This window comes from Lynx canadensis, chromosome B2 (genome assembly GCF_007474595.2).
Source record: "Lynx canadensis isolate LIC74 chromosome B2, mLynCan4.pri.v2, whole genome shotgun sequence".
In the NCBI taxonomy this organism is placed as follows: domain Eukaryota; kingdom Metazoa; phylum Chordata; class Mammalia; order Carnivora; family Felidae; genus Lynx; species Lynx canadensis.
This window is the reverse complement of record NC_044307.1, coordinates 16,950,482-17,022,570: the sequence shown is the minus strand read 5'-3', so window position 1 is coordinate 17,022,570 and position 72,089 is coordinate 16,950,482. Positions and strand designations below refer to the sequence as shown.

General features: G+C 41.9%; 1 protein-coding gene across 1 annotated transcript; it reads left to right on the top strand.

Moving 5' to 3' along the window:
- The first annotated feature begins 15,752 nt into the window (after positions 1-15,752).
- Positions 15,753-47,308, top strand: TMEM170B (transmembrane protein 170B). Its single transcript, XM_030314848.1, has 3 exons — positions 15,753-16,094; positions 34,450-34,620; positions 45,304-47,308. Exons 1-3 carry the CDS (start codon positions 15,776-15,778, stop codon positions 45,432-45,434), a joined length of 621 nt encoding a protein of 206 aa, XP_030170708.1. The 5' UTR covers positions 15,753-15,775; the 3' UTR covers positions 45,435-47,308.
- Positions 47,309-72,089: the final 24,781 nt, after the last annotated feature.

Here is a 72,089-nt window from a genome sequence, read left to right as displayed (position 1 = left end):
ATTATACCAAGTAACTTCTGATTATTTCCAAATAACAAATCCAGCCTCAAATGGCAAACATTAGCACCATTGATGCGGCATTTTTAAAAAGAGTGCTGTTTATTAAAGTTAGCCTTAAGTACCCAAATACGAAGAAAAACATTCTGATTCCAAATAGAAAAGCAACCTTATGGGCATAAATGCTTGACTTCAAACCAAGAAAGCTTTTTCACATAACTTTTTAAAAGTATATGTCAGTCTTTTCCCAGATTCTTAAGCAGTTATCCCTGACTGGCTACTTTTACTGAAGCAATGACAAAATTTTCAGGGATGTATTTCCAACTGAGGTCGACTCAGCAATTTCAAAGTAACTGACCAATTTAAATACATGCATTTATTCCTTCCTTCTCATCCGTTAGCCCTCAGTATGTATGAGAAAGAAATGGCCCTATTTTTCAAAGTCTTACAAAAAATAGAAAGGAATAAATAACGATTTCAAAATGCTTCATAATCTATTCACATCATGTTCAGACTTTTATTAAAAAAATTTTTTTAATGTTTTATTCATTTTTGAGACAAAGAGTGAGAGGAAGGGGCAGAGGGAGAGGGAGACACAGAATCCCAAGCAGGCTCCAGGCTCTGAGCTGTCAGCACAGAGCCCAATGCAGGGCTCGAACCCGCAGACTGTGAGATCATGACCTGAGCCGAAGTCGGATGCTTAATCAACTGAGCCACCCAGGTGCGCCAGCGTTCAGACTTTTAGAAATGAAGGACAAGCAAAAGGAAAAAGGGTCTTTCATCTGCCCCCACTTTAAGTAACTTCCCCAGAGTTTCCAGACCAAAAAAAACAAAAACAAAAAAAACCCCAAAAAATCAAAGCAAAACAAAACAAAAAACCCCCAAAATTATCATTACAAAAAACGTCACTTTGTTTGAAATGAGATCTTTTTAAATAGGCCTGTTAGGAGAAAGACAGATACCATATGGTTTCACTCTTCTGTGGATCCTGAGAAACTTAACAGGAACCCATGGGGGAGGGGAAGGAAAAAAAAAAAAAAAGAGGTTAGAGTGGGAGAGAGCCAAAGCATAAGAGACTGTTAAAAACTGAGAACAAACTGAGGGTTGATGGGGGGTGGGAGGGAGGGGAGGGTGGGTGATGGGTATTGAGGAGGGCACCTTTTGGGATGAGCACTGGGTGTTGTATGGAAACCAATTTGACAATAAATTTCATATATTAAAAATAAATAAATAAATAAATAAATAGGCCTGTTAGTACACATGGACCATAAAATCTTCGCTGCTGATCTTCTTTCTGGAGTAAATGAAAATGCTTATTCATCTTTCTGCATTTTGTGCATCATGTTTCACAGTAAAATACTAAACTTCACTTTATTTAAGCTTGGAAATCCAGTATGAATACAAGGAGGTTGAAATAAAAGAGGAGGTTCCCTTGGAAGCCAGACCTTGAGAAGCAAGAAATGCTCCCTGGTTGCACAATAAAAGTTGCATTTTATTGTGCAATTTATTGCTTACACACAACCCTTGGCCTAATTCTGAGAGATGCCACCAATTCAACTGTTGCCCAAACACAGTGCCTTGCTCAATCAAACTCTGTTCATTTGATTTTTAAGACACGGTCTTCCTTTCCTTTGGTCATTGGTAACAATAAATTAAGAGACGGAACTGAATGCCCTAGTTGACACAACCTTTTCTCATACTTGGAATTGAGTCACGTGACCTGGGCTGTAAGGAGAGCACTGGTTTATCCTATCCCACTCTTATAATTCCCTCAGCATTTATGCAATATGTATGTGTATATACATGTACACTTACATTTTTATATTTTATATATTATGTAATACATAAAATATACAATAGATATTTTTCACATGAAGTGTAATACATATATGTATATTATTATACATGTTACTGTGCATATTATATACAATACATATATAATCATATACATATACATACCTTTATACGTAAATAATAATTTGATTGTATATCATATATAAATGTATGATAATACAGGTTAGATATGTGTATTTAAATTTTATTTTTGTTTTTATTTATTTATTTATTTTATTTTTTTAATGTTTATTTATTTGAGAGAGAGAGAGAGAGAGAGACAGAGCACGAGAAGGGGAGGGGCAGAGAGAGAGGGAGACACAGAATCTGAAGCAGGCTCTAGGCTCCGAGATGTCAGCACAGAGCCCGATGCAGGGCTCAAACTCACAAACCTTGAGACTGTGACCTGAGCTGATGTCAGACACTTAACCGACTCAACCATCCAGGTGCCCCTAAATTTTTTGGAATGTTTGTTTATTTTTGAGAGACAGAGACAGAGCATGAGTAGGGGAGGGGCAGAGAGAGAGGGAGACACAGAATCTGAAGCAGGCTCCAGGCTCTGAGCTGTCAGCATAGAGCTCAAGGTGGGGCTCGAACTCACGAACCGTGAGATCATGACCTGATCCGAACTCAAATACTTAACTGACTGAATCAGCCAGGCGCCCCTTTATATGTGTATTTAATATGGACATATTATATATGTATATTTTATTTATAATGTTAGTGTATACTCAGTCACAGGTTGTTTTTTACCGGTTTCTTTATTGTTTCTAATGTATTATTTTCCCTTAAACCTATGCCAAGGTCTTCAAGGGTAGGAAAAATGGCTTCTTTGAAAAAGGATTATGATTAAAATAATGAAAGAAAATTATGAAAATTATTAACTTGGGTTCAAACTTGTGCTTTTACAATGGGCCCGATATTCTCATTATATTCCCAATTACCCCAGATATTTACCATATGAAGTTAAACAGTTATATTATCTAAGATGGCATAAAAAAATGGCCACTGAAAAATTTATGTTCAGAGTTCTTGCTTTTCTTTAATGCAGCAAGATATTTCCAGTTGAATTCAACCTACTATGGTAACTTAATCAGATGGAACTTTAAGAGGGCATGACGTAGCAGGGTAACCTTCATTCTGTAGGTGATACAAAAAATTAGGCAGTTGGAATGGGTAGAGGATGCTGGCCTGGATGAGTTAGCAGCATTCTGTGATAAACTCAGATTGTTTTGGCCTGATAGAAAATTTGGATCACCTAGATTTGATTATTAAACTGAGTTCACCAGTAGATGCCAGGAAATAAAGTCACCGGAAACATCAAGTACAAACGAAGGCACTCCTAATAGGAACAGTATTGGAGTATTAATTAGGTTAGCTAAACTGATAAAACAAAACTCCCACAACACTATAGCTCAGCACTGAGAAAGTTCAAAGTAGGTTCCAGATCAACAGGGGTGCTCTGTGCCCTGTTCTGTGCACTCTTTCAAGAACCCGAGCTGATGGCCGCTTTGATGTCTTCAACCTGTGGCTTTCCAAGCTGCTTGGGTATCACCAGCCCAATGGGTCAGAAAAACGAAAGAGTGTAAAGGGACAGTTCTGGGAGGTTATTATATGCCAGGCCAGGAAGGGGCACACATCACAGCTGGGCACATTTCATGGCTGTCCTTAACGCTGAGGAAGTCTGAAGAACGCATCTCGCCTTCAGAGGATGAGAAAAAGAGAATTCAGTGAATAGCAGATGTCTATGCCACAAAGGTCATACAACAAACAGGTCTGCTTCTATGGTTTCTGTAAATTTCAAGTCTCGGAAATCTTACTAAAATAAGTCATTTTGGGGAGAAGCAGTTAAGTTTCGGGGAGCAGAAGTCAAATGGCATTAGGCTAGGTGACCTTGGCAGGTTACTGGCTGCTCAGAGCTACACTTCACTCATTCGAAAAGTAGAATAACAGCAGAACCTTCAAAGAGTGTTGTGAGGGTCATAGTCCAGCCCATGGAAGACAGAGGGTGTTAAATAGTAGCTTTTAAGCTGTTTGTAACGCTTCCTCTTTTCATTTCAGAGCTGCTTTCAGTAATATGAGGGATGTCCCTTCTGCTGAATATGTTGTATAACCCAGGTGTCTTCAGATCTCCTGAATTTCTTGGGTTACCTTTGTGAGGGTTCATTTTATGTGTCAACTTGGCTGGGCCATGAGGTGCCCAGATATTTGGTCAAATGTTATTCTGGGCGTTTCTGTGAGGGAGTTTCCAGATGAGATTAAGGTAGACTGAGTAAAGCAGGTTGCCTACACTAATGTGCATGGGCCTCATCCAATCAGGTGAAGAAGCTGGGGGGGCTCTTTCTCCTGCTCTTCAAACCACAGCCAGAGGACTTTCCTTGATGTTCTCTCCATTGATGCCTATGTCCCCGTCCAAGTTCTGTGCTGTCCCAAGCCTGGGCCAGGGAACACGAGAGGAGCCAAATATAGGACACAAATGGTCTGTCCGATGGCACTTCAAATCCTGAGCCAAAGTCAAGAGGTGGACACTCAACTGACTGGGCCACCCAGGCACCCCTTCCATAAACATTCTTTTTATTTTATTTTATTTTATTTTATTTTATTTTATTTTATTTTATTTTATTTTATTTTAGAGAAATGGAGTGCATGCTCTGGGAAGAGTGGCAGAGAGAGAGACAGAGAAAATTTTAAGCAGTCTCCACCCTCAGCGTGGAGCCTGACATGAGGGGCTCGATCCCACGACTCTGGGATCACGACCTGAGCTGAAATTAAGAGTCAAACGCTCAACCGACTGAGTCACTCGGGCACCTCCATAAACATTCTCAATGTCAATGATGAAAGAATATTATGAAAAAGTATAGAGTTGGGAGGGAAAGAGGGGGAAGGGAATGCTTAAGTACTCAGATTTCCTCACCTTTCGTAACTGGGTTGAAATGATATTTAACGTGGCTAAGATTTAGAAAGAAACTACAGAAGAACTAATACCAGTGGTTGCCTGAGGGGTAAAAAGTGGTACTTGGGAATAGGGTTCAAGAAGACTTTTCACTGAATACATTTCACATGATGAGAGTTTTCAGCCATGGGAATGGATTACATTAAAAAAAGGGGTGAGAAGAAATAGAAGTAGATGCTTGCCCATCCAGAGAATCCTTGAGGCACCCGGGTGGCTCAGTCGGTTAAGCGTCTGACTTCGGCTCAGGTCATGGTCTCATGGTTTGTGGGTTCGAGCCCCATGTCAGGCTCCGTGCTGACAGCTCGGAGCCTGGAGCCTGCTTTGGATTCTGTGTCTCCTTCTCTCTCTCTGACACCTGCCCTGTTTGTGCTCTTACTCAAAAACAAATTAATTAATTAAAAAAAGAATTCTTTACAAGGCCTTTTTGCATATTCTTTAGAAGAAATATTGTTCAGAAAGTTGGCATTTCCATATGGTTTTATAAAAATCTATTAATATTTAAATACACTAATAGTAAAAAGCTAGCATTAATTGAGTATTTATAGCTTTCAGACTCCATTCTGAGTACTTATCTGACACTCACATTAGCCCAAGGAAATATTAAAATAAAATATGTAATATATAAATGAAGAGTATACATAAATATACATGTATTTCCCATTGTATGAGGAAATTGGAGATTAGAGAGGTTAAGTAATTTGCCTATCATTAAATGTTCACATCTGGAAAAACAGTCAAAGTAGGATTAGACCCGGGTAGTTTAGCAGTAGAAGTAAACAGTGGAAAAAACATACAATCTGCTATAATCTAACGGGGAAGAGGAGGGAAAACAGATGTAAGGAAATGGAGGTAAGTAGTTTTAGGATTGTGTGGAGTGGGTCAATAGATACATTCCAAACAGAAGATGATGTGCATATATATCAGTGATGGTGATAGAGATTATCATAAAAAATAAAAACAGAATTTACCCTTTTAAATTATAAGGAATGCACAGACAAAGCAAAAGAAATACAAACTATACTAATTAAATACATTGTTTTAAAAAGCAACAAAAATAGAAATCATAACATAACTGTGATACAACTAATACCGCATACCTTTTATAACAACAAATAGAAATGGTTTAGATTCCTCTATTAAAATAGCCTCATGCAAGGGAAATTGAAGCAAAAATGAACTTGGGGGACCTCATCAAGATAAAAAGCTTCTGCACTGCAAAGGAAACAATCAACAAAACTGAAAGGCAACCGAAGGAATGGGAAAAGATATTTGCAAATGACGTATCAGATAAAGGATTAGTATCCAGAATCTATAAAGAACTTACCAAACTCAACACCCAAAAAACAAATAACCCAGTGAAGAAATGGGCAGAAGACATGAATAGACACTTTTACAAGGAAGACATCCAGATGGCCAACAGACACATGAAAAGATGCTCGACATCGCTCATCATCAGGGAAATACAAATCAAAGCCACACTGAGATACCACCTCACACTGATCAGAGTGGCTAAAATTAATAACTCAGGAAACAACAGATGGTGGGGAGGATATGGAGAAATGGGAACACTCTTGTCCTGCTGGTGGGAAACTGGTGCAGCCACTCTGGAAAACAGTGTGGAGGTTCTTCAAAAAATTAAAAATAGAATTATCCTACAACCCAGCAATAGCACTACTAGGAGTTTATTCAAAAGATACAGGAGTGTTGATTCATAGCGGCACATGTACCCCAGTGTTTATAGCAGCGGTATCGACAATAGACAAACTATGGAAAGAGCCCAAATATCCATCAACTGATGAATGGATAAAGAAGATGTGGTATACACACACACACACACACACACACACACACACACACACACACAATGGAATACTACTTGGCAATGAAAAGAATAAAAACTTGCCATTTGCAACAACATGGATGGAACTGGACTGTATTATGCTATGTGAAATCAGGCAGAGAAAGACAAGTATCATATGTTTTCACTCATGTGTGGAATTTGAGAAACTTAACAGAAGACCATGGGGGAAGGGAAGGGGAAAAAATAGTTTCAAACAGAGAGGGAAGTAAGCCATAAAAGACTCTTGAACACAGAGAACAAACTAAGGGTTGATATGTGGGTGCAGGGGAGGGCAAAATGGACGATGGGTATTGAGGAGAGCACTTGTTGGGATAAGCCCTGGGTGTTGTATGTAAGTGATGAATCATGAGAATCTACTCCCAAAGACAAGAGCATACTGGTTATACTGTATATTAGCTAACTTGACAATAAATTGTATTTGAAAAATAAATAAAATATTACCAATACTGTTAAAATATTTTTTAAAAGTCTCATGGCATATCAATCATAAAGTCAAACTCAACAACAGAATCCCTGAAAGTTGTTCAGAAAGTTATTCAGAAAGTTGACAAAGAAAGGACAAAATTATGCTTGGCAATGGTACCTGGATGGCTCAGTCAGTTATGTGTGCGACTTGGGCTCACGTCATGATCTTGTGGTTTGTGGGTTCAAGCCCTGTGTCAAGCTCTGCGCTGACAGCTCAGAGCCTGGAGCCTGCTTCAGATTCTGCGTCTCCCTCTCTCTCTGCCCTTCCCATGCTCGCACTCTGTCTCTCTCTCTGAAAAATAAATAAACATTAAAAAAAATTTTTTTTAATTATGCTTGGCAAATACAAGCAAAAAACATTTCTGTTAGAGCCAGAACCTTAATATTAGATAAGATTAAATTAAATTTAAAAACGTCTATACTACAAATTAAGACATTTTTAATTATAAGGTGTTAACCTTAAAAATAAAACTTCCAGTTATTTTACCAGCAAAAACGGCTTTGTTTGGGAATTAGCTGTTAAGCAAACTTAGGCAAAAACCAAAGGCAAGTGGGCTGAATAAAGGAGAGGAATGCTCTTTATAGAGTAGAGGGGAGGCTGATATAAACAAAAATTCCATTGGAGTAAACTGGGAGTTTTAAGTGTAGTGGATCCTCATTGGCTGGGCTGTTGCCAGGTTAGGAGGAAAACCTTTCTTCCTCCTGCTGGGATAATAAAGCAGTGTCCATGTGCAAGGTCCGTCTGATGACAAGTAGTAGGGCCCCAGGGCTCCCCTGATCCAACCTCCCGACTCCATTTTAGTGACGTTTCTCTTTATTAATTTTCACAAAAGAAAAAATCATAATCAGACTCTAATAGACTTGAAAAATATAGAATCGAAATTCATAAAGGTCAAACCATAAAAATAGGAGAAATATGTAGAATTAGAGTATCGGTAGGAGACTGACCTCACTCAGCCTGTATTGGACTGTCTCATCTGTTTCAATTATTTGTTGCTTCTACACACCCATCCTTCCCCTCTTTACTTGTAGGTAGAATATATTTCTTTCTCCTATTCACTTCGGTCTTGATCATGCAACGTGCTTTGGCCGAAGGAATGGGAGTATGTGCATGGACCATATCTGTTCATAAACTTTAAGTGCACCTGCTTAGCCTGGAACTGACAAACTCGTTCCCTCCAGCACTGGGATCAGGGTGAGGTGGGTGAGGTAGGATCATGAAAGTTCAGGGTGAGACTCTGTTTCGTGTAAACATTTTGACATGTTGTTCAACATGGATTTTTGTCTTAATATCAATGTTAAAAATATTGAGTGAGAATGGCATTTATCTTGATCCCTGAGTTTTTGGAGTCCTCTTAAAATTTGTATGCAAGGCAAGAGCCCTGGTTGTGACCCTAGTTCCTGCCCTAGACCATGAGCATAGCCTGAACCCAAAGGGTGGCTTCTCCTCCAGTTCTGCATCTGAAATGAAAAGGCCCGGAGCTGGACTGAGCCAGAGCAAGCAGGTACCAGGGAACAGCAACTGATCTGCAGTTCTCACGCACCACAGACAAGAAACGAGATGTATTGTTAAGCCAATGAAAATTTGAGTTTGTTTGTTACGCAGCATGGGCTAGTGAAAATCTGAGGTACAGCCTATGTAGATTTAGCACATAAAAGTAAGATGGCGAAGACTGTTAGTAACACAAAAAATATGGTAGATCTTACTCATGTATATACCACACTATTCCCTAAAAATGGAATACACCTTTTTGTGTACATACTCACTTACCAAAGTTAACCATACACTGGGTCATAAAGAAAACGTGAATAAATTCCCCAAAGTAGAAAATAGTATAGGTAACATTCTTCGACCACACTGTAAAAGCATTATGAACTGCTAATAAATATAAAAGCTCCTCCCCTAAAAGTCAAAAATGAGAAGGGAGTCTCTCTTTGAAGTAATTTTAAAGTAGACATCAAAACGAAAGTGGCAGAATTTCTGGAAGGTAACAATAGAAAATGTTAATGGAACATTATGTCTCGAAAGCTACAGGATAGCACTGAAGTAGCACTCAGTGAACAAACTTAAAATACTTGTACTTCCTAAGAAACAAGTAAGAATAAAAGTAAATGAATCAAACAGCTAACATAAAATTTATAGAAAACAACAAAACAATGCAAAGGAAAGCAGCAGAAACTGATAATGATAAAATTCAAAAAAATGTGAATGAATATACAGATACATGAAGAACTGACAAATATCTCTAAGACCCAGTTAACTGGAAAAAATATAAAATGAACAGCAAATATAATTGAGATAAAGTGAGGGAAAGCGTAAAGTCACAAAATGAGCAATGTGTTGGAGAAATTAAAGGAATTACAGGAGGCGTTGGTTAACTCTGAAAATTATTTTTCAAAATGGTGTCAGAGAGCTAAAAATAGACCCAAATAAAAAAAATATATAGGAAAAAGGATCAAGAAGAGAAAAAATATCTAAGTATATTGATTGCCCTAGGAAAAATAATATTAAGTAAACAGTTGACAAAAGAACGGCTTCCCCAAAGCATGGATAGCAGTTTTATGGTTGAATTGCTCCAAACATTTAAGAAAAAGAGAAGCCCACATAAGGACAGTTTCTAAGTATTTTCTATAAAGCCAATACAAAATTAATTAGAAAACAAACAAACAAAAAACCCCTAAATCAAACATGTCTCTAAACAGAACTGCAGATCAATCTCACTTATATCAATGGTGCAATTCTAATAAAAGATTAAGATGCAGAATTGAGTAGCATATTAAAGGAATGGGAAGGGGTGCCTGGGTGGCTCAGTCAGTTAAGCATCTGACTCTTGGTTTCAGCTCAGGTCATGATCTCACAGTTTGTGAGTTCGAGTCCCGCATTGGCTCTCTACTGTCTGCACGAAGCCTGCTTCAGATCTGTACCCCCTCACTTTCTGCCCCACCCCAGCTTGCGCTCTCTCTGTCTCTCTCAAAATAGATAAATAGGCACTTTCCATAATTTGGCTATTGTTGAAAGTGCTGCTATAAACATTGGGGTACAAGTGCCCCTATGCATCAGCACTCCTCTATCCCTTGGGTAAATTCCTAGCAGTGCTATTGCTGGGTCATAGGGTAGATCTATTTTTAATTTTTTGAGGAACTTCCACACCGTGGCCATGACCAAGTGGCATTTATTCCAAGAACACAAAGAGAATATATTAGGAAATACATTAATATCATTCACCCTGTACTTACAACGAAAGGAAGAATCACATGGTCATATCTATACATGCTGAACAGACATTTTCAACAACTTTTCAAAATCAAAATTCTTAAAATGAGAGATCAAGATTTCTCAATTTACACCACACTCGTTTGTAAATTAAACATGATGCCACTAAAAATATAACCAGTAACATTTTTAGAATTAGGAAGCTTATTTTATTTTACCTTATTTTATTTTATTTTATTTTATTTTATTTTATTTTATTTTATTTTATTTCATTTTATTTTATTTTATTTTATTTTACTTTTTAGGAAGCTGATTTTAAAGTTTCCCTGGGATAATACACATTCAAGATTAATCAGAAAAAAATTGAAAATGAGTAATAGACAAGAGGGAACTATTTCAGGTTTTGAAGGAAATTCTACTGTTAAAGAAAATAAAAACAGGGTAGTACTGACACACGAACAGACGAATAGCTAAAACAATGAAAACCCGAAAATAAATCCAAGTATATAAAGAATTTGATACACGATATAGCTGGAATTTTAGGTAGTTACATATTTTAGGTATTTAGGTGGGAAAATGATGGATTTGGGGACAACGGTACCCATCTGGAAAAAAAAAATTGGATTTTTACCAAACTCCTTACATTAAAAAAATTCCAAGTGGACCAAAGTTGTAAACAAAAACACCCATAAAATATTTAGAAAACATATAAGAAGGTTTAAAAATAAAATCTGAGAAAGATTTTCTCTTTTAATGTTTGTTTATTTTTGAGAGAGAGAGAAAGAGAGAGAGAGAGAGAGAAAGAGAGAAATTGGGAGGAAGATCCGGAAGCCAAACCAGGCTCTAGCTTTCACCACAGAGCCCAAGGCAGGGCTCAAACTCATGAACCCTGAGATCATGACCTGAGCAGAAGTTGGACACTTAACTGACTAAGCCACCCAGGCGCCCCAAGAGGAAGACTTTTTAAAGCATGAGTGAAGATACCGTAAAATGAAAGCCTGACAATGTAAATATCAGAAATTTCTGTATGACAAAAAAATTATTAAAATTAAAAGAAATTGACAAACTTTTTGGAAACAACAAATGAAATGCATATCACAAAGATTAATTTGTTAAATGTATAAAAGCCCTTACATATAGTTTTCAAAAGATAAATTATGTCAAAGGAAAATGGGTGAAAGTCCCTAGAAAAGGTAATCCAAAAGTTCCTATGCACGTAAAAAAAAATGTGTAACCTTACTGAAAATCAGAAAAATGTTAATTAAAATACAGCGAAATACCATTTTCACCATTTTGATCTTGGTATACAATGCTTTCTGATGTTTAGCTCAATAGTGAAATAATTTAAGAACTGAAATGTAGTGTAGATTATATATCACAAATCTACAGATGCTGTTTAGTTAACACATTATTTTATGTTTTTTTAAAAAAATATTTGGCCTTTCATCTATAATATGACCAGGGTATATGTAGAGTAATTTGTAGACACTGATTTTTAGGGTGAAAACTGCATCTCGTATGTTGTAAATGCAGAAGTGTGTGTGTGTGTGTGTGTGTGTGTGTGTGTGTGTGTGTGTGTGTGTGATTTTAGCAGTATTTTTCTTCTTATGCTCATATTAACCTTCAAAGTACGAATTCTCGGAGTCCAAATATCATTATGTATTCTCTTTCTAAGACTTGGGATAATAAGGTGGTAGAGGGAGGGCACAAAAATAAGGTGGAAAATAGAATTGGAGGCATGGGCAGTTATCTGTCTGTCCTGCCATCTCAAACATGCCCCTCACCCTTCATGACTGTGGATGGAGGTCATATCCATTGCCAATACGGATCAGCTTTTCCTTTTCTGGGCAGCCCCATAAAGTAGCTTGGCATCCTAAGTGTGTCGTATCTTACTGGGGAAATAAAACAGGACACACATTTGTATTTCCTGGTCCCAGAAATTTCAGCTTTTTAAATTCCCAAGGTGGGCAAATTGGAATGATACAATTTTAGTAGGTAGACTAACTACATTTAGAACGTGAATTTCCACAATGTCATTTTGCGGCATTGTTTTTAGAATTAGAGCTTTTTGAGAAGGAAATAGTCTTGTACTTTGTTTCTCTGATTTACTGTGATGGAAAATGTCTCTTGACTTTAATAGGTATGCTGAGAAACATTGCAACATGTAAATTTCAGTGGCGTAGTTATTTTTGAATAATAATATGACTCCTTCTTCCTTTTGTTTCTGTCATTTCTTCCAATTTAATTTTCTTTTCTTCAAAAAATAACCAACAGTGCTCTCATTTCTGTGTGTGTGTGTGTGTGTGTGTGTACAAAGATTTGCACAGCCTTGTATATGGATTGTGAAAATAAAATAGTCTAATAGTATTGAGAAATTTCAACTCATCCTTGTGACAATTGAATCTATAGTTTTAATTTGACACAGGGCCTAGCATAAGGAAGGAGGTCTGTGTTATTGTTACTTAAAGGACACCAAAAATTTCAAGAGAGAGATACTATCATTATTCCCATTTTAAAGCTAGTAGGTCTTGGAGCCAGTGTTCAAGCCATATTTTCCAGGTAATCAATCTATTGAACCTACCCCACCACTCAGGGTTTAGAACCCAGTGAAATGTGTAAGAACATGAAATTAGGTTGCCTACATAATGTGACTCTGCTATAGTCCTGGATAGCAAGAAAGGACGATAATAAAGTGAAGGGAAATAACTCTCAATAATGTTTTTCTCCAAGGATCAATATCATTTTATATTCCAATTGATTTTGAGAGCTTTCTTCTGAGCCCTCTTTGGACAATTAATAGGATGCCTGAGACTTATGGATGTTCCCTTATCTGAATGTAAAAAATAAACCAAGAACTGTTTATTTCACACTCAAGTGCACAAGATTGAGAGACACCTCTAGGGTTCGTTTCGTGTGTTCTCTGACTTCTGGCAGGAATGTGACTCAGCCATTCCTTGATTGTTATATTTATTCAATATCAAAAATCTGCAAGGAAAGAAATTATACAACCTCTACTTGCATTAACTCAGTTTCGAGTTTCATAACTCTGGCTATTGGGAACATGTTCAATTCTCTCAAGAACATAGGCTTCCAATACAGTAGGTATCATTACCTTTATCAAGGCAAAGACAAGTAAAATGCAATGCATTAGTCTAGAGTAATGACCTTAGTCTCCTTAGAATCCTATAGATTCTGCTTAGCATAGAACATTATGGATAGTAGGTGCCAAATAAATGCTTATTAAATTGAGCTGAAAAGCGGTGGGAAAATTGTCAAGTTATGAAAGCACAACTTGAGGCTTCATTGCTGCGTCTTACTTTCTCAATTCCTGAAGTCACTTAGATTTAGTTTTAAAAAAATATATGAAACAAAAAAAATGCTGATTTTTCTATGAAGTTCGTTCAATTATTCATTCAGCAAATATTTATTGAACATCAGGTGCTAGGCACTGCCCCAAGTTCTGAATATTTTAAATATATGTATTTAATGAATGCTACTATGTGTATATAATAGTGTGTAACCATAAGAACCCCAATTGATTCCGTGTTAACTGACTAAAAGTTCCTGATGTGAGAATTTAATGAGCTGTTGCTATAAACCCTTCACGGAACGTGATCACATTCTCTAATACCACTAATCAAATAATGCCAAATCTTTTAATGTTGCCACCAGGTAACCTGCACGTCCCCATTCAGCACCTTAAATTATGGAGTTAATTAGTGAGTTGAGAAAGGTAATGTCATAGCAAGAAAGAATTCATAGACTAGGAATTTCAGAAACTAGGCTCTGAAGTGGCGTCACCTACGTCAAATCACTTAATTCTGCAGGATGAGTTCTCTACCTGTAAAGTGAAATGAATTAGAAAAATGTTAAAGCCTCTTTTAAGTGTCATATTCTATGATATTAAATTGATTAACATCTAATACTTCCAAATTGTAGAGGAAGATAAACTCCACATTATGAGTTTTGGCTCAATTCCAAATCATGACGCAAAAATTTCCCTTTCTTGTGATACCAGGCAGGTAGTGCATACATGTGTACAACGGAGGGGTTGAAAAAGGAGGGGTGCAGAGAGCTGCCTTGTGCATATTTATGCTATCGCCAAAACTGAGCGTTTATTTTGCAAGTTAAAAGGTTTCAAACATCAAGGAGGAGTTTAGTTCGCTGTGGTTGTAATTTAGCTCCTCCGGCTAATATTGGATACAGAGAAAGGCAGCAAACCCTGGAAAGAGAGTCTAGTTTCAGTGGTAGGGGGAAAAAAATAACGGGAGACTTTCACAATTTAGATAAAAAGAATACCGCAATGGGAGGGAAAACAAAAAAAAAAAAAACTAGACCAGGGGATGGCGTGTTGGAGTAGGACACCTGCCAAGCCTGGTATCAATAGGTGATTTCAGACGCTAGAGCGACGGGAGGCCCAAGTTCTTGCTGAGGGAAGGACTGGATGAAGATAAAACGGGTCTATTTCTGTTTTAGTGGCTTAAAAATGCATTCCGCAGGTAGTGACCTATCCAGAGCACCTGACTTACTTAAAAAAAAAAAAAAACGCAAATAAATGAATCTAAAATGTTGAGATATTTACGCCCTTAAAAAAAAATAACTTGTACGCAAACATCTTTATCAAAAGCATTTTATTCGAGGCCGAAGATCTGAAATGCCACCGAATCCATCACACGGGTTTGAGCACCCCTCACACCACCGCAAGGTGGGTCGGGCTGCCCCTCAAGCTGGGGCTCCAGCATCTCGCAGCATCTCCGTGCCTCGCTTTCCCCGGGCTACGACTCCAGCTCTCACCAGACGCGCCCCCGGGGCCTGGGGGCGGGGAGGGAGTGGAGGCGGTTCCCTCGGAGCACCCAATCAGCAGTGGGGCCGGGCGGTGGCGCTAGTGACGTAGGCCGCGCTTCCCTCCGCCCCACTGCGGGCCGACGCCGGGCGCCGTCAGCCGCGCGAGCTCGCGCGCGCGCGGGGAAGGGGGAGGAGGAGGGCTTTGGGGGCCGGCCGGCAGTCGGAGGGCGGCGGGTCGCGAGAAGGGGGAGAGTGAGCATGCGCAGCGGCTCCGGGGACGGCGGGGGAGGTGGGGACCCGTGCGCGCGCGCACGAGCGGCCCGCCGGAGGCCGCGGGTGGAGGGGGCGGTTCCTCGAGTGTCGGCGGCCGGAGGGTGGGCAGGCTGGCGGCAGGTGCCGCCGCGGCCGCCGCCGCAGACTCCTCCGGGTCTCGGGTCTCTTCGTCCTCCGGCGGTGATGAGCTGGGCCCCGTCGGGGGCTGCACCTGCCGTCTGCCCATCACCCCGGGCCTCCCTGCGTGACCTCGGCCTCCTCGCGTGCCCGGCCCCCGCGGCGCGGGGCTGCCCCTGAGAGGGAGCGACAGCGGCCTCTTCCGCCCCGAGTCTTCGCTCGGGGGCCGCGCGGGGAGAGCGCCCGGCCCCCTCCCCTCCCCCGTCCGCCGTCCTCAATGTCTCCCCGGCGGGGAGGGGGCTGCCTGGGAGACGCGCTGAGCTGCCCCCCCCGGAGGCCCGTCGGCGGCAGCAGCAGCGCCCGGCCCGGCGCCCCGCAGCCTTCCCCGGCGGCGGCGGCGGCCTGGAGGAGCCGCGCACCCGCCGCCGCCCCCGGAGCCTCGCAGCCGCCGCCGCCACCCGGCGCCCGAGGAGAGGGCGGCGGGCGCCCCCCGGGGAAGATGAAGGCGGAAGGGGGCGATCACTCCATGATCAACCTGTCGGTGCAGCAGGTCCTGAGCCTCTGGGCCCACGGGACGGTGCTGAGGAACCTCACGGGTAATTGATGCGCCCGGGGTGGGGACGGGGATGCGGTGCCGCCCCCTGCCTCCTTTCTCCCTCCCGAAGAGGGGCCGCGCTTCAGCCGCCCCACCCCCGTGCGCGCCCCGCTCTCCGGCTCGCGGCCCCTGGTCCCAGAGAGGAAGGTGTTAACTGGGTGCACTTCGCGCCGGTCCCCGGGGCGCTGCGAGGGTCTGGATCGCGGGCGGAGAATCCCCGACCCCCGCCTCCTGCCCGGCTCGGGGAGGGCTCCCGACGGCGCTGCCTAGTGTAGTACGCGCCGAATAGCGTTAGTGCCGAGTCTCGGGCACAGTTCGCGTGGATTTACCAGCCCCCCATCCACGCGCGCACGCACATAGACACACGCACGCACACTCCGCTTCTTGATGCTTAGGTCTGTTTCTTTCTGACACATCTCAGACCGGATACAGGGCTTAAATTGTGTGTTCACAACGATCAGATCAGTTTGCCTCACCTGTTAAATTTTTGTTGCTGTAGATGACTAATGAAGTAGGGTATAGTGGGCCAGAGACTGGGCCAAGGTCTAGTGCATTCTAAGCATTTCAGCTTTGACCGTATTATCTCCTCCCTCCTAGTTCCTATTTCCTTTTGTCTGTCTGTCTCTCTCCCTCTGGCCTCAAGCTGCCGCTTCTGTGACATTTGAATATTTATTTATTTACTTATTTATTATCATTTTTTGTATTTCCCTTCATTCGTCAAGGCTGTCAGGAGGGAATTGGAGTTCACTACATTATAATAACCTAAATTGTAGTTGCAAAAGTGAGCAGTAATGCCCATACATTTTTATTGCATCTGTAGGTTTGCTTTGTGAAGAAACTTCCAGGTTTGTTAAGGTGGAGATTCTTACACTCTGAGTTCTGAGTTTTAAAAATACCCTTTAAAGATGAGTGTTTACAAGAAGGAAATTCGGTTGCAATTTGGCGACTCCTCAGTTCTCTGCTTCTCAGAGAAAAAACTTAGAAACATACTCAGGATTTAATTCTTGAAAACATATAAGGCTAATTTTGGTAGAGCATTAGTATTTTAAAATCCATTACGTCAAATTGGTTAAGGGTGTGGAGAGTATTTTACAAATATAACCTGTCCTGACAAGATACACATGTGTGAATTATGTATATTGTCTTGTATATGTATATTTCTCAGATATTTGTAGAAAAGAAAATTGATGGAATTTTATACCACAGATTTTCTTGACACTGATTTTCTTGAATGTGACAACTATAAAATTAACATCGGTTCTGGATGGATTCATGGTGTCCTCACTTTGAATCTGTGGTTATTTGCTTTGGAGCAAACTGACCTTACATGATGGTTGAGGGTCAGAAATACGTTTTTGTTTCCAAAAAAAAAAAAAAAAAAAATACATCGACATGAAGACCATTTCATGATTCAGTTGAGTTTAGAGATACCTTATGTTCTCTTACTTCTGGCTCTGCTTTTTATTTATCCACCATTCATTTCTCAAATATTGTGTTGATAGTGTTTGTAGGAGTGAAGTGAAAAGAACTTAAGAGTTTGTATTTGTATATGTTAAGGACTGGCTTAGCTCATCATTTATTTAGAGAAAATTAGTTTGGGGAGTCACAGAGTAGTGTAAATGTAACTTCCCACTTGGCCAGATTTGACAATGTTTTTAAAATGTTTAATAAGATTCCAGTCATTATAGTGGCTTCCAGTTCTTCAAGTCCCCCATTAGGTTGATAATAGCAGTTTCAACCCAGGATTAGCTCTCATTTCCCCCTAATATAATCTCAGTAATCATTTTCTCATCAGACTTTGCCGTTTCATGCAAGATATGCTGAACATCCAAAACTAGTTCCTCAGGTCGGACTGAGGAACACGGGGACCTCTGTTATTTCCTAAATAATGAGTCTGAATGTGCAAAATTCAGTTTGTGAGGATAGAAACGGAGGGAGATAATAGATTAGAAGTCTTCTTTGCCAGCAGGTCGGCATACCACATATTAGGAATCACTTCACATCGAAAAAAGTGGATTCTAAAAGTGGTAATATTGTGATGTGGTTCCTTATGGCCTTTTCATGCTGGTGACCTTAGTGATCCCTTATGTAGCTTGGTCATTAGTCATGAGATGCTCTCTACAGTGCCATTTAGAATTTGGTGTACTAAAAACAAATACACCCTAGAACAAGACAGCCACCACTTAGTGAGTGCCTGCTATATATCATATATATATGTCACTTAACATATATGTGATTTCTAATCTTAATAACTTTCCAAAGTAGAATTACAGAGAGGCCCAGAGAGGGAAATTAAATTGCCCCAAATCCTGTTGCTAATAAGTGGCTGAACTAGGATTTCAACCCCAGGCTTTGTCCACAGAATTACTCTTTCCGCTTGTCACGTGACTTTTACTCTTCCTCTTGACTTTCTTCAGGCAGAATGAGTTACTTGCTTCCCCCTGCTACTTCTGCTCCATGTATATGCCTTTATTATTATATTGTTCAGTTATACTATAGTTTTCGTGTCTACTAGACTGTGAGCTTTTGGAGGGTGGGTCATTGTCATAATCAACGGAATTCTGGAATTTTAGCATTCTACCTAGTACATATAAATACTCAATGCATGTTTTTTGAATTGCAGTTCTAAAATAATACTTAACAGTTGCATGCTTTAAACATTCTAGTTGCGGGGCGCCTGGGTGGCGCAGTCGGTTAAGCGTCCGACTTCAGCCAGGTCAAGATCTCGCGATCTTGCGGGATCTCGCGATCTCGCGGTCCGTGAGTTCGAGCCCCGCGTCGGGCTCTGGGCTGATGGCTCGGAGCCTGGAGCCTGTTTCCGATTCTGTGTCTCCCTCTCTCTCTGCCCCTCGCCCGTTCATGCTCTGTCTCTCTCTGTCCCAAAAATAAATAAACGTTGAAAAAAAAAAAATTAAAAAAAAAAAAACAAACATTCTAGTTGCATTATTTTCCAGACACGTCTGTTGGAGTGAATGTGCTGTTAATCAGGAAATGAGTCATTTAAGCAACTTTTGTGGATAGATGGCCATACCTTTAAACCACACATATGCCTATTAAATGCACTTTTTTGGGCTAGTTACCATGTGTTCTTATATTTTATTTAATCTTTTTAGTAATCTGGAGAAAGATGATTGTTTATCCTTATTTTATGGATTCAGACATTGCGGCCAAGAATAATTTGGTTAGCTCTGATAGCTAATATGTGAAAAATTATTACCTTTTTTCAGATTATGGTAACACATTAACTCAGAAGGCATATAAAGTTGGAGCTGAGATGGCTAATACAGAAAAAAGCGTAGTGTAGAACCAGACTGATTTGGATTTAAGAAGTGACTGTGTGAAAGACTTATAGAAATCTGGTTAGTAGGAATTCTGGTTAATTAAAAACAAAAAACAAGAGGAGAATGTATTCTCATTTCTATTTTTTTTTCTTTACACAAACCGACAGGTGTTATTTATTCTTATGTTTGTATTTTATCCCAGAAGCAGGGAAGTTGTTTTTTTTTTTTTTTTTATGTTTTTTTTTTTTCTTTTTTGAGAGAGAGAGTGTGAATGGGGGAGGGACAGAGAAAGAGAGACACAGAATCCGAAGCAGGCTGCAGGCTCCGAGCTGTCAGCACAGAGCCCGACGTGTGGCTCAAACTCACCAACTGTGAGATCATGACCTGAGCTGAAGTTGGATGCCCAACTGACTGCGCCACCCAGGCGCCCCAGCAGGGACGCCTTTTTGTATTGACTTTTATTTTTCTTAGAGACCTTTAGAAAATAGTCTTGTGTATGTATTACTTTGATAGAAATAAAATTTTTAAAAAGTGATAATAAAAAAAAAGTGCTAATAAGAACCAGAAATTAGAACTAACTTTAGAGCTAGAAGTTATGTAGTTTGACTACTTCATTTTAGAAATAGTGACACATCATCATGGAAGTGACATGGCTGGGGCAGTTAGTGACAGAGACAGGCCTTGGGATGATGTTCACTGACTTTTAGTTCTGTCCCTCTCACTTGATTCCACATAGATTCTTAACTCTGGCGCGTCTGATGATAAATCTTAACATACTTAAGAATAGCCTGGCAGTATTCGCCCCAGTGAGCCCAAGAGTGTGTGAATGCAACTAAGTTTTGGCCAGCAAATAAAAGATACTGGAATATGGAAGATATGATTGAATAATAATGCTTTCCCCAAACTTGAAGTTACGATTGCTGGTGTAAAAGTTAGTGATCCATATTTATTATATATCCGGTTTTAGAAATCCTACCAAATTTGGTCTATTTATTTTTTCTCCTTCCTGAAGACCTAGTATAGGGATTGCCTGTAGAACAGATTCGTGTCTGGCGACCCCATCCCTTCAGTTAATCGCCATTGCTAAAGTTCTCTTCTGTATTCACCACTTCCCAAACCGTGTAATTCACAAGATTCCAAAATTGTTAACTGTGTGTAGGTTAGATGCTTCTTCAGCTTACCAAAGTAGAGATAAATGCCTTCCCCTATGAAATAGTTTTTCATTCTCTCCATATGTTCTAACCCCCCCACCCCCGATCTAAAATTATAGTCTATGAATGTACTCTTTCCGTTTTATGGGTAATTTGACTTAAAAAAATAATCTACAATGAAATGCATTCCTTTGCTTTACTTTTATTTTCTTCATCTACTTTGGCTTCCAACTTTGTGTTCTGACCCAAATTTGGTTGCTAAGAGTTTAGAGGAGAATTTTTTGCTTACCACAAGGCAGGATCCCTAAGCCCGTGGGTAAACACAGAGCCAGGCTGGTATTGGGAGAGGGATAACTGGTCCCTGAGAAAAAAGGCACAGGCTGGCCTCAGGCTCATCTCCTTTCTCACTGCCAGCTGCAGATGTAGGGCGGGTGCTCCTCTCTTTCTGTTGGTACAAACATTGAGAAGCTGGGGATTCAAACTGGAAAGAAGGTCAGATGTCTTTGTGTATAAAATATATATGTGCTCATTTTTCTGTTAAACATACACTTACAGTAAGTTCCCTTTTAGATTTTATAGTTGCTAAGCTACTGTAGTGTTAATACTGTCAGCAAAAAAATAAAGGGGGGGGGTAGTTTGTATCTACTGTACGTAGTTGGAATGGTTCACACTCACATGTATAGCCAGAACCCTCAGTATGTTCCCAAGTAGGTATGCATCTTCCGGGGTGCCCTGTGCCCCAGCTTCTCATTGGGTTAAGTTCTTCCTAAATGCTCTACTACAGGAGGTTTTTCCTGAAATATAGGTGAAAAATTCCTTACTGTTTTGTGGTACAGAGCCAGTAAATTAGTGGTGGTATGATTCGTACTTTATAGGATTTTGCTCTTTGGAAATTTTACCTGTGTATCTTATTGAGAAAGAAGCTACTGTAATTTTTCAAAAACCGGAATTGTCATCTTCAGGTTCTTTCTTAATTTCCATCTCATTATCTTTGACTCATGCATCCGTATCCTCTGGCAAATACCAAGTCTGACATCCAGGTGACATTTCTTAAACCTAAAGCAATTTCAGGACAGGCCTTAGGACTGGGTAAGCTGTAATTGTGACTCTTTCGTAGCTAACTACCAGAATATAAACTTATCTGTGCTTTGTTTAGTAATTGAAAGGAAGGACTGGAAAAGTAAGATAATTCACGAGGAGGAGTCAGAATGACTAGAGCTATTTTTTCTTGTAGAAAGGAAGCCTAAACAGAGGAGGAAGGATGGGTCGGGGATGGGGAGGAGTCACTGGAGCCAGGAAAGGAAATTGGGATTAAGAATAGTTAGAAGTAAACTATAAAACTCCTGGAGAAAACAGAGGCAGTAATCTTTTTGGCATGGGCTGTAGCAACATGTTAACTATGTCTCCTTGGGCAAGGGAAACAAAAGCAAAATCAAGCTGTTGGGACTACACCAAAATAAAAAGCATCTGTACAGCAAATGAAACCATCGACAAAACGAAACAGCAACCTGTTGAATGGAAGAAGACCTTTGCATACGATCTACCTGTTAAAGGATTCATACCCAAAATATATAAGGAACATAATAAGTAAGAAGAATGAATAATCCAATTAAAAAATGGGCAGAAGGCCTAAATAGACATTTTTTCCAAGGAAGACATCCAGATGGCCAACAGACTCATGGAAAGATGCTCAACATCACTCATCATCAGGGAAATGCAAATCAGAACTACAGTGACATCACCTTACATGTGTCAGAATGGTAGAATCAAAAAGACAAGAAATAACAAGTGTTGGTGAGGACGTGAATAAAAAGGAACCTTCATGCATTGTTGGTAGGAAGTGAATGAGTGCAACCACTGTGGAAAACTGTGGAGTTTCCTCAAAAAATTAAGAAGAGAAATGCTGGATGATCTAGTAATTCTACTACTGGGTATTTATCTGAAGAAAATGAAAATGCTAATTCAAAAAGATACACGCACCCCTATTGTTACTGTAGCATCATTTACAACATTTATTTACAATAGGCAAGATGTGGAAGCAACCCATGTGTCCATTGGCCGACTGATGGACTGACTGATGAATGGATGTAGAAGGGAGATCTTGTCATTTGTGGTAACATGGATGGACCTCGAGGGTATTAACGCTGAGTGAAATAAGTCAGACTGAGAAAGACAAGTGCCATACGATTTCACTTACATGTGGAATCTAAAACCAAAACAAACCAATAAATGAACAAAAAGAAACAGAACAATCTGATGGTTGCCAGAGGGGAGGAGGACGGAGGGATGGACAAATGGGTAAAGGGGAGCGAGAAATACAGGCCTCGGGTTGTGGCATGAGTAAGTCACCAGCCAAAAGGTATAGAAGAGGGAGTATAGCCAATGGTATTCTAGTAGCATCGTATGGGGACAGATGGTGGCTACAGTTGGGGGGAGCACAGCATAACGTATAGACTTGTCCAGTCACTGTGTTGTGCACCTGAAATTAATGTAACATTGTGTGTCAACAACACTTCAGTTAAAAGTCAGATGTAAGAAGAAACCCCCACCCCCACCCCAATACAGCGTGTTGAATTTACCATAGTATCAGATGAAAAATTCTAATAAATTCCAGAAGTCTTAAATAGTTGTGTTCATTGAATATTCACTGCAGGCCCGATACTGTGCAAAGCATTTTGCACGCATCTCTTTTCTTATAATTGAAGTGGCCTTGTAACTTACTGCTTTATTAAATGTATACAATTAGATCAGGTACCATAGGCTGGTTGTGTTTTTAGTGACTAAGTATTCCAGCAATAAAAGTTGGTCATAGAATAAACAGTGGCAGTGGAACCATTTGAAAAAGATCTCATTAGACTCTCAAATTCCAGTAACCTTAGTTAAATAGATTAAACTTGAAAAGAAAAGGAGATTTTTCACCAAACTTTGTACAAGTAGGAAGAACCAAACTTTTACGTGGGTCCAGTTGAATGCGTTCTTATAAATCTTGGGATATGATCTAGGAGGTCTTTTGTAAAAGTGAAGTGGTATAATGGAAGCTTTTGAAAAGCAGGGGATACCTGTGTGCTAACTACTCTTGCATAAAAGTGTCTAGGTAAGATGTTTTTGTCAGGGTTGTGACACTGGATTTTCATGATAAAATTCCTCCCTTCTCCCATTTCCTACGGTCGATTACTTTGATACAACATAGCTCTGAACCTTGCTGCCTATCACAATCACCTGGGTCTGGTTAAAGGTACAGATCCAGGGTCCCGGTCCATATTTATGGAATTGGGATTTGGGGAGCAAGCCTATATTTTTAAATCTGAAACTACATTTATAGCTAGCCCTTCTGGTGATTTTGTTATTGAGAGCTCAAGGATTGGGGACATCCGATTTTTAAAAATTAAGTTTCGTTGTGATCAGTTTGTAGCTGTGTTGTGATATATAAAGCAAATTAATATGGAGTATTTAGTATAACTAAAGACTTATTAAATTTTCAATATAAATGACTCATTTATTTCCAAGAGGTTGCTCAAACCCAGTTGTTAAAAAGTGACTATCTTTTAATATTAATTATTAATATTATTAATATTTTACTGTTTTAGTGATGTTTTCTTTATATGTACTACTAGTGATAGAGAATGATTCCTATTAAATGATAGGATTTTGAAAATTCGAGGTGGTTTATGTATGTTACATCTGAAGTACATGAGAGAATTAAACATTAACAATAATTATGTAAACACTTAGATAATGTTATTGGAATTTCCCCTACAGAATAAGTGGGGTTCTGTTAGATTTTTGTATGCAAATAGAGTCTAAAGAAGCAATAGAATCTCGAAATTTATGGGTCAAGAAACTTGGTTTTATCCTTAAATGCTACAGATTGGTTTTTGTACTTTAGACAAGCCACATTATTTCCCAGGCCTTGGTTTCTTCATTGGTAATACAGTCTGATGTTGGCAGTTTTCATGTTGATGTTAAGGGAAGGCTGATTTAAAAATTAGAAAGTTCTGAGAGAAAAGTTTAGTAACTATGAGTTAAGAGAAACTCTTACCATTTGCATATAAACTTGTTTCTTTAATCTTTAAAATTAAAAGATTTTTAAATTTCTTCAGAGCTTCTTCAGGCCTTTAATAGGGTGAGGTTTAGGACCTAGAAATTCTTTGTTCTTGGAACATCATTTAAGAACTCTTAGAATTAGGCCTTTTTTTTTTTGGTTTTTAGGTTCATTCTTAGACATTTACTGTCTCATTTTAGTGATAATTTTATCTTTTTTTCCAACTACTTTATAAAGAATTTTTTATTATGGGAATCCTAAGACCTACATACTCATCATCCCCTTTCAGCAGTTATTAAAATGTGGCTAATCTTGATTCACTTTTTCTCTTTCATAGGGGAGGGGAGAGTCTGGAGTATTTTATTTAATTAATTACCTAACTAATTTAAATTTTATTGAAATTCACGCTAGTTAACATATTATGTACTAATGGTTTCAGGAGTAGAATTTACGGAGGGCACTTGTTGGGATGAGCACTGGGTGTTTTACGTAAGTGATAGAATTAGGCCATTTTTTTAAAAAAAATTTTTAATGTTTATTTTTGAGAGAGAGAAAGAGAGGCCCCGAGTGTGAACAGGGGAGGGGCAGAGAGAGAGGGAGACACAGAATCCGAAGCAGGGCTCCAGGCTCTGAACTGTCAGCACAGAGCCCGACGTGGGGCTCAAACCCACAAACTGCAAGATCATGACCTGAGCCGAAGTTGGATGCTCAACCGACTGAGCCACCCAGGCACCCCAAATTAGGCCTTCTTAAAACTTGGTTTAGGAAACTCTGGATTCAGTGTCGGAAGATCCCTTCTAGTTCTGAAATTATGTCTTTGTTTTACTTTGTTTTGTTTATCCTTGTGCAGTATGACTGCTTCCTCAGGATCACTGTCAGTGATATAGCCACAGTGTGACAGTCCTGACCATGCACGTCTGTTACTTACTTTCTGAATTTTCCTGGTTGTGCTTTTATTCCTGAGCTGTCACTCATTTGGTCCTTTATTTAGATTTAACTTTAGGAATTTGTTTATATTGAGAATTTCATTATACGCTCGTTGATGTAAAAAGTTCATTTTTCAGTGTTCAGTGTCAATATCCCTTGGAAATACTGTATCATGAGATTGTAAAACATTTTGACAATTGCTGAGAAGACGTTTTAGATCAGTAACTGATTCAAACAAACATGTTGTTACTGACTTTTTTTTTTCTTTTTTGGTGTGGCATGTATAATTTAAGATACTTGAGGACCCACAAGTGATGACAATTAAAACCATTGTAAAACTGTGTTATAATTTCATAACAGATTCAGATTTTGCCACTTAATTCTTACACTTTTGTAACTGAGTAGCTAATCAATTATGAGGAAGAGCAAATTGAATGACATCTTTTAGGAAGACAGTGCTATGACTTGAATATAGAGCAGCTTTTTGACTATTTTAAATAGCCTTAACCTGATTTCTTTAAAGCAATGATACTCTGATTGTTTTAAATTAAGAACTTGCTTTTCTAAGAAATTTCTTTTAGTATTCAATGATAAGTACTATAATTTACAGTTTGAAATTATATAATTAGCTGGAAAAAGGGTAATTTCGTAGAAGTGGGTAATAACACAAGTGTTGCCATAAGCTTTGAGAAGGGCGATATATTAAAGCAGCTCTTGAAGGTGTCACAATTAAATTTAAAAACTAGTGTTTTTGCTTTCTTTAAGAAGCAGAAGCAGACAGCTATTAAATATTTACAGTAGATGTAACTTCTGTGTTAAATGAGGTTTCGAGTGGACAAATGCAGCAGCTTATTTTTAAGTCCGGTTAATATGTTAAGAGTGATTAAAAATAGATGGCCAACCAGACACATGAAAAGATACTCAACATTGCTCATCATCAGGGAAACGCAAATCAAAACCTCATTGAGATACCACGTCATCCAGGTCAGAGTGGCTAAAATCAACAACTCAGGAAACAACAGATGTTGGCGAGGGTGTGGAGAAACAGGAACCCTCTTGCACTGTTGGTGGGAATGCAAACTGGTGTGGCCGCTCTGGAAAACAGTGTGGAGGTTCCTCAAAAATTAAAAATAGAATTACCCAAAGACCCAACAATAGCACTACTAGGAATTTATCCAAAGGATACAGGTGTGCTATTTCAAAGGGGCACATGTACCCCAATGTTTATAGCAGCACTATCAATAATAGCCAAGTTACAGAAAGAGCCCAAATGACCATCAACTGATGAATGGATAAAGAAGATGTGGTTTATACAAAATGGAATACTACTTGGCAGTGAGAAAGAATGAAATGCAGTTGCCATTTGCAACAACATGGATGGAACTGGAGGGTATTAATGCAAAGTGAAATAAGTCAGAGAAACAGATGTGTGTTTTCACTCATATCTGAAATTTGAGAAACTTTAGACCATGGGGAAGGGAAGGGGAAAAAATAGTTTAAAACAGAGAGGGAGGCAAACCATAAGAGACTCTTAAATACAGAGAACAAAGGGAGGGTTGATGGGGGAGGTGGGGGAGATGGGGTGGGGGTGATGGGCATTGAGGAGGGCACTTGTTGGGATGAGTACTGGGTGTTGTATGTCAGCAGTGAATCCCGGGAATCTACTCCTGAAGCCAAGAGTACACTGTATATACTGTATGTTTAGCTAACTTGACGATAAATTCTATTTGAAAAAAATAGTAAAATAAAAACATCACTGCCAAATTAAAAAAAGAGAATGATTACAAATAAGACAAATATATTCTATGTTTATATTCATTTTAACCTTTTTTGTTCATTTCTTTGTGTAGAGTTAAGCTTCCATCTAGTATCATATTCCTTCTGTCTGAAGAGCTTCCTCTAATAGGTCATGGAGGTGCTCAGGTGGTTCATTCTCCCAGCTTTTTTTCTTTCTGAAAAAAAGTCTTCATTTCTGAAAGCTGTTTCTCCTGAATATAGATATCTGGCTTTACAGGTTTATATTTTTTCCTCTTTCGGTCTTTAAAAAATGTCGCTTTATTGTTTTTGTTTGATAGTTTCTGACGGGACGTTTGCTGTACTTTTTATCTATTTTCCTCTGTATGTCATGTGTTTTTTCCCTCTCACTACTTTCAATATTTTCCCTTTATCTTTGGTTTTTATTCATTTCACTGTGATGTATCTAGGTGTGGGGGGGCGCTTATTTTTATTTTATTTTGTTTTGGTTATTTTGGGAAGTCTTTATCTTTGCTTGAGATTCTCTGAGAGTCTTAGATTTGCAGTTTGGTATCTTTCATTATTTTTAGAAAATTTTCAGCCACTATCCCTTCAAATATTTTTCTTCTCCATTCTCTTTTTCTTCTCCTTCTGGGACTCCAATTACACATTATGTTAAACCATTTGAAATCATTCCATAGCTCTTAGATGGATGGTTCCTCTTTTCCCTCCTCCTCCTCCTCTGGTCCTATTCTTTTCTCTCTCTTATCACAATTTGAATAATTCCTATGGGTCCATTGTTAAGTTCACCGATTCTTTGCCTAACTGTGTCAAGTCTGTTGATGAGACCAGTGAAGGAATTTTTCATCTCAGATATCGTGGTTTTTGTTGTTGTTGTTGATGATGATTTTTTTTTTAATTTCCAGCATTTCCATTTGCTTTCTTCTTGGAATTTCCATTTTTCTGCTAAAATTCCCCATGTATTTATATGAGTTTGCAACCTTTTCCATGAGAGCCTTTAACGTGTAAATTACAGTCATTTCAACATCCCTGTCTGATTGTTGTAAAATCTGGATCATTGCTGAGTCTGGTTCTGTTGATTGCTTTATTTCTTGACAGTAGATTGTTTTTCTTATTTTCTTTACCCTCATTCTATCTCCAGTATGTTTATCATTTGGTTAAATTAAATTTATTTTTTTTAATTCAGACATGGCAGTGAATTCTCCTGGGGCCTTTCTTGCCATTGTTCTTCTTGTTCAGGCCTCTGTTTCCCGTAAGATCGACTACCTATTGTGCTCTGAAGAGCCCGAGGTATTAGAATATATCCCATTGAAGTACCATTAACTAAAGATTCAAAGTGTCAGCTCTTGCTAATATATGAAAGTACTGTACAAAATTAAAGTACTGCAATAAATATTTGCAGCTTTGCAGACCATATTATCTCTGTCATAGCTACTCAGCTTGCTTTTATAGCGTGAAAGTAGCCATAGACAGTATGGATGAGTATGACTGTTTCGGTAAAACTTTATGGATGCTGAAATTCAAATTCGGATTAATTTTGATGTGTCGTGATATACTGTTCTTTTGATTTTTTTTCAACCACTTCGAAATGTAAAAACTATTCTTAGTGCACAGGCTATACAGAAACAGGTGGTGGGCCAGCTATGGCTCATGGACCATACTTTGCTGACGTCTGATTGAGGGGACTTTTTCAACTTTTAAATGCATCATCCCCCAGAGAGTCTAATAAGCCACCTATATGGGACATATCCCCAAACTGAGAAGTCACTGATGTTAGAAATCAAAGGCTGTGGATTCCACACCTTAGGTTTGCTGGAATGAGAACAAAGCTTGAGATAACCTAATGTGAACACAGACTGTTTAAACATATAATGTGCACCATTTCTTTTTTTTTTTTTTTTTTTTTACCTTTTTTATTTTTGAGACAGAGAGAGACAGAGCATGAACAGGGGAGGGGCAGAGAGAGAGGGAGACACAGAATCTGAAACAGGCTGCAGGCTCTGAGCGGTCAGCACAGAGCCCGACGCGGGGCTCGAACTCACGGGCCGTGAGATCATGACCTGAGCTGAAGTCGGACGCTTAACCGACCAAGCCACCCAGGCGCCCCGTAATGTGCACCATTTCTATAAAGAAGGTAGAAACCATGAACAGTTTCAAACTATGGGCTTACTGGTATGATATTTTCAGCTTGGGGCATAGACTATGTTGAGTACACAGTTAGGGCTCAGTATCTGTTGGTTAATGATTTTATTAGAACGGTCATATATCCTCTAGAGGATTAAAAAATGTGTTTAGTATTTGTCTAATGAGATGGTTTTGTTGTTTCTAGGACTTTTGGATGTTTTAATAAATATCTCTTAAGTAACTTTAGCCTAGAGTAGTGATTTCTATCTCTGTCTCGTGTTGTGATTGATAGAGCTGACGGCAGTGTTGCTGTTTATGTCCTACCTCCAGAGGCTGCTTTCCTTTTCTATAGGTTAAGTTTTGCGAGCAGCCTGGTTTGAGAACCTTTGGCCTAGTGGGGCATCTTCGTTGATGAATTTTAGAATCAAAACTATTTTTTTAAAGACAGTATGTTTGCAGCAAAATTTATATATATATATATATGTATATATACATATATATACATATATATATGTGTGTATATATATATTCAGGCAGGTGCTAAAAATAATGTATACAATAATGTAACCCATCTCTTATCTCTAAAAGATAGCCACTGTTTTCTGTTTGTGTATTTTTCTGTGCATGTACAAACATTCTTCAGCAAATAAGATCATACAGTAGGTACCATTCTTTGACTTGTTTTCACTCAGCTAGTATATTTTAAACATCTAGAGAAAACCATTTCTCATAAATAATTTTGTCCAAGGATTCAAAACAAAAGCACAGAAGATAATTTTGAGCAACTTGGCAACGGGGGCTGATGAGAGACAGAGATTGGGAGCAGGGCTATTTCTAGTCTCGTTTGGAGGCCGGGACACATCACAGTTCTCCGGCAACAAACACAGTGCAACAATCCAGGCAAAATTCATCTAGGCTGAAGCTTATGGTAACCTTGACTGGGAAAAAATAACGAGAGGACTTCAGGAGGTGTGCCCAGGAAGAAGGAATATTTCCTTCCAGTGAATTAAGGTGATTTGTACAATGGCATGCTTCAGAGTTTTCTGTTTTGTGCATTGTATTTTTAAAATTTTGTTGTGCATCTTGCTTAGCACCAGCCAAGGCTCCCTCTGGCATCCTCTTTCCACTGTTGCTCACTTTCTAGAGGGTTGGATGTGGCAGATGGACCAGTGGGCCCGTGGGTGTCTACGTTAGCTGTGTGACCCGGGCAGTTTAAGAAAAGGTGGCGATATTCCACACCTGTCCTCTTAGTACCTGTCCTTCCTCTAGGCCTCGCGGATGTATGTTCTTGCTCTGCTCTTAGGATACTGCAGTTCTCTTTGCCTGAACTAGCCCAGTAGGTTTCCTGAGTTTGCCAATAGTGAGCAGGGGCCTTAGACAGACTTGCCTTATGCAGAGTAGATCAAGGTCTTAGGTCCTGTCCGCTGACCCGGTTGTGTGCATCTAGCGGGGAATTGACAAGAAGAGTAGTAACCTGAAACCTAGGTTAGTTGTAGATATTCTCAGCGGAGTTCAGTGTTTTCCACGATGAATAATAAGATTTTTAAAAAAGAGTGAGAAACGTGAAAATAAGTTTGAGTTTATATAGTTTGTGCTCAGTCTGCCTAAGCGATAACCCTAGACTGGTCATGAGAGGACCATTTGAGGTTCTATTTTAGCTGTATAATGTCTTTGATATCTTGGGGCTTTATAGAACATTAAATTTACATTCCCCAATGATTAGGTCAATTTATGGTTGAGGCCGAGAACTGTATAGTCACTAGGCAGACACCATTACTTGTAATGTCAAATAATCCCTCACTCATACTGTTAAATATAGTCAAGAAATTTTTCGTTCTGTTTGTATTTCAAGAACAACATAGATCTGGTAAGCTGTCCGAACGGGGGTTGGGATCTGAGGCTGATTATTGACTTCTGTTTAAGAGTATGTGCCTGCTGCTGTAGAACCTTTCCTTATCTCTGAGCTCCCTTGATGAAAATGCCCTGCTCCATATTATTATTCCTTTCTCTTCCCGCTTTATTAGGTTCGCTTCTGAAAATTATATATTTTAAAATAGAAATGCTTCTGAGCAGGTGAAGCCTTTGTGTCCTTAAAGCATTTATTATCAGCTGAAGCTGTTTGTTTGGGAGTGACAGTCCGGAAGCACGCTTTCCCTGAAAGCTGGCAGAGAAAAACCTTAAAAGGCAGGCTTTGTCCACTTTTCCTTAATGACCAGCATCTGTCTCTTAGGCCGTTGAGAAGCAGGCCCGGCAGTTCACCACACACTGGAAAATACACCTGCTGTCTTTTTCTCCAAATGATTTCACATTATCTGAGTCCATTCTGAGTGTTGATTCTTAAGAATTTGGCAGAGTGGAAATGATTTTATTTTTAAAATCTGTTTTTTGTGTATCCTTTTTTTAAAAAAAATTAAACTTTTTACTTTGAGAAAATTATAGATTCACATGCATTTGTAAAAAATAATACGTAGAAAACACGTGTACCTTTTATCCAGTTTACACAATGGGAACATCTTGGCAAACCACGGTGTAATTTCAAAACCATGATACTGACATTGATCCATGAACCTCATTCACATTTCACCAGGATTACGTGTATATGTGTACTTACTTATGTGTGTGTATTACATGTTTTTGTACAGCTTTATCCCTTGTGTATGTATCCACCACTGCAGTCAAAATTCAGAATAGTTCCATTGCCACAAAGGTCCCTAGTATTAGTTTCTTACATCCACACCTTCCTTCCTTAACAAGCTTTTGCTTGTTTCTAGTCATTTGTGGGCATGACTTAAAAGAATCATCTTTTAAATTTATAGCCACACTTAAAAAAATTTATTTAGTTTTTTAGTGTGGTGAAAACACATAAAATTTAATCATCTTAGCTATTTTTAAAAAACATTTTTTTTTATTTATTCTTGGGAGAGAGACAGAGCATGGGCAGGAGAGGGGCAGAGAGAGAGGAGGGGACACAGAATCCAAAGCAGGCTCCAGGCTCTGAGCTGTCAGCACAGAGCCCGTCTCGGGGCTTGAACTCACGCACCACGAGATCATGACCTGAGCCAAATCCAGACGCTCAACCCACTGAGCCACCCAGGCACCCCGGTCATCTTAGCTATTTTAAGTGTACCCCTGAGTAGTGTTACGTACATTCACATCGACATATAACAGATCTTCATATCTTTTTCATCTCATAAAACTGCAACTCTGTACCCATTAAACAGCAACTCCCCAGGAAAGGAGTACTTTCCTTTTTTTTTTTTTTTTTTAATTTTTTTTTTCAACGTTTATTTATTTTTGGGACAGAGAGAGACAGAGGATGAACGGGGGAGGGGCAGAGAGAGAGGGAGACACAGAATCGGAAACAGGCTCCAGGCTCTGAGCCATCAGCCCAGAGCCTGACGCGGGGCTCGAACCCACGGACCGTGAGATCGTGACCTGGCTGAAGTCGGACGCTTAACCGACTGCGCCACCCAGGCGCCCCAGTACTTTCCTTTTTTAAGGCTGAATGATATTCCGTGTGCACGTGCAGCCCACTGTTCGTTCATTCATTCGTTCACTGGTGGACATTCGAGCTGCTTCCACTTCCTGGCTGTTGTGAATAACACTGCTATGAACACGGGTGTGATCCTGCTTTGGATTCTTTTGGATACATACCCAGAAGTGGAATTACTGGATCATATGGTAGTCCTTTTTTAAAATTTTTGAGGAACCACCGTCCTTTTTCCATAGCAGCTGCACCATTTTCCTTTCCCATCAGCACTGTATACCTGTACTTGAATGATGTTGGGATGAACAAGTTTTAATTCTTCCATTTCTGTTCTTTATTTCATGACTGTTTTGTTGGCCTTTCCTTCACATTTGCTAGTGAATGCTAGCACAAATAGCAGATATTTTGCATTATAGAATGTTTGCACACCAAGGATGATTCTCAAGGTGTCATCCAAGCATTTTGATGTCCGCTCTTTCCGGTATGAGTAACAGAAACCTTACCTGAACCAGTTTAAGTAAAAAGGGAATTTGATTATAAGGAACGGAGGTGCTACATTGAATCTAAGGGTAGTGATGTGGCAGGCCTTAGAAATCACGGGAGTAAGGGACTGGCTGTCTCATTGAGGGATCCATTTTCCTTTCTTCCTGTATCGCGGCTTTCCTCATGTGCTGATGAAATGGCTGTTCACAAAACCTTCGGCCACCCAATGACTGAGATGCTCCCGTGGTCCCAATCCAGAATTCCTGGGGGAAGGGAATGATTGGCCCAGCTGGGACCAGTTGCCTGCCATGATGTACCTCACGACAGACTTGGTTAGGGAGACGGAGTCAATGCAAGGACCTGGCAAAGCCATCAGGAGATGTGTGGATTGACTGGGAGGCAGTAGGTAGCCAGAAAGAAAGGGAGTGAGCAGAGAGACAGAATGAAAGGTGTGCTTATCAACTGTAACCTAAAATGGACAGCAACTGAGGCCACATTGAAGAAAGGACAGTGGTGCTTGGAAAGGTCTGGGTAAGGACCGTTAAAATGATCTGAGGCAAAGAATTAAAAAAAAAAAATTCCGAGTGATGCTTTAGTATATAAAGTTGAAAGCCAAGAGGGGAATTGCCTGAAATTCTTAAAATCATAAAAGAGAATCACTGACTGATTTCCGGAACGATTTGAATTAAGGAGTAGATTTCAGAAATGTCTTAACACTGTTATTTAGTGTAGAACATAGAAAATGACATGTCAAACAGCAATTCGTTAACTTTGTTCCAAGAGCTCTGCAAATATATCAGGGGTTCGTCAGACACATTGATGGATTATAGCTCAATGATGGAGACATTTAGAGGAAATTAGAATGTAGCCTTAACCTTCTGAAGTCCTGGAACTATTTCCCCAGCAAGCATTAGTGACGATGATAACTGCCAAGCGGTGGTTAGTATTAGTATTTAGTAATACTATGTATGAGGTACTGTACTGGGCGCTTTTATACCTGTTACCCCACTTAACCCTCCTCCAGACCGTGGGGGCTCACCGTTTGTTAAACCGAATTTTCCCGGGTGTTTTCAACTGAATTATTAACACTCTGCTTTTCCTTTCAGAGATGTGGTACTGGATCTTTCTCTGGGCTCTCTTCTCCTCTCTGTTTGTCCACGGTGCTGCAGGAGTGTTGATGTTTGTAATGCTGCAGAGACATAGGCAGGGGAGAGTAATCTCTGTCATTGCAGTCAGCATCGGATTTCTGGCTTCTGTAACTGGAGCGATGATCACTAGTAAGTTGATTTTGTTTTGTTCAAGGACCTAATTGTATGTGCACCTAACGGTTCTAGTAACTCTGTTCTTATGATGCATGTGACGGTAGTGTAATCTTCCGTGTGGAATATTTTCAGCCCTGATTACACTTTTGGAAGGAAAGATCAGCTCATTTATTCATTGAACAGATAGTTTTTGTGCTTCTGGGTGAAGACTCGTTACGCAAGGTTTGGTGGGAAATAGAAAAACTTGTAAACGTTGGCAAGGGGCGAAGAAATTCATGGGAAAATTTCTCGTCTAGTGGATGTAGTTTTTGCTTTAAAGGAACTCCCTGTCTAGTAAGAGAGAGAGGTAGGCACACAAATTTGACTTTGGTAATTGTCATAAAAAAAAAGGTGAAAATATAGCCCATAGGTCCTTCACGTTTTCTGCCTGTGACTACAAAATAAAACCGCACTTTCTTCTGAAGCACAAGTTATTATGACACGAATGTCCCCTGACCTAGTAGAAATTGGCCCCTTGAGAAGGTCCCCTGGCCGCGTACAACTTTGCTAGTGCACCGCCCCGTGTGCGTTTCCTACAAGCCCTCAGGTGCCTCCCCTCCGGCCGTTTCTTAACACTGGACGGAGGCCCCAGCCTCTGCCTTTGGTTCAGCGAGTTCTAGCTCCTGCACCGGTCGAGCCAGGACTCAGCTGCATCCTGTTGGGACCGGAGGACACTGCAGCCGCTGCCAGGACAAGGCCCTGCAGACAGTGGCTGCTCGGCTCTGCTGCCGTTGGTTTCTGTCACAACCAGTGAATAGTGGGGGCTCCCGTTGCCCTTAGTTTCCGGCCTCCATCCGTCCCTCTGGGACGGCTCACTGCTGCCACAAGAAGGATGTCGAACTCTCTGGTTGGTTCTTAGCCCCGGAGAGAAGAGTGAGTCCTTTCCTTCTGTAGTTCAAAGGCCTCCTTTTGTATCCCACCGTCACCTTTTCCCAGAGTGACCGGCATACCTCGCACCCTGGGAGGAGAGCCCTGTTTCCATGTCTCTGCCTCTGTCCCGTGGCACTGATATGACAGTCACGAAATAGTTGTTTTTTCATCCTTCATTTACCGTCTGGTTTTTCTGTGTTATTCTGTATTAGGTTTTCGTCGTTGCTGCCCGCAGCCTATAACTTTATCATATGGCATGTCGTCCATTTTGCCACAGAGAGGCCTTATGATTATTAAAACATTTTTTAATGCTTATTTATTTTTGAGAGAGAGGGAGAGCATGTGCGGGAGAGGGCCAGAAAGAAGGAGACAGAAGATCCGAAGCAGGCTCTGCACCGTGAGCACAGAGCCTGATGTGGGGCTCGAACCCACAAACTGTGAGATCATGACCTGAGCTGAAATCAAGAGTTGGACACTTAACCAACTGAGCCACTTGGGCACCCCTGCCACAAAGAGGCTTTAAAACAAGTACTCCAGTTTAGCTGAAGCACAGGATATGCATAGTAAAGGAGTAGAGATTCAGCTGGAAAGACCCAGTAGAGCCAAATCCTAGAGGATCTTGGAAGGTGAGCCAGAAAACTTGGGCCTTTTTTCCTGCAGGGCATGGAAAACGAGAGTCTTGAATGGGGTCGGCAAGGGACAAAGCAGTCCAGTGGAAAAAATTGTTTTAATAGATGATACGTGTAAAGGACCGAGAGAGCACTCTGAAAGCACCTCCATCCCTACTGGATTCCCAACAACAATAAAAGGGTACCCGGATCATAATAGATATTCAGAAAATACTGGTTGGGGGGATAGATGGAGTAGGGGAGGAAGTGCAAAGGGAAGAGAGGAAGAAACGGGGGAGAGAAGAAGGGAGAAACAAGGGGAAGGAAGAGGGATTGAGAAGCATTAACTGCGATCTGAACTTGAGCCTGGGATCTAAACTAGCTGTGGTTGGAGATGACCTATGGACAACGGCAAAGGGAAAAAATCCGAGTTGGTTTTATTCACTGTGGTGTCATACAGAGAGGCTTGAAAGGGACTGCTAGTGTTTTTGATGTGCACCACTGTTACAATTGTGGACCCACCACCAGAGGAGGGAAGAAGGGATAGCTTGTTCAGATGTTGTAAGTAGTGTGTGGATATATGTGAGTTTACTGGCATAAATTATTGTAAAAGGTTAGAGAGCAGGAGAAATGTCCTTCTATTTCCATTTATCTCTAATGATGCATCTGTGTATGTATTACCTACTTGCAGTTCATCCAAGAATAAAATAAGCCAATGATTTTAGAGACGGCAGTCTTATATTTTACGCCCTTAAAAACATAAATAGTCTGGCATAATTTCAAGTAAAGATTCCAGGTTAGCAATAAAACATTTAAATTTCTTCTGGCTAATCTCTTGACCTGGAGATACTTGAATTAAGAAAACTAGCCGAAGTGTGAATATTTTAACTATATTTATGTTCTCAATGTTTGTGTCTGTGCACTCATAGCTGTATATTCAGGTCTGCAGACGATTGATTAATATCTATTCTGAATGGGAAAATTGGCTGAATATAGATACATCTATTAAATTTTGCTACTTCTTAGATTTTATTCTGAATACAGTGATCTTTCATTTTAGTTGGTATTTTTTTAATGTTTATTTATTTTTGAGAGAGAGACACACACACAAAGTGTGAGCAGGGGAAGGGCAGAGAGAGAGGGAGACACAGAATCCGAAACAGGCTCCAGGCTCTGAGTCAGCACAGAGCCTGATGTGGGGCTTGAACGCACGAATGGTGACATCATGACCTGAGCCGAAGCCGGACACTCAACCGACTGAGCCACCCAGGCGCCCCTCATCTTAGTTGGTATTAATGAGAGTTGGGAGAAACTGGGTTTCCATATAATGCCATCAGCTGGCAGTGTAGAGCTAATTTTAGCAAATCTGAAGGTATAAAGTGACATGTCTTTGTTCTGATCACTAATGAGTTTGAACTTCTCTTCCCATGCTTATATATTTAGAATTCTTTTCCTGCAGATTGCTTCCTTAAGTTATGTGTTTACTTTTCTTGGGGGTTCTTCTTTTCTTCTCATTAAACTACAGGGGTTTCTTACACATTTGAGATACGGGTCCCTTGTTGGTTTTGGATTTCGAAAGGAACTTCTCAGTCCTTTATCAGTTACCTTCCTCTAGAAATCCTTAATTTCCATGTGATCAGCTCAAAGAGCGTTTTGCCTTATGGTCTATGATTTAATTTAAGAAGTTCTCCCCCACACCAAGGTCAAAATATATGCTGATATATTTTCTAACGTTAATTTTATAATTTTACCTCTGATATAAAGATCTTTACTTCATCTAAAACAAGAGTCAGTAAACATTTTCTTAAAGGGCTAGATAGGAAATATTTTTTTAATGTTTGCTTGTTTATTTATTTGGAGCACCTACGAGTGGGGGGGGGAGGGTGCGGCAGAGAGAGAGAGAGAGAGAGAGAGAGAGAGGGAATCCCAAGAAGGCTCTACCTGTCAGCCGATGCGGGGCTTAAACTCATGAACTGTGAGATCATGACCTGAGCTGACATCAAGAGTCAGACACTTAACTGACTGAGCCACCCAGGCGCCCCTGGATAAGAAATATTTTAAACTTTGCAAGCCAGGTGGTCTCTGTGACAGCTCTTCGGCCCTGCCATTGTAGTGTGAGAGCAAGTATAGACGTGTGTAAATGAATAGGCATGGCTTTTTCTAGTAAAACCTTATTTACAAAAACAGGTGCCTGGCATTCAGACATAATTTCATCAATTCCTGACTTGGGTCCTGGTGAGTCTCATTTTGGGTTTGGTATTAGACAGCATTCCAGGTATTTCCTCCCACATAGTAAGTCAGTTTCTACCACACCACCCACTGGAAAAAAATGCATCATTTCCGCACTGATTCACCTTGTTTGCGTATTATGTTCACGGTACAAGGGTCTGTCTCTGAACCCTGTTCTGATTTGTTAGTCTTTTTATGCGTTCTTACAGCAAGGTCACATTTTCTTTATCGCTACGGTTTTGTGGTATTTTGTATCTGGTAAGGCTAGATTCCGCTCATTTCTTTTCCTTCTCAAAGTCGGCATAGCTATTTATGGGCTTTTATTCTTTCATATAAATGTTAGAATATGTCTACTCGGTTGCTTAAAAAGTATAATTATGGTTTTTATTGGGATTTAATTGAATGGAGAGGTTGCTTTGGGAAGAACTGGCATATTAAACTGTTCCACCCAAGAACATCTAATAGATTTCCATTTATTTAGGTCATCTTCTAGTCTTTTGTTAGAGTTTAAAAATGTTTTTCTCAACAAGGGGGTTGAATACTTTTGGTGAACTTAATTCTCAGACTCTTCCTATATGGTGGTTGTGCTTGGTATCTTTTGAGGACATTGCTTAGTTTTATTGGTGTAGAGAAACACCGTTCCGTTTTCTTTTTTTTTTTTTTTTAATTTTTTAAAATATTTACTTACTTCAGAGAGAAAGAGAGAGAGAGACAGAACGTGAACATGGAGAGGCAGAGAGAGAGGGAGACACAGAATCAGAAGCAGGCTCCAGGCTCCAAGCTGTCAGCACAGAGTCTGACGGGGGGCTCGAACTCAGAAACTATGAAATCATGACCTGAGCCAAAGTCAGATGCTTAACTGACTGAACCACCCAGGCATTCCAACACCGTTCAGTTTTCTGAATTAACCGAAAGATTAACAAAGCAAAAACCTGGCTCTTTGGGAAGATACTAAGATGAATAGACTGCTGGCAAACTAATTTAAAAAAGTTGAAGGCAGAAAAGTAAAATATAGAACAAAATAGAATAAATAACTACAGACTCAATAATGTAGAATAAAGAAATGTAAAAGTTTTTTGAACAGAGATATATTCCTAAATATAAACTGTCAAAATTGGCATAAGAAAAAAGAAAATATGAATGGAACAATCAGTATATTTGAACAATTGACATGTTGAAGACTTTCTCCTCCCAAAGGAACTCCAGGCTCAAACAGGGCTCACAGAGGAGTTCTACCAAATTTTGAAGGAACGGTTTAGTTCCTGTTTTATCCAAATTATTGCAGAAACGGAAAGAGAAAAAGCTGTGCACAGCTTATTTGCCGAGGCCAAAGTAATCTGGGTAAGCAGCATAAAGAGTGCACAAGAATAGGAGGGTATGGGCTCATTTACCTCGTGAGTGTTATCCTAGGAATGCAGAGATAATTTGGGATCACAAATGACTATGGCTGTATGCCAGGAAAACACGATTTATGGAAACTGAAATTTAAATTTTGTGTAATTTTCATGCATCGTGCAATATTCTTCTTTTGACTTTTTCAAAACCATTAAAAAATGTGAAAACCATTCCTAGCTCCCATGCCGCGTCCATGTGATGCGGGGTGCAGGTTGGACCTACGGACCACCGCTTGCCAGCCCCTCATCCGACTGCACAAGCTGACGGAACCCCCACTGTTAAAACCAAATCTGCCTTGGCCTTCACGTCCACTCTCTCTCTCAGGAACTATGGAGGGCGACCCGAATCACTTTCACTGGTGTGGCGCCGTGGGCCCTTTGTGTTGTTGGATATTGACATCTTCGGTCCACTGGTGGCTCTTCGTCTAGTCTCTCCTGTCCTTGTAGGTTCATATCTTTCATGGGCCTCCACACCATCGCAGCATTGCTTTCCCCACTTCATCCTCACTCTGCCAGCCTTCGCTAGTCCCTTGGTCCTCATGGGGGTCTTTCCTTATTTCTAATTGATTCTGTCTGCTGTTGTTGGGAGGGGCAGTTCCGAACATGTATCATTTACTTCAAACATCCTGTTTTGCTTGTGTCTTCTTCATTCTTGCATAACTTAGCCTTGTATTTCCCCAAGAAAATAAAGACCATAATATTTGTATTCTTTCAACTGGCTAGTGTTCAGCCAAATAGACCTTAAAGAGAGTAAAAACTAAAGCTCAAATTGGGGGGAGGACCTTTGTTAGCACATATAAATATAGAAAGATTAATATCCAAACTATATTCTAGAAACCCTACCAACCAAAGAAGAAAAGGACAACTCAGTAGAAAAAAAGGACAAAAGATTTGACAAATGTTTTATGGGGCGATGAGGTGGCTCAGTCAGTTGAGCGTCTGACTTTGGCTCAGGTCATGATCTCACGGTTCGTGAGTTCGAGCCCCCCCATCAGGCTCTGTGCTGATAGCTCAGAGCCTGGAGCCTGCTTCTGATTCTGTGTCTCCCTCTCTCTCTCTACCCCTCCCCCACTCACACTCTGTCTCTCTCTGCCTCTCAAAAAGAAAGAAACGTAATTTAAAAAATTAGAAAAAAAAAAGATGTGACAAACATTTTGTAAAAGTAGAAAACCCTACTGGCCATTGATATGTGAAGAAAAGCTCAGTCACATTAATTATTATCAGGGAAATGCAAATTAATCACAGAGATACTTTTTGCCCATCAGACTGACAGAGATTTAAAAAAAAAAAAAAGATACCAACTGCTTCTGAAGATATGGACTAACTAGAATATAAATTGGGCAACTTCTTTGGGAGACAGTTTAGCATCACCTTAGCCAAGTTGAAAATGCCCGTAACATGAGACGGAGCAGTCCTACTTTCACCCATGTGATGAAGAGAAATTTTTGACTGCTTCTGTGTGCCAAGGGTTGCACGCAAGGATGTTCACAGAAGCAGTGTTTGTCATTGCTCAGTATTGGAAACAAAGGTCATTGGCAGTGGAATGGATCAATTGTGGTATATTCATGTGTAGAATTCTATGCAGTAGCGAAAATGCATGAATTATACCTATGCCACACGCACGATACCTTTCAGACCTGTAAGGTGTACAGTATCCGTTTACAAAAAATTAGTTTATTCAGAAAGCTAAGTCATATATATTTTTAGGACACAGGAAGGTGGTAAAGCCAAAGAAAAGCAAAGGAATGATCAAAAAACAAAAACAAAACAAAACAAATACAGGGAGGGAATGGGACGTGACTGAGCAGAGTCCACGGGAACTTCAAAGGAAATAGAGACGTTCTTTTCTTCAGCTGGATAACAGTACTTGGGAATTTGTTATTTTATAACCTACGTGTAGTTTTATAAATACTGTTTCCTATCTGCTCACTATTCAATAGCAGTGTTCCCAAGTACATTTAAGAGGCACACGAAATTGTTTGCCTGCAGATCTTTTAGATCGAGAATTCCACTGACGCAGTCTTTTCTGACCAGTGCTTCTGGGTGTGAAATCATACAGGACTTCTGCACATCTGCTTCTCTTGGAGGGAGGTGGTAACTTCCAAACTGGTCCCTAGCTGATTATCAACAGGAAAGAAAATGAAATTTATATTCTCATTTGTTTTATTCTCTGCATAACACTCTTTTGACGACACCCCCAAATCAGTGCTCTGCTCAGTTGTAATCCCTACTTTCAGTTTGGTATGTATCTCCCCAGATTTCTATTTATTTATCACATTTGTTTGTATTTTCCTATAGACATGTTTACATATAGATGCACTTACATGCGGGTGTATGTACTAGTGGAGAATATATAGTCTTGTGTTCCATTGTCTTTGTTGCATAAATGACATGTCTTAGGTCCTTTCTGAGTTGGTTCATAAAGTTTATATTTTTCCTTTGAAATTGTATGGGTTTCATGGTGTGGACTTGGTATAGTTTAACCACTCCAGGCTGATGGACTTGGGTTCTTGCTTTTGACTTTGTGGAGTTTTAGGGTTCTTTGTTTGTGTTTTTGTTTGGTTTTTTGTTTGTTTTGTTTTGTTCTGTTTGCTTTTACAAAAAGTACTGCCTCGGTTATTCTATGTGTGTTTGTGTGTGTATATGTGTGTCTGTATTCTGGACATTAATCAAGTATATTAATCAAGTGTTCTAGTCTGTCCCTTGATGGGTTCTGCTTATTTTTGTGTAGTCTTTCAGCAGTCCTCTTTTCCTAAGATCATAAATATATTCTCTTATATTTAAATTTTTTTAGCATTTTTATTTTTTGAGAGAGAGAGAGAGAGAAAGAGAGAGAGGGAGAACATGAGCGGGGAAGGGGGAGAGAGAGGGAGACACAGAATCCAAAGCAGCTCCAGGCTCTGCACGGTCAGCACAGAGCCCGACACGGGGCTCGAATCCACCAACTGTGAGATCATGACCTGAGCTGAAGTCGGACGCCCAACCGACCGAGCCACCCAGGCGCCCCATATTCTCTTATACTTTAAAATTTATATTCGTAGTTTCGTTTTTAGCATTTTGTTCTTTAACCCATCTGAAATTTATTCTGGGGAGCGGTTTGAAGTAGGGACCTAGATTTATGGCGTCCAGTGGCAGCCACGTGTTCCGGCACCATCTGCCGAATGCCGAATGACCCATGGGAAACACCTGTGTCATCCACTACTGTGGCAACTACCAGCCAAAGTTGAGAGCGCATCCTAGGACCAGTCACTCTCCCAAGACTTACCAAGCATCACCTGTTCGTCTTCACACGCGCCCATTTTACAGCTGAGGAAACAGGGCACACAAGAGGGGAAGTGATTGCCGTGGGTAGCCCATTTGGAAGGCGGTGGATCGCAGACTTTAATCCACAGGTCTGGCTCCAGAACCCACGCTCTTCGCGTCATGTAAACGTGTGAAGAAGTTTGACTTGACAGATTTGCTTCCCATTCCCTAGGCCGCTGGAGCTAGTTGAGTGCTCAGTGTTTCCTCTCCTTTGGATCATTTTTGAAAACTTCATGCTGGAAGGACGGAGGCCAAATGGTGTTTTTAAAATTGGCGATAGTCTTGGAAATCTGGGGTAAATCCTCATAAAAGCAGAGTATTTCTCAGGTTTAATGTAATTTCTGATAACAGAGAAAGCATAAGATCTTGACAATTTTTTAACGTTTGTTTATTATTGAGATGCAGAGCATGAGCGGGGGAGGGGCCGAGAGAGAGGGAGACACAGAATCCGAAGCAGGCCCCAGGCTCTGAGCTGGCAGCACAGAGCCCGACGCGGGGCTCGAACGCACGAACCGTGAGATCGTGACCTGAGCCAAAGTCGGACGCTTAACCAACTGAGCCACCCAGGTGCCCCAGATCTTTACAATTTTTAAAGACTGTTATCCAATTCTAAAATTTGAGGATATCACCAATTACACTAGTGAAGTTTATTACTTGATTAAGCAAATGCAGGTGCCATTAGAAGTTTTATTTAATGTTGAGATGATAATTATTCACTTTATGATTTTCTGAATTCCTTGTTCTCTCTTTCAAATAGTGTCAATGTGAAATGATAGACTGCTTTGGGGATTTACAGCCAGACTCACCTAGGTTGAAATTCCAGCTCTTGTACTTACTGTATTTCCACGGGCTAGCAATTGAGCCTCTGTGAACCTCTGTTTTCTATCTTTAGGTAATAATACCCTGGAGTGGTGTGGATATTTAAACCAAGTAATATTTGTAAAGGTACTATCAAGAAACATAGTATGTAGGAAATATGATACACATTTTAATTTCCTTCTTTAAAAATGTGTCTAGGGGCGCCTGGGTGGCTGTCAGTTAAGTATCTGACTCTTGGTTTCGGCTCAGGTCATGATCTCACAGTTCGTGAGTTCCAGCCCCGCGTCGGGCTTTATGCTGACAGTGCAGAACCTGCGTGGGATTTCTCTCTCCCTCTCTCTCTGCCCCTCCCCAGCTTAGTCTCTCTCTCTCTCTCCCTCTCAAAATAAGCAAACAAACATTTAAAAATGTGCATATAAAGTCCTTGGCTTAGATTAATAATTTGTTTTTCCCTGGTATATCGCTTTAGAGAAATATGGTTCCTTTTATTTGGGAGATTTTAAGAGAAGTACAGAGATAATTCTTAGCTAATTTTTATGAACGGATTTCTATCTCAAATAATGGTCATTTCAGTGTCTCTGAATCCTCTACTTCTGGTCTTGCTTTTTGTTTGGTCATTCTAGGATAGAGAGACAGTTTTTTTCTAGAGGAAAGTTTTAAGGCCATCTCAGTCTGTAAGAAGGCATACTGTAACTTAAATGTTTCATTATATATACTATATTAATAAGGTGAAGTATTCAATCATATGGGCTCTGCGACTCCTGGGAGTTCTCTCAGGAATTCTCCTGGAGAATCTCTGGGATTCTCTCATTCTCAGAAGTGTGCATCATCTAAACATTTCTCCCAGAACAGGTGTTGAGTTCATCTTCCATTTTTATTAGATGTCAAGATACTAGTCTCTAAATAACTTTACAGGTGTATGCTTTATTAAGAACTACAATAAACTACTTTATATGGTAGATTCTGAAATGTAGCAGTCTGCTATTCTGATTATCTTATATGACACCTAAGAATTTTTTAAAAAATTTCTTAGTTAATTTAGAATTTTGATTAACTTCTGTAATTTTCTCTTTTCACTAATAATTAATACATTGCATTGTATGTTGATAAAAGTAGTGGTGATGTCTGGCCAGTTCCACGCCCAGGTGAGAGATTCCAATAGCAAATTATTCCTTTTCTATGAACCTGTTCGGTGCCTAGTGACAGCGTGTACTGTAAATACGTATTTTACAGTTGAATAGGAAAATAAGAGGCCTGTCTTCCAGTTACGTGACGTGGTAAAGCGTGACTTTTGCCAACCCCAGGGAAACTTCCGCGGACGGTTCACAAAATGAGAATGATCGATTGCTGAAATGCAAACACCGACGTCGCCTGGGAGCGGGGGTCACGGAGGGAATGCGTGTGTGATCTTGTTTCTCTACCCCTCTCTCGTCCAGGTGCAGCCGTCGCCGGCATCTACAGAGTAGCAGGGAAGAACATGGCCCCCCTGGAAGCGCTGGTGTGGGGCGTGGGACAGACTGTATTGACATTAATCATCTCCTTTTCAAGGATCCTCGCCACACTCTGAGGTTTCGGTGGGAATGTCTCACGTCACCGAAGGAAACAGATGTACAGCTTCTCAGAAAATGGCGTTGTTAACGAGCGGGAGTGAAATGGTACCCGAACGTGGAAGGAGCCGGGTCACAAGCGAAGGAAAGCCTTGAGCTGTGTGCAAAGATCGCCCTCTGGTGTTCAAGTGATTGCACTACCGCACTGCACCTTACGTGCCTCCGTCCCGGGCCAGGCGCATTACACTACCGGAAGCTACGAGAGGAAGCACCTTGTTTAGCTGCCAATCAGGTTAACGCTGGTGTTGAATCACCGTTGTTAACAGTGTTGTGTTAAGTTACAGGGACGTTTGGAGGAATTGATATATGTGCCAAACTCCTCTTCTTCTTCTTTTTTTGTTTTTTAACATTGATCATGTGACAATTTGCAAGTGTAGATGTAGACGAGTGCTGTGAACCACATCCGACATGAATTCAGGTAACTAGTGAGATTTTTGTCGTGTAACGCTAAATCCCGTATGAGTGCTGAATACCGGATCATTTAATATGATAGGGAAATTACTTGATTTTTCACGTTGAGCGTTTCTGGGATTTAGGGCTTTAATATGTTTAGGCATTATTGTTATTTACTTTAATTTATGTGGAAAATAATACTTAATGGAAAACTAGCTAAACTCTTTTAAGGACTCAAAGTAGACCTGTAGGGTGCATCCTTTCCAGTCACTTAAATAACACTCTTTTAATAGTTTCCCTCCTAGGAAACTATTCTGTTGATATGAATTCAGAAACTTTATGGGTCACACACGTTGATTGTAGTTTGTGTGTCATGAAAATATAATTTGAAAATTTTCTTATAACCTTTGTAAGAAAAGAAGTCTGAAATGCATGTTGCATTCTTTGACCCTTCTAAAGAAAGTTTTGCCATGTGAGTCATGGAGAAAACATCTTTATAACTAGTATCTTGGTGGGATTATATTACTTGTTGCACATATCTTGATTTTTGACAAAACATACACAATCTTTAATCTTTCATTCTGGAGTATTAACTATATTTAAAGAGTGGCCTAAATTAGGCTGTGAAAACAAAAAGCCTCATTTGTAGATAAGTAACAAGTAAGTTATATACGAAGAGTAACAAACTATCTTACTTTGGGCATGTGGTAACATGATTTCACTAAGTAAAAATTGGGGTATATAGTACATAATTTTAAAATTTGGCAGTTAATCTCAGCATATTAGTACAGTCCTGAGCATGTAGTAGAGTGATTCTGTTGTTCAGTTCTTGTTTTATGCTATTATTTAAATTTACTAGAATGAAAAAGCCCTGAGCATACAACACTTTAAGAGATTCTGGCAAGATGTAATCGTTTTTAAGAGTACAGGAATAAGGGAAAACACAGATCCTGGTTGAATTTGTCTCCTACTGAGATTTTTAAAAATACCAGGTATTCTTACAAATGTACTAACTCAAAAAGCCACTGCAGAAAATATCTTAAGGTCAATCCAGAAAATAATCTGCATACTCTAGCCTCACTGTTTTATAAATGATTTGGTAAAAAGTAGTTTTCTATTAGGTCCTGTTCAAATGTAAGAACTTCATTGCCCACACTACTTCTGTCCACCAAAAAGCAGAATATGTATGCATGATTTACCAATAAGGAGTTGGGGTAGGGGATACTTTTACCAGTATGGAGGCCAATTTGGGGGGTTTACTAATGCTGTGGCTTGGAAATCTGTTTTAAAAAAAACCAGTGAGCAACTATGCATCCCTAGAGATCTTTGGAGTAAATCTTAAAATTGATTCTTTTTATTATGTACAAGCCTAGAATTATGTTCATGTGTTCTTTCTATTCCTGATGTTTTCCTAAATTAAATGTAGGCATACATTTCCCAAGTCGGTTTGATTTCTCCGTTTCTTTCAGACTTGAATTGTGTTCTTTACTTTGCCTATTCTGTCAATAATTTCAAGTGTTCATATTCTTTGAGAGGAATTACTGATAATGTGTTTACATTGTTTCAGATCTATCTACAAAATGGGTATTTATTTCAACATATGGTTATTTCATGATTTAGGAAAGTTATCATGGTAAGGGAATAGGGAGCTCATGGTTTGGAATCCAAAATTAGCCACATTAAATCCATCAAGGTGTGGACCAAAGAGATTTTAACTCCTGTTTTTACTCTGGAATGGAAGTATAATTGGATGGAGAATAATTAGTCTGCAGCTGCCCCATCAGGTTGCTTTACGTGATGAAGTGTGTGTGTGTGTGTGTGTGTGTGTGTGTGTGTACTTTGAAACATTAGGGGAGTTTTTGGTTTCTTTGCTGTTTTTAGTTCTTTTCATTGGGATTTTGTGCAACTGTCCCTCTCTTGATGTTTTGAAATGCAGCTGAATAGAGTGAATTGATGAAATTGTCTTAATAGCTATTTCTATAGCGAGATTTTTTTTAATCGGTGGTTTTCCTACAGAGACAATAGATGCTTGATGATATGTATCTACACACACGTATATATCATTACATACATATATCTAAGGCTGCTATATATGAATATAGTCTAATTGGGAAGCTTTTGTTCAGTGAACGCTTTTCATGTTCTAGTGGAGAATTTTGTGTGTTTGTTCAGTTGAGTGATCTTTTAAATAGGTAAGGATGTGTGAGATTTTTGAATTTGGGGAAATTTTTCTTGGTTTAGTCATGCTGGAGACCCTTTTTTATGATATGACAGAAGCCCTTATTGATGTATTTGGGTGACACCTTCTTAAAATTTGTATGTGATCTAGCAGTAAACTTTCTATGTGACATATGCAGGAAGGAAGGGGGAAATCCTTCAGCGTTTACACTCCTTATTTAAAAAAAAATGTTTATTAAAATACCACTGACAGTGAAATCAGTTCCCCAAAGAAGAGACCTCTGGCCCAGTGCCCAAACAAATTCTTATTTAACAGACTGATGAGAACTGTCCATAGAGCAGAATTAATCAGGGGGGCGGAGCCATCTAAGCTACAAGTAATAAGTCACCCTTTTAAATGCAAGAGGTGCAATGAATCTGCACCTGAGGGGTGACTCTACTGGTTGCTAGGAGGAGGAGATTTCTAGACGGTGGCCCTGTTCGGTGTTTGCGGCTTAGTCTCTCTTACTCTGGATCTCAGTGGATACTAGCCAGTGTTATGGTTTATTACCCAGTATACTTTCTTAGTATTTGCAACGTAGGTTTCCACGGCCCAAAGTAAGGGTTTTGTTTGTACTTGAAGTGAGAGCTAAGGAGATGAGCTGCCCTGTATAGCATGCATTTGTGATATAAGGAAGAGGGGTAAGTTAAAATCAGTGTTGTCGAAAAGGTCTTTGTTAGAGAACATCTAATGAAGACATGAGCGGGGCCGCCATGTGAAGCCGACACTCACCAACTGACTCAATTTTGTGAATGTTTTTGGTGGATCTGCTGTCTTCAAAGCGCTGTGCTGAGTATTTCCTGTAGTAAGTACAGGGATGACCGAGATGGATCCTGCCCTTGAGTCCTCCAAGAGCCGGCAAGATGATTACAAATCCTAAAAAGGTTAGGACACTTGGCTTCCCGAGTTTCGGTTCGAGAGCTTAAGTCCTGTTCCCTCCCCTCAAATTCTGTTTTTCCCAGCTTATCCACCAAAGGAAATATCTGCAACCGAGATCTCATTACTGGGGCAGAGTGGAGAGAATACTAGCCTCTAAGCCAGCAACATCGATTTCAATCCAGGGCGCAGCACTCGTTGATGTTTTGTTCGTGAACGCAAAGCAGTACATGTCTGGTAGCAAATGACCAATAGATAGTCGTTAGAATTTTTTAATTACATTTTTTAATACCAACTGAATACGTTGTTTTATAAAATTCATCTGTTTTCTTCAATTTCCACCTTTTCCGTGCATATATTTTAAGAAGGAAACTAAAAAATGTCTCTTAATAATCTTGCTTCCTTTACCTCCTCTCCATCTCTCTCTCTTTAAAAGTTTTTAAAGTTTATTTATTTTGAGAGAGAGAGAGAGAGAGAGGGAGACAGAGAGAGTGAACAGGGGAGGGGCAGACAGAGAGAGAGAATTCCAAGCAGGCTCCACACTGTCAGCACAGGGCCCAATGCGGGGCCCGAACTCACAAACCGCGAGTTCATGACCTGAGCTGAAACCCAGAGTTGGATGCTTAACTGAGTCCCCCGGGCGCCTCCCTCTCCCCGTCTTGATTTTGAAAATCAGCAGATACTCCTCTAAGACCACTTCTGGGAGGTGGTGGTGGTGGAAATGGCCAGGACCAGCAGGGCTAAATTGCCAGTCGTGTTCACCACTAGTTAAAAGAGGAAAAGGGTGAGGGTAACCGGCGTTGACTCCTTTGCCTTATCCTACTCACTTCCCTTGGATCATTCAGGCAACATTCACTGAATCTCTCCCACCTGCAGCTTACTATCCTGGTAGGGATGGGAAAGGGTGTCCTTTAGGAGTCCCATCTTTCCAAGCTGCCGCCCTGGCCTTTGGGCTTCCTGTGTCGGAAGGAGAACTGGGCTTCAGTGCCCGCCAAGTCCTTCCTCCCACGGACCAAAGGTGCTCACGCCCAGCCTGTTTGTTTCCAACTTCAAGGGAATACTGATGCTTTTCATTTATGTCCACTTTATAATTCAGGAAGTCACAAGATGCTAAGAATATTGTCTGAAATATTCTCAAACGACTTCACTCTTGCTACTAAAATGCTTCCCTCTCAGAAAAGTCTTAATCAGAGTCTCTTCCGAGAGTCCTTACCTGCTTGTAAGATGTAAAGAACACGGAAAGTTAGGAAGAAATTCTGGTAGGCCCAAATTACGGGGAAGTTGGCAATAAACTTGCTGGGCAGCTGCATCAGTTGTTCCTTTTAGGAACCAGAGGTGAGACTCTCGGTGCTGACAGTTGGCTGGTCATCCGTCAGACCAGGTGGCTCATAATGTCCCCGAACTCCCAGTCCTTCTTATAACGTCTTGCAGGGAGACTCTTCAGGTGCAAAAGGACATTATTTGATTACAGATGAGAAAGTTTTTCAAGCACGTGGCAGCATTTTGTAGCAGCGGGGTGTTTAAAGATGGGAAGAAAAGCTGGGAGGTAACGCAGGAAAGCCTGGGTGCGCGCCATGAAGGCCCCTACGTGATGTGAACACAGCTCCCCCTTGTGTTAGGGTCGTAAACTACACTGTGTGAGTCCGTCTCCTGCACGTTGAAACATGCTGTTTCTTTATTTGTGAGGCTTAACTGGCCACAGAGCATTTGAAATCCTAGTACATTTGTGTGTGTGTGTGTGTGTGTGTGTGTGTGTGTGCACGTGTGTGGTAGGTTTTCCTTTCTCATGAAAGGGTCTCTGTTCGGTGTAGGCAATACAGTGTTTTTGAGGAGGCTGCTGAAATAGTTATCTAAAAACCTATCTGTGAATTTGTTTGGGGAAGTAGTGATTAACATACAAAGGATTTTCAGTAAATGTGGGGATGTACCAGTTAATATTTTATTAATGGACAGGAACGCCCACATTCTTTGAGTGAACTGAGCTCTGAGCTGTAACTGTCTCCTCTCCCGCGTTTAGAGGCCTCACTTTTACATTCTTTGCGGCCATTGCACGTATGTTGAACTTACATAATAACGCTTTCTGGATTTTGAGAACTAATTTTGAGTTTCTTAAAAACCTCCCTCTCTGTTCCATACAGATGTCATATGTTATAGTTTAAACATACGTACGGTGCGTTCATAGACTCAAAAGAGCTGGTTTAGAAGAAAATGTTCTTAACACCTTATGGGTAGGTATGCAGCTGTAACCTTACCGAAAAGTAAATGCTACAGGCAAGCCAAGAGAGCATGAACCTCTTACATGTTGTTTTAGATTACACTCTGCACCTATGTAGATGTTCCTTCAGTGGTAACATAACTGTCCCCTCTTGGGGAACGTCTTTAGGTGTGCAACTGAAACTAGAAAGCTGTGTCACACATACATATAGAAAGAGGAACTATAATTCACACTTACCGTAATGGTAACACGTTTTCTCCTAAACACATACTGATAATTGCTAAAGATCATCTCTTGTTTTAGAGCCCTGTACGAATGAATAGGAACTTGGTAGTATTGCTGCTGCTAAGTTACTCTTGTTTTTAAATGAAAATATTTGCATATCATCACTAAGTATCTTGGGGGAAGGAACATTTAAAAGTTTTCTCCACGGAGAGCAAAATAGAGGCACTTGTTGGAAAAGTAATTAAAAGTGATTTACTTTCAATACTGGATGAGTTGATGGTCTACACTTTCTTGGTATTTGTGATATCAGATGCATCTACGTTGGAGAGATTTTTTTTTACAGTTCTGGCTCTCAACACACACACACACACATACACACACACGTGCGCGAGCTGTGTATATTTAGATGAACAAACAAAAGTGCAAATGAAAAGTATTTTTCATTTTAGTCCTATAACTTGGTAAAATTTGTAGGATTCTACCATGAAGTATTAACCCCTGACTCTAGTCATTCTAGGACAAGGGGATCAACTTCACGTTCACCAACAAAACTGTCTTGATTTAAATAGCAAAAATATAGTTTACCCGAGAGGTACTAAAAACTCACTTTCAAATTGTGTTAAGTCTCAGACCACCGATGAATCATTTAGCAAAACAGTCCAGTTTTTAAAAGCTAAATGATGCGTTAGTGCCTTGCAGTTAAGACACGTTTGCAAAGTGAATGTGGCAGGATTCAGGATTGGCACATTGGCACTGGAGGCTTAGCGGTTAGGGACGGCGTAATCGAAATTAACTCCTTGTGGTTTGTAAAGATCAGCCATTTTGCCGTTGACTCTGACAGATGACAGTTCTTCTCATTACGCTTTCGTGATGTGCTGTTGGTCTGTATCCTTTTCTTTTCTACAAGAAAGCTTGAGCTGGAGAAAAATGTAGTCCAGACAAGTTAACGTGGGATTTTAAAATTTAGTTTTGTTGGAAACTCGAAATTCTGGTGTGAGCCGTGTCAGTTTTATACTGTAGTTCAAGGGCAGACACTTTATGTAACCTTTAGGCATACGTTTACCATCAGGGATTTATTTTTACTATAGAAATACTTAATGTACTGTGAAGTTCAAAGACGGGAAGGATACATGTTGAACGGGGTAACGCACAAAAACAAAGGCATACGTGATGAAGTACCCTACATTATGTGAACACGGTCTCCCCCTTCTGTTAAGACTGTAAACTACACTGTATGAGTATGTGTTTGTATTGTGCATGTTTACATAATACGTTTAATTTTGAAGGATTATTTTCAAGACTATGTTTATGTATAATACCTAACAAGCTGTAAATATTGTATACTATTGATTTTTAATTTTATATAAGCAATTTTTTTATTTCCCAATTCATGTATAAATCTCATTGTGTACATAGCGTAATTTCCTGGACAACACAAATTTTGCAGCGAACTTGAATTATCTCAATTGTGGTAAGCATCAGGTTAGCCTTAGAGATGTCGGTCTTGGTTTTAAATTCTTTTTCACCACTCATTTTCTTCAAAGGGCAGCAATAAACTTAACATGTGAGTTATTTGTGACTATAGAAAGTTGGTCTGCAAAGACAAGACCGAGGTTCCAGTCCATTGCTTTCAAGAAAAGATGCACAATTAGTATCATCCACTGTCTAATCACAGGACCGTTTCCGAGGCCCGTGTGTCTCTCCTCTTTGTAATAGACAGGGCGAACCCTTTCCCGACACACACATGAAACAGCTGTTAAAAGCAACTCCAGAACTTCAGTGTTGTCATTACATGAAATTTACTGGATTAAAAATTTGTAATATACAGTATTTTAATAAAATTTCTGTATTCAATTTCATGCACTTATATATAAATAAACCTGTCTTTAAAAGCTTTATGGGGCGTTTGACTGTTGATGACAGAGCTTTTCAACTCACTCCCTGTAGTCACGAATGTTTTCTCGTACCCTCCTGTCAGTTCTTCTGGGCCGGTTCTGCGTGCGGGTTTTGGAGGGGCACCGAAAAGTAAGCGAGAGGTCCTAAAGACAGACTCGGCTGACTTTATAGTTTTGCCTAGGACCAGTTGGAGGCCACATAAACATCTTCTTCTAAGAACGATTGTCTTGAAAGGCACACTATTGCTTTTGTTAATAAATGGCTACGACTTACTGAGTGCTTATTATCGGCTCAGATACTTCACGTTCATTCTTTAACACTTTCCAGGGATTCTTTAAGTGGATTACTAAGGTTTGCTATGGCAGTCCTTCACAGACAAAGCATTTGAGAAACTTCTCAAGGTCGCACAGCTAAAAATGCTATGCCGGGGTTTTCTTACTCTATTACCTATTGTTTCTGCACTGTGCTATATTGGTTTCTACAGAGCATTCTGGGAGCTCCTACCTAGTAAGATAAAATCTCATTCTTGACCAAGACCAGATGGTATTCTGGGGATTTGAAAAGTTATCGACTCAGGATTTGTATCATCAAATTTAATGAATATTTTGAATTTTTGTTAGGGATTTCTAGGGGCGAGGGCTAGGTACCCAATTAGGCTCATCTGTTCTCCTGCCTGAGAAAAGATCGGGACCAACAGAGCCAGTCGCTGTAATTGTTACAAGCCCCGCAGGAGTAACAGCTAGCTAACTTGAAAAACTGTGCCAGCAGGGGCGCCTGGGTGGCTCAGTCGGTTAAGCATCCGACTTAGGCTCAGGTCATGATCTCATGGTTCATGGGTTCGAGTCCGGCTCTGTGCTGACAGAGCCTGGAGCCTGCTTCGGATTCTGTTGTCTCCCTCTCCCTCTGCCCCTTCCCCGCTCGTGCTCTGTCTCTCTCTCTCAAAAATAAATAAGCATTGAAAAAAAATTTAAAAACTGTGCAAGAAAAGTGGAGGTGAACTTTCTTTTTCACGTACACTGACATATTCATGTAATTACTGAATTGAAATGTACTTTATTTTTTCTAGATAACTTTTTCATTCAACCATAACAATTGTAAAATTATTATTCCCTTCCATCTTAAAAAAGTTCTTGAGCAAAGTATAAATCTTGAGATTAAAAAGACATTTTCAGGGCGCTTGGGTGACTCAGTCCGTTGAGCAGCCAACTCTCGATTTTGGCTCAGGGTTCCTGGGATCGAGCCCCGTGTTGGGCTCTGTGCGGAGCATGGAGCCTGCTTGGGATTCTCTCTCTCTCTATCTCTCTCTCTCTCTCTCTTTCTCTTTCCCTCTCTCCTCCCCCTTCCCTCTCCCCCACTCGTGCTCTCTCTCTGTCTCTAAAAATACAAGACATTTTCATTTTGATTCTATTATCTTTGGCTCTTGAAGTATTTTTATAAATGGGTAAACTATCTGGGAATTTTGCTATTTACTGAGCATGGAAGAGAAAATGTCAGTTTCAGATTCATTGCCATGGGTGCAGAACAAGAGCAGAAGGAAAGCTAACCTCGGGGAAGGATGCTCAGTTATGACACTGAGCTCCATGACAGAGAATGGGTCCTGGTCGCACTTGTGGAGGAAGACTAGCCCAGACTTACTGAATAGGTACTTAATGCCACCCATATTTTAAAGTTGAACCCTTGTTAATTGGTTTTAAGGTACAGGGAGAAAGGTTAGCGGGACCTGCTGACAGATCTTTGAGGAGTAGAATTTGGGTTCACCTCCAGCTTCTAAGGGAATCTTAACAGAAGAATCTTCCCCATTCCACTGTGCTTGTTGATCTGCCATTAATTTCTCCATTATTCGTTGTTATCAGACATCTTTCTTTCGGCCAGTTTTGTGAAGAGCCTTCAGGCTCAGAGAATCCTGGGGACGGATTGGCAAAATGGAATCCCATCAGTTGGTTTTCTTGCGCAGCGAGAGTTTCATCACTAGGTGGCGCAGTGGTTCTATCTTATTTTCCCCTGCTTTTGTCTTCGCCATTACCTGCAAACTCCCCGGGCGCTTTTGGATTCCTTTCCGTAGGATACATCTGATGTTCATTGTTTCTGAAAAAAATACGCGTGAGGAAATTAACTATGAGAACAATCAAGAGCTACAGGTTATCGCCAACCAATTTAACTTGCCAGAGAATGTTTAAGATCGCGTTCAGGGGTTATTTGCAAACCAGAAAAGCACATTAATTGTACGATTTTGGTAAGTCATCAGTCTGGACCTTGATTTATGTATTTTTCTCAAATTTGTTATTCTGACTCTTAACACAAAATGTTTGTTTTTTTTTAATCTAATAGCCAATATTGTAGTAAGAGTTACAGGGTTGGTCAACTTGTTGGAAAAAAAAAAAGCAAATACACCAGCGTAACGCTATGGGCCTTGTATCATGAGACTCGGTTTAAAATTCCTGCTCTGCCATTGAGTATTTGAACTTGGCCAAGGGTTTTCACTTCTGTGACCTTTAGTTCTCTCATGTTGCACATGATGGGTGCTCAGCACTCTGTCCCATTGGCTTCTCCCTCTTGTGTACTGAGTGCACCAGGAAGGGGATGTCCTTCTAGACTTTGTGCTGAGTTTTGGTAGTAAGCCCGGCTAGCTATGTGTTTCAAAGTCGGAGCCGGATTCTGTTTGCGTACAACACACAGTGCATTTCCAGAGAGGGCTTCCTTCACGTTGAAACTGTCCCACGGAACCGTGTGCTGCTTTGGCAGCAATCTGCTGAGGGAATTTTTCAGAAACATACCTCAGTAGCAAAGAGCCTGGTTAGGAAGAAAAAAAAAAAAAAAAAGAAAGAAAGAAAGAATGGCTAAACTTGCCCAGCAAGCAAATTCCTTGCATTCCGCAAACCAAATACGTACAAGATGAGGAAGCCAAAGCAGCCAACATAAATTAAATCCCTCCCCCCCACCCCCCACCGACGATGGCTGTGACTCTCCTGTCAGCTGTGCCCAGAGCCCTCAGATCCTGTTGTGAGCGCGGGTTCGTGGCTTTGTTTATTGTTCTGCAAAGACAGCCTGTAGTTCAAACTCAGGGAAGTGTCGGTCTTTTCAGCTCTAGAGTTTCGGACCTTAAGAGCGCAGAGGGAGGGAGGCAAACCATAAGAGACTCTTAAATACAGAAAAGGAACTGAGGGTTGATGGAGGGGAGGTAGGGGAGAGGGGAACATGGGCGACGGGCCCTGAGATGGGCCCTTGTCGGGATGAGCACTGGGCGTTGTAGGGAAGTGGTGAACCACGGGAATCTACCCCTCAAACCAAGAGCACGCTTTACACGCTGTTATGTTAGCCCATTTGACAATAAATTATATTAAAAAAAAAAAAGCCTCCTTACACAGGGTGGTCTGCAGAAGCCATGCAGAGAAACATGCCCCTGCGCTCAGAGTCCTTGAGAAATCGAGACCGAACTTCAGCGACCAGAGAAGGTACCAACCAGATTTTCATAAAAAGACACCTCTCCCCTTCCCTTTGCTTATTTTTTTTTCCGCGGGAATTGGCGTTGGTGGGTGAGCCCAACTTGGGATACAAGACACTTGTGTTATCTTTGATGCCGCCAACAGGAGGAGGGACAGAGATGGTGGGAGATGTAGGGCTGAGGGAGGGACATTTTTGAGAGACTTGGGACTTTGGAAAGCTCTGTGCAGGTTGACTGACTGGGAAGGGATCAGATCTGGGACTTCTCCCCGGTTCTGACCCCTTGGGCACATGAGGCCCCATCTCTCTATGCCAGTTTCTTCTGGAAACAGATCAGCTTCTGTTGTCTTCTCTTAAATGCAGGTTGAAACTTTCAAGGGGACAGCATCAGTATAGATCCATCATTCACGGACTTTCACGGACCCAGATGACTTTGGAATCACGAATTTGACATTTGCCGTATCATATCTGTTGTAGTTCCAAGCTTTAGTTCATCTTTAGATTTCTTATTTGGAGCTTGTTTAACTTGGGAGGCTTTTTGCAAGATGAATGAGAAGGGATGAAATTTTCAAATCTAGAGGTGCCTGGGTGGTTCAGGCAGTTAGGCGCCCGGCTCTTGATTTTGGCTCAGCTCATGATCTCGCAGTTCATGGAATCCAGCTCTGCATCGGGCTCTTCATGCTGACAGTGAGGAGCCTGCTTGGGATCTTCTCTCTCTGCCCCTCCTCTGCCCGCCCATGTGCACGCTCTCTCGAAATAAAAAACATTTGTCAGGGCGCCTTGGGTGGCTCAGTTGGTTGAGCGTCCGACTTCGGCTCAGGTCATGATCTCACGGTCCGTGGATTCGAGCCCCGCGTCGGGCTCTGTGCTGACAGCTCAGAGTCTGGAGCCTGCTTCAGATTCTGTGTCTCCCTCTCTCTCTGACCCTCCCCAGTTCATGCTCTGTCTCTCTCTGTCTCAAAAATAAATAAACATTAAAAAAATAAATTAATTTAAAAAAATAAAAAATAAATAAATAAAAATAAGAAACATTTGTAAAAAAAGAAATTTTCAAACCTGAAGTATAACATTTTTTTACAAGTATTTGGAGGAAATACGTAAACCCTTATTATTAATAAGATAATCTTTAAAAAAAATTTTTTTTGATGTTTATTTACTAACTTTTGAGAGAGAGAGCATAAGTGGGGGAGGATCAGGGAGAGGGAGACACAGAATCCAAAGCAGGCTCCAGACTCTGAGCTGTCAGCACAGAGCCCAATGTGGGACCCGAACTCATGAACCTCAAGATCATGACCTGAGCTGAAGTCAGACGCTCAACCGACTGAGCCACCCAGGTGCCCCTAGGGTAAGCTTAATAATAATGTTGATATTCAACTTTTACTCTGAAACCATTTTTCACACCTATGATCTCACTTTATCCTCATAATTTGCTCTTATTTGAGGAAAAGATAAAATGCTTTAATTTTTTTAAATGTCTTATTCTTATTTTTTTTTTTTTAAGTCAAAGCCATTTACCTGAATAAACACAGGTATTTTATGGGCAGCTCTTTGGATGAATGCTGATAAGAGCAGACTGGGAATGGCCATAGCATCCTCATTGCCTGGAGTCAGGTAATCCTCAGAGGCCCAAAGAGATCCCCTTGAAAACTGATTACTTTTTGGACAACCCACGACTAGCTCATTCTTCTTCCACAATGCTTTGGCTTAAGACATTTTAAGAAAGGATGCAGAAGGCCCATATGTATTCACTCGAGACCTTATTGGGGAGTTAACCTGTTCTCTTCCATCAGAAATATCTCCCTTGTGATAAACGTGTTTAGTCCTAAGACTCACGCACCAGTGTTGATAGAATGCTCATGTCAGTAGAAGTGCCGTCATCTTTAACTAAGGTTTTCCCAAGAGTAAGCTCAACCAAGCAGGCCATGACTTTCATAAATAAAGTGGCGTGATTGTCAAAGATTCTTGATTCACCTTAACGGGTTCAATGCACGCCACAAATTACCTGGACTGGAAAAGTTGCCACGTCAAAGCAAAACATTGAGTCTTCCTAGACATTTTGCGTTCAAAAGAGACAAAAAGACAAAGGTGTAGTTTGGGTATCATAGGGATGGGAAGTAGGGACATCCGTGCTCCAGGGACATCCGTAGCTCAGGGCCTGCAGGATGTCAGCAGCGGGCTCGTTGGCTCTGATAGGAAGAGTCGACAGCACGAATCAGGATTAAGTGAAAACATATCCACCCGTGACATCAGGAATCCGTTTGTGGCATTTGAAACAGCGTTGGGAAAATTATGAAAAGCTCGAAACAAAATTTAGATTACAACAGTGCCCATAAATAAAGATAGGCTCAACATTCTGTCAGCTCCTTCACATGGGAGGAAACAAGAGGCAGAGATCATAAATCAGTGAATAAGTCCCAAGGAATTTTTGCCTGACATTGAAATTGGCACCACTTTACAAATATTTTATCTCTTAAAGCATTTCTTTCTCAAATGTACATCAACTGTCTTCACTCGCCGCTGTCTCTGGAAGGGGGGCAGAAGTGGTCCAGTGTCAAAGGATTTCTTTACATGCAGAATACAGAATTGAGATGGATCAAGAAGATAAGATTTTTTTGGCAAAAGAATAGTCCCCAAAAGGTTACAAAATAAGCCCTTGAAATAGGTTTTGTCATGGGGGCGCCTGGATGGCTCAGTTGGTTAAGCGTCTAACTCTTGATTCCAGCTCAGGTCACGATCTCACGGTTCATGAGTTCGAGGAGCCCCGTGTCAGGCTCTGCACTGAGTGTGGAGCCTGCTTGGGATTCTCTCTCTCCTTCTCTCTCTGCCCGCTCCCCTGCTCTCATGGGCACGCATCCTCTCCCCCCCCCCTCAAAATAAATAAAATAAACTTAGAAAAAAGAGAAAGAAACGGGTTCTGTCATAGGATCAGGGCTTTTTCCATATGCTGAAATGAGAACGATCAAGCTAGAAATAACTAAGAATTTTTTTTAAACTATCCATTTAGTGTCTTTATTGTTAGAAAATATCCGATGTCCACTTCAGAAATACATCAAATCATTTGGGAAGGTTCCAGTTTTTGGATGTGCACCTCAAAAAGAGTTCTGTAGTTATCTTGGCTGTGGGTAATTCAGCCTGGACTTCTTTTGTCCAAAGCTACCAATAACTTGGGCTTTTAAAAAATAATTATTTATTTATTTATTTATTTAATATGTAATTTATTGTCAAATTGGTTTCCATACAACACCCAGTGCTCATCTCAACAGGTGCCCTCCTCAATACCTATCACCCATTTTCCCCTCTCCCCCACCCGCCCTCCATCAACCCTCAGTTTGTCCTCAGTATATTTAAGAGTCTCTTGTGGTTTGCCCCCCTCCCTCTCTGTAACTCCCCCCCCTTCCCCTCCCCCCTTCTGGTCTTCTGTTATAACTTGGGCTTTTCATACAGTAAAACTTTGGTGAAATAAGGCCCAATCTCTCTAAAATTTCCCAGTCTTGCAGTGTTTTGAGCCACAAGGAAACATGGGTTTCATGTAAATATAAATAGCATTTATTAAGTGTGTTCCAAAAATCGCTAATTGGGAGAGGCTCTTGAGAAAAAGAATTCCCTGGACAAGTAAGTGATAAAACTTGCCTCTGTATTCCTGACTTGGAGAGTCACAACTCACACAAGCATATTAAGTAAGGACTTGGCAAAGCTTTAAGAACCCTATTTGGCTTTGCCTCGTTGCCGTGAATGTTCTGAAAAGTGTCTAGGGCAATAAGAAGAAATCTCACTAGCTGATTCTGTGGTCTTCTGGAAAGCACTTCCAAACATTTTTAAATTTCTACCTGGTGGGGGGCGCCTGGGTGGCTCTGTAGGTTAAGCATCCGACTTGGGCTCAGGTCATGATCTCGAGGGGTGTGGGTTCCAGCCCCGGGTCGGGGCTCCATGCTGACAGTGTGGAGCCTGCATGGGATTTTCTGCCCTTCGTAGGATTCTCCCTCTGTCTCTGCCCCTCGCTCACTCACGCATCCGCTCTCAAAAATAAAAATAGAACTTAAATAAAAAAAATTTTTTCTACCTGCTGTGCTCATCCCAAAGATGTCTGCCTCAATCACACTAAATATGAAGTAGAGTTTTAATCTGAGTTTTAACCTAAGTTTTTGATCCCCACCACCCCGTGCCGCTCCTTGCTGGCTTCCGGTATATGCTGACCTTCCGATTCCTGGTCCTCCTCCCGGTCTCTGGCCGTGGGTACCTTCTGGGCCTTACGATGTCACGTTTGCCAGATGTATGTCAGGCACTTCCTAACCTGTATGTCCTTCTGGGGCTTCCCTGTCCCCAGTCCCCTGGCTGGCATTTACTCTCCGTGACCTACTCATATTCAATGGGGCCTTCATGTAAAATTCAAGGTTGCATCTGGCAAATGTCAAGCGAGGGGGGCAGACTAAATGTCACAGCGTTGCCAGGGGCTGGGAAGGTCAGGGGCGGCTTCGTGAGGAGGGAAAGGATGCACAGGGATAGTGCAGGGGGAAGAAGAGTGGAAACCCAGGTGGCGATCGGGATGTGCAAGAGAGTTGCAGACAGGTGCGGGGGACGCAGGAGGCAGCAGAAGGTAGGGCTGGGAGGCTAATGGACACCACACGGAAGAGCCCTGAACTGGGCCCATGAACTTGAATTGTATCCTCTAGGCAGAGGGAGCCACGGAAACGTTCTGAGAACGGCTGTAAAAGCCCATCTGCAATGAGAGGGGAGGAGAGGGGTGGGGTCCTGGCGCCTTCCCATCCTTTCTGTGTCTGCTTCTAGCTACTGGACGGCAAGAGCGAGGGCTTTGGGTCCGAACCCTCCACCGCGTCCCTCCTAGTTTTGCCACTTAGCGTATGATCTTGGGAAAATGACTTCATATCTTTGCCACGTAGCGTATGGTCTTGGGAAAATGACTTCCTATCTCAGAACCTCAGTTTCCGCACGTGTGAAACGATTTCAAGCTACCTCGCCGGGGACTAGTTCTTGTCTGGGGGACGAGTTCAGGCCTCGAAAAGGGACTGTGCTCTGGGAATAAACCAAGGCTACAGATGTAGCTGGGAAAGCTGTGCACCTGGCCAGCGTCCGCAGCTTGCACAGCCCCGTTTTCCAGAGACATCGATGGGCGTGCTGGCCCGCGGGACCCCCTGAGCCCGCATAGCCCTAAGGGCCCACGGCAGAGATAATCCTGCTGCTGGGGTATTTTTTTCCTCTTGAGTTGCTGTGTTAGTGCGGTTGCCCAGGAGCCCCTCCACTCTCTGCTTTCTACATTAGCAGGAGAGGCAGCCTGAGCTGTCCTTAAGAGAAAAGCGGCCACCTGGGCTGGCTCTGGGGAGTGACTTCTTAAAACCCAATCTGCCCAATTACCTCCCATGCAAAGGAGACAGTCAGAGGGAGGTGAAACCAATTGACCCCGACCTGGCAGTTTTTGCCGAGAACTGGAAAACTGAAATTCCCTCGTGGCTTTTCCCTTCCTTTTTTCTGAAGTTCGTTAGCCGGGGGAGGGACTGCCGGATGGGAATTGTCTGTAATAGCTCTCACCCGGACACGACTTGGGGCCCAAGGTGCTGCGAATAAGTAAAAGTAGGCTCTCGTCTGTGAGGGTTTATTTTAAACAAAAGACACTTCGTAAGTAGTTATTAGCAGCCAACATTTTACGTTCCTTCTGTCCTTATCCTGTCTCTCCCCCCATCGGGATTTTTCTAAAATTGGTTTTAACCCCTCACCCCAGACTCTCACTTTCTGGAACTAAAGGCCTCATCTTACTCTCTCCTCATATGTAGCTTCTTTATCAAGTCCCTTTGGTCCCTTTATCAAGTTCTTTGGTCCCTTGTTCCCGCTCCTGTGTGTCTGACACCCTCCCAGCACGGCACCCAACACTGTAGCCCTATGGGGTGAGGGGAGCTGTGCCCGGACTTGGTCTTGAGGAACTTGAGTAGGCTCTGAGTTATAGGGGAAAAGCCAACGGAGAAGGAGGGAAAGATAAGAGAGACAGAGACGGGGATGGAGGGAGGGAGAGTGAGGGAGGGAGGGAGGGAGAGAGAGAGAAAAAAAGAAAGAAAGGGAGAGAGAGAGGAAGGGAGGCAGAGAGAGAAATGGAGGAGAGAGAGGGAGAGAGAAGGAGAGAGAGAGAGAGGAGAGAGGGAGAGAGATTGAGAGAAAGGAGAGGCAGAGAAGGAGGGAAAGAGAAGGAGAGGGGTAGGGAAGGAGGGAGAGAGACAGAAGGAAAGAGAGAGAGGAGAGGAGAGGAGGAGAGAGAAGGAGAGAGAGACAAAAGGAGGGAGGGAGAGAGATTGTTGGGGCAAAGTCTCAGAGGAAAGCAGGAAAGAGAGGAGATAGCCTTTAGAAGGTCACACATGGTTGGAGAGGGAGAAAGCATTGGCCTTATAAGGTGTCTCTTGCAATGATATGGAAGAAAGGGATAGAAGACTGTGTGTGTCTTCAGGAAAGTAGGTACTGTTGATACAATATCTGTATCACCTTATTAGGAAATCACCAGACACACCCTCCCAGTGGAGAATGGCAATCTCTTTGCCTTTAAGAAGGAAGAGCCTTGGAGCTTGGGTTGGGTCTTGCTTAGTTCAGTGATCTCACTGGGGGCCCCTGATATGCCTGTTGACTGTGCATTTTCTGGTCTTATGGGGCCCGGGGTAACTTTCATAAAGAACATTTCAAGTCGACATTTTCATTCTTGTGTGCCCCCAGAAGCCCAAATCCCGCTAAAATTTTACAGGCTGTGTTTTGTCTCATCAACGTCCCTACTGATTAATTGCATTTATAATGAAATATCAGATCTTTCAAATGAACTCGATACCAGCGGGATTGTTAGAATATCTTTGTGGATTTATAAATAGGTATTTAGGGGGCCTTCAAACGCTAGGCAAGAAGCAAACTACACAGAGCTGGATCAATAAATAGTTTACGAAGCAAATCATTTGTTTACAGTGTAAACTGGTGGAAAGTTCCTCAGGAATGGTCTCCGCAGTAGGTGCACAGAACATTTTTGTCTGTTTTATTACAAACATTAAACAGCTTAAAGCTGCACTAAGACCTTGGGGATCCATTAGAGACATATGTTACGAGCCGTAGATTTAGATAACAGTATCCTATCAATGGAAGTTTCTTGAATTTGACAACCACTGTGGTTACCTAAGAGGGTAGCTTTGTTCTCGGGTAAACACTGGTGTCCTCGGGGGTAAAGGGACGTAATGCGTACAATCTACCCTCAAGTAGTTTAGGAGAAAATATATGAGGATGGGGGGGGGGGGGTCTGGCTTCATGGACTTCGCAGGATTCTTGCTGAACTTGGACGGTGCAGAGACAAACACAGAAGCCCAAACGTCAAAGCCTAGTTGAGAAGAGAGTTCAGGAGAACCTGGACTTGAGTTTGGTCCAAGAGAACTTCTGTCAAATGGCCAGCAGTGGTTTACAGAAAGAATAACGTGAATTGAGTTGAATGACAAGAATGAGTTACTCTCTGCAATTAGCTTCTTTTACTCTGTACACCCTTTACTGCCAAGGCTGACCTTGACCAAACTTCAGTTAGGCTCCTCTGAGCCCTCTTTTCGACTAGGCCTCCAAATTGGCCCCCTTCCTGGATTTGGCCTTCCCAGCCCAGACTTAGCAAAGAATCCTGCGAGGTCATCTGGCAAGAGTGCCCTCATCTTGACATGTCCTCTGAGTAATATCGACCCACCCCTCTCCTCCGCCCTTGCTCCTTGGGTATAAATCCTCATGTGTCCTTGCCTTATTCAGAGTGGAGCCCAGTCTCGCTCTCCCTTCTGCAATAGTCTTGGGGAAAAAGAAAAGCTTTCATACCATTTTAACAAGCATCCGAATAATGTTCTCCTTAACAGCACACCTTGGGTCCCAGGTCTTATTTTTATGGAAATGCTGAGACAGCTCCCAGCTTGGATGGAAGTGCTTATGGATCTAACAGGGAGAGGGAGTGTTGCATGGGAAGACAGGCGTGCAAACAAGGAAATGGCAAGTTAAGAGCTGTAATGGTGGTTGGAATCAGCTGCTGTGGGAATCCAGAAGACAGGAGCATTGACCCTGAGCAGGTAAACTGAGCTGTGTACTAAAGAAGGGGCAGAATTTTGCCAAGTAGAGACACAGAGGCAAGAATATTCGAGGAGGAGAACTGTGAATGGGGTTCTTCCATGTCTTGGCTCAAGCAAGTAATTCCGCTGGTAGGGACTCCAGGTACTATTTGGGGGTCCCCCTCAAATCACTCAATGGGGCGCTCAGCTGCTATGTCTACCCTCGGGGGGTCAGGTGCACGGGCATCTGGAGACCCTGCCCCAAGGGAAATGCTCATTTCCACGGCCCACATGCAACAGTGCCCTGCCCTTGCCGCTATAAAGGGATTTACTAAAAAGGAACCTTGGCCCTGTGGTTTTAAAGGTCAAAGGAATGTTTCTCTCTTCCTTTAAAAATAAAATCTTTCTTTTGGTTCTTCTGGAAGTTACGGAGAAGACCGAAGGGGGTGAAGCAGGGAAGGAAGAAGGACAAGAGACATTTGGCACTGGAAAATGACTGGAAAATGACTCCCTGCGTGTGGAAAATGTTTTAGTAGTTTCTCCGAGGCAGGACTTGAAGCAAAGAAATCATGCAGAAAAGCACATGGAAAATCAAGCAAAATATTTTTAGCTAGTTGACCTTTTTTGTAAGAGTAGTATCTCCTTTATAAGGAAAAATTACCCGAAGAATGTTCTGGTACTAATAGTTGGAAGGGAGGCCAGAGCGGGAATAAGCCAGAGGTAAAAATAACCAAGTTCATGGTACACGTTTGTGGGGCCTGGGGGCGCAGCACCCCATCTTTCTGAACTGGGTGATACTGGGGCTCTGTTCTTGCATCTGGTGTTACTGCCTCCCTGGCCCTGCTGGGACGTGTCTCAGAAGCACGGCTCCGTTCTCAAATGTTCCCTTCCAGCTCCTTCCCTCCCTCCCTCCCTTCCTCTACTCATGTTTCTTTACTGTGTTCAGGAAAGGGCAGCACCTGGGAGGTGGTCTTGAGAACACAGTCGTGAGAGTCACAATGGCCTGAACTTGAGTCCAGGCTCTGCCTACTCTATGAGTGGCCTTGGGTAAGTTACTTAACTTCTCCGGGCTTCCGTTTCCTCATCTGCAGGCTGGGAAGGATGGTACTACCCACCTCACAGGGTGGCTGGGGATGGTTAAAGGAGAGAACAGTACGAGGGAATTCTCAGGACAGAGAGGGGAGCTCGGTAGAAACCAGACTGACCGGCCGCTCGAGGGGAGAGGAGTAGGAGATAAGCCAGCTGCTGGGGACGCCCCATCCGGCTCTCATTTGCCTTTCGTGCTTTCTGGGTTCATGCCAGCACGCCCTGGCTTTACTCTCTTGTACCTGGGTGGATTGCTCTGACAGAATAAACTCTGAGCTAATCCCACTCTGGGTTCGGCCACATTCTCTGCTAACAGGTTCTTTCTCAAAATCCGCCACTGGTCCTGGAACAAAGCCAACGCCGAGTGAAATTATGACGCATATGGGGCTTGGCTCTGCTCTTGTTTTGTTTCTGCTCCTCTCTACCTCCTCTTTCTAAAGGTTTCTCCACGTCTTCCTTGTCCCCAGTACCCAGGGGTCTTGCTGTCTAGACGCCTTTACTGAAGCACCCTGTCCAGTTCCGTCTTCTTCCTCGTTTTCCAGAATGGCTTTTCCAGGCAGCCTGCCCCTGCTGTCATTTCCTGGGACAGGAGATCCGCAGGTGACCAATCCACGCAGGTGACCGCATGAACGGCCTCCTTCTTTTCCTGGGGCCTGTCTTCTCATTTTGATGTGGAAGTTACACCTCTTCCAGGGAAATGGTAGGCGCACATTTCCGGCACACCCCCAGTTATACCCATCACGTAGGAATTCCTTTCTCCCTTGCAGTTAGGTTGGCTCCAGCCACACCGGGGTTGGGACTCTCAAGAGACCCGCAGCCGCATAGAGGGCCGCAGGGCCGAAAGCCAGACAGGTCACAAAGCAGAGGTGGGAGTGTGGACAGGCCATCCTGAGACAGTGATCTGGTTGTACCGGGGGTTTTCTGAGTCCAACTTTGCTGCTTGGAACAATTCTTGGAATGGATACAAAGTCTTTTCCTCTTCTCGGAAAGCCTCGTTGAACTCACCAGGGCGGCTGGAAAGGAGTGACCCTCCAGGGTTTGCGTGCTGGGATTTCAAGGGCTCTGAGGGGTCTAGATATTCCGTGTATATTAACATTCTTTCCTCTTGAAGTAGGTAGGGACTTCCAAGCCCTTTTTTTCCCCAAACCTGCCAAGACCCAGCCTCACCTCTAATGGCCCTCCTATCTGACCCTCTCACTCATCCTTGACCTTGGCCCATCCAAGGGGGCCCTCTCAGCCCCCCTCACCTGCCTGCTTTCTTTGCTTGTCCTTTCCTCCTTCCTCTCCCCTCTTTTAAGGAACGACCTTTTCCTCTGCCTTTTGAAGGCCAAAGCCCTAGTCTCTGACCTTGACGTTGAGTCCTCCTGCAAACCCCACTGACTTGATTCTATTATCTGTGCCTTTTCCTGTTTTGTCTTGTGATGCTCTCCCTACACATGACTACGAGTAGTCTCACATGTGTGCAGTCTTCTCGAAGGGGAAAAACCTATGCCCCTTCCTCCTTTGAGAGGCTGCAAGCCTCCCTCTCCCTGCCGACAACAAAGGGCTTAGAGGTGGCATTTGCACCACAGCCCGCTCTTGCTGAGCTCACATCCCTCTCCCGCCTCCACAGGCCTCCAGGATGCCGAGCCCAAAACGCTCTGGGTCACTGTCCTTATCCTCATCTCATCCCTGCTACGCTGTCATATCCCCTTCCTGAAACTTTCTCTTTCCCCATTACAGTGGTGCTTCTCCACTGTGATTTCTTTTCTCTAACTCTCGAGATCATTCTGTTTTCTCTGCTGTGTTCTCTTCTCTCTTCCTCCTTCTCAATGTACAGCATCTGTCCTGGCATACATTCTGTTTTCTTTCTGTATACTCTTTTGTCCCCTCCCCGCCGTCTGTCCATGACATCTAGATGGTCACGTTAAAGCCTTACTTCTTCCCTTCCTCTCGTCTGGTCAACAGGTGTTTGTTAAGCATCTTCTGTGGGCCAGTCACCGTACCGGGACATCGAAGGAGCAATTACGGTGACACGTGGCAAGGGCAGTGAGAGGTACAGGGCATCTCGGTACAGAGCTCCTGGGAGGGCCATCTAAATCACCACGGGGCTGGGGAAGATGAGGTAAGGCCTTCCCTAAGGAAGCAGCCTCGAGGGGAAGCTCTGGACAAGCTGGAGAACCGAAGGGTGGGGACAGTGTTCGGGGCAGAGTCTGCAGGACCCATGTGATGGAGCCCAGGCATTTCTTTTTTTTTTTTTTTTTTTTAATTTTTTTTTTCAACGTTTATTTATTTTTGGGACAGAGAGAGACAGAGCATGAATGGGGGAGGGGCAGAGAGAGAGGGAGACACAGAATCGGAAACAGGCTCCAGGCTCTGAGCCATCAGCCCAGAGCCCGACGCGGGCTCGAACTCACGGACCGCGAGATCGTGACCTGGCTGAAGTCGGACGCTTAACCGACTGCGCCACCCAGGCGCCCCGCCTCAGGCATTTCTGCTGGCCCTTCACCTCTGCTCCGTTCTTGTCTGCTCACATCTCCTCCTGATGAGATGTCCCCTTGTGACAGACACTTCAGGCAGCAGGGGTTCCCGCCCCTTCCGTGCTGATCTCAGGAAAAGTCCCATCAGTATCGTTCTCCCAAGCTTCCATAACGTCGTAGCTGACCGCTCTCGTTGGCCCACCCTTCACGTGGGCTCCCCCTCTGCAAAATCTGTCCCGTCCTTCCCCAACTGCCGTTCCCCTGAAAGAGTCCCCTGTTCTTCTAGCCCTTTCTTCTGCGCCGAGCCCTCCAGTCTCTTCCTCACTCAATGGCCCCACATACTTCTGTTGACAGATACTTCCCCGAAATTCGTTGTTAGTCATTTCACCCGCTTCCTCAAAAACTGTCAGATCACCATAAAATAACCTACCTGACTCTGACGTCATGCGCTTTCGCCATCTGACTCAATGGAATATTTCAGCTTTCTCACCGTTCATGTCCAGTGTGGGGCCCGGGCAAGGCCGCATGGGTGTCGCGATGGGACTAGGCGTGCACTCTGCTTTTCCCCTCCAGGATTTGCACAGTCCCCCTGTCTGCAATACCCTCCTTTTCAATGAACTTTTTAAGAATACGTATATTACAAATATGAATGTTGACAGAGTTCATCTATGTTGTGGCAGGTGTCAGAATTTCCCTCCTGTATAAAGCCGAATAATATTCCATCGTTTGTATAGACTGCATTTTGTTTACCCATGCATTCACTGATAGACCCTTGGGTTGTTTCCACCTTTTGGCTATTGTGAATAGTGCCGCCATGAACACGGGTGTGCAAACATCTGTTCTCGTCCCTGCTCTCAATTCTTTTTGGTATATACCCGGAAGTGGAGCTGCTGACTCATAGGGTAATTCTATTTTGAATTTTTTTGAGGAGCTGCCATATTGCTCTTCAAGTAACTGTATCATTTTACATTCCTAACAAAGGTGCACTGGGATTCCAATGTCTCCACATCCTGGTCAACATTTGTTATTTTCTTTCTTTTTATAAAAAAATTCTTAATGTTTATTTTTAAGAGAGAGAGAAAGAGAGAGAGAGAGAGAGATTGAGCATGAGCAGGGGAGGGGCAGGGACACAATCTGAAGCAGGCTCCAGGCTCCGAGCTGTCAACACAGAGCCCGATGCGTAGCTCGAACTCACGAATCGTAAGAACGTGACCTGAGCCAAAGTTGGACGCTTAACAGACTAAGCCACCCAGGCACCCCTCTTTCTCTTTTTTTAAACAGTAGCCATCCTAATGGGTATGAAGTAGTTCCACAGTCTCCTTTTGAAACCCTTTTGGATATTTTGAAATATTCTCTTAATATTAGTAGATTATTTTCGTATCTTTATTACTTAATGTTAAAAACAAGACATACCCATTAGAACAAATTCAAAGAGGGGCATCTGGGTGGCTCAGTCGGTTAAGCATCTGACTTTTGGTTTCAGCTCAGGTCATGATCTCACGGTTCATGAGATCCAGCCCTGGGATGGTGCACTGACAGCACAGAGCCTGCTTGGGATTCTCTCTCTCTCTCTCTCTCTCTCTCTCTCTTTCTCTCTCTGGCCCTCTCTTACTTGTATGGCCTCTCTCTCCCAAAATAAATAAACTTTAAAAAAAACATATTCAAAGATTCCCTTAAAAAAAAAAACAAAACCAAAATCAAAACACACACACACACACACACACACACACACACACACGCCAGAAAAACAAAACAAAACAAAAACCCTGCCAGGCATTGGAGTTGCTATAATATTCCTTTGGCTCCTCTTCTCCAAACCTTTCTCTAGTCCCAAACTTCTTTGACATCTTGCTTCTGTCTTCCCCACCAGCTGCACCCCTGCATGTGGGAATGATGTTGGCAGGCACGCACCTGCTCAGTATGTCCATTCCCACTGGTTATTGCCCGTGCCTTACTGGTCACTTGATATTTAGAATATCAGTCTTTGCCTGGGAGTCCTTTCTCCTGGATATCTCAAGCTCACGATACATTCAGAGAGAACAGGCTCCGGGGCAGCAGCCATGAGCCAGGGGAAGCAGCTACCCTGAAGGACTTCTCATTTGGCTCACTCAGTAAGAATCCCTTTAAGACCCTGCCCTGTGGGTCCCAGGTGAAATGAAGTCCTTCTTCCCCAACTCTTCCGACTTCCTGCTGCCAATGGAAGTCCTGTCTTCTTCTTCTTTGTGCTCCCACAACACTTTATTTGGGTCTGTAATAACGTATGATTATTCATAAACATGCTGTTCTTTATTACAGTTATTTGTATATATCTATCCTCATCACTGGAACTGTTGGGTTTTTTGCTGCCTTTAGCGAGGGCCAAACTGTGCATGTAATGGACATAATGTAAACGTTACCCAATTCACCTGCTTCGGGGCTATGGCTGTGGAAGTCACCGGTGATTTCATCACTGCACTCATTTGAACACGCGTGCAGTATTGAACTTCTCCAGGTTTGCCCGTGTGAGTTCCAGCGGCAATAGCCAGACCGCTAGGGATGTGTGTTTCCAGTGCTGACTCGAACCCTGGATCTGGACTGTGGCTTATAAATGACACCGAGGGTTGCTTCTTGGGGTCTCTCTGCCACCGAAGTCACTTCCCGGGACAGACTTTCTGCACCCCCAGGGGTGGGGGGAGGCAAGGAGCTGTTATGTCAAGACAGAAAATGGCGATGGGGAATCCGGTTTCTCTTCTGAGATCATTCTCATCAAGACCCATTCTCAAGCCTTCACTCAGGTTGATGCACAGGCATCTGGCTGGAATCCAAAGGCTGGAGGTTGCCATGCGTGATGGCTCACCCACAGTGCCATGTGGCTTGTCCATGGCTGGACCTTGAGGTCTTAAACTCTGGCTACCCCTTCCAGGCAGGGAGTGGTCTAAGAGACGTAAAGGTAAGGGACACTCCAGGGCTTACCCTGGAGGGCTGGGTCAGAGCTCATACCAACTAATCAGGAGTGCAGAGCATGAAGTGACAAAGAAAAGGAACAGAATAATCAGGAATTTGTCCTCATGAACGGAGGCAGTGGCCAAATGACTTGTACTGTATCCTGGTAGGACAGTGCCATGGAACGTGTAGGACACCGTCTGAGGTTGGGCAGACTGTCCGCGTAAGTATGCGGAAGCTGTCCGCGCTAGTTGATGGCACATCGGGACGGTCACCCAGTGGTGGGGGACTGGGGTTGAGGTGAGCTCAGCACTTTCTCATAGGGTAGCTCTAGTGTGAGTCCTGACACTAAGCTTTTGGTTGCTGAGGCCTCCATTTCAAAGACGGTCATCTCGGTCATCTCGGATAAACACACTGCCCACCACACAAAGAGATAAAGAACCAGGCCACCCCGCCCGTGAATTCCCCATTTAGAAAGCCCCAAGTGCCAAAGATAACGGACTGAGTGACCCCGCTTTTCCCTTCCCGTGCTTTGATTTCTGCTCTTATTTTAAACTCGCCAATAAAGGGTGAACCCGAGAAACCCTAGGCACCCCACTTTTGACCCCAATAAAGCAAAACCCCAGTTCTGGGCTTGCTCTCTCTCTCTCTCTCCCTCCCTCCTTCACCCCCACCCCACCCCCCCATGATCTCACTCCGTGGTCTTGGGCATGCTCTGTACCCTCTAGGACGTGTGTGTCATAAACTTTTTTCTTTTCAAAGTTCCTCGACGGCCGTTGCTGAGGTGCGTCTTGTAATCGTAACAGGGACCACGAGAGCCAGTCCGGCCACAACACTGG

What these genes read in the sequence shown, in the direction of transcription:
- TMEM170B (XM_030314848.1), top strand. Translation starts at nt 15,776, where the DNA reads ATGTCTCCCCGGCGGGGAGGGGGCTGCCTGGGAGACGCGCTGAGCTGC. An exon ending in GGTGCTGAGGAACCTCACGG is followed by an intron (nt 16,095 to 34,449) that starts GTAATTGATGCG and finishes TTTTCCTTTCAG; the next exon opens with AGATGTGGTACTGGATCTTT. An exon ending in AACTGGAGCGATGATCACTA is followed by an intron (nt 34,621 to 45,303) that starts GTAAGTTGATTT and finishes TCTCTCGTCCAG; the next exon opens with GTGCAGCCGTCGCCGGCATC.